The sequence below is a fragment of the Jatropha curcas genome, chromosome 11 (assembly GCF_041381405.1).
Source record: "Jatropha curcas cultivar XTBG-Jc1 chromosome 11, XTBG_Jcur_1.0, whole genome shotgun sequence".
NCBI classification, from domain to species: Eukaryota; Viridiplantae; Streptophyta; class Magnoliopsida; order Malpighiales; family Euphorbiaceae; genus Jatropha; species Jatropha curcas.
The window spans coordinates 24,313,478-24,385,566 of record NC_143161.1 but is presented as its reverse complement, the minus strand read 5'-3'; the positions used below and the strand labels follow the sequence as shown (position 1 = coordinate 24,385,566).

At 32.1% G+C, this 72,089-nt stretch overlaps 2 protein-coding genes, 3 long non-coding RNA genes and 1 pseudogene across 5 annotated transcripts; 4 read left to right on the top strand and 2 right to left on the bottom strand.

The window, feature by feature from the left end:
- Window positions 1–5,260: 5,260 nt before the first annotated feature.
- On the top strand, window positions 5,261–8,038 carry LOC149492788 (uncharacterized). The gene is made up of 4 exons (XR_016318918.1): window positions 5,261–5,929; window positions 6,146–6,283; window positions 6,971–7,052; window positions 7,867–8,038. It is a non-coding gene; the product is annotated as an uncharacterized LOC149492788 (long non-coding RNA).
- Window positions 8,039–12,302: 4,264 nt separating this feature from the next.
- Window positions 12,303–15,122, top strand: LOC149492787 (uncharacterized). The gene is made up of 4 exons (XR_016318843.1): window positions 12,303–13,013; window positions 13,230–13,367; window positions 14,055–14,136; window positions 14,951–15,122. It is a non-coding gene; the product is annotated as an uncharacterized LOC149492787 (long non-coding RNA).
- A 430-nt stretch (window positions 15,123–15,552) lies between these two features.
- Window positions 15,553–16,215, top strand: LOC149492786 (uncharacterized; annotated as a pseudogene).
- Window positions 16,216–31,680: 15,465 nt separating this feature from the next.
- Window positions 31,681–38,343, bottom strand: HB-7 (homeobox-7). Its single transcript, XM_012225674.4, has 12 exons — window positions 38,087–38,343; window positions 37,566–37,722; window positions 37,278–37,447; window positions 36,782–36,899; window positions 36,221–36,403; window positions 35,134–35,607; window positions 34,949–35,047; window positions 34,647–34,859; window positions 34,395–34,563; window positions 33,628–33,896; window positions 33,204–33,299; window positions 31,681–32,734 (listed from the first exon to the last, which is right to left on the bottom strand). The coding sequence occupies exons 2-12, from the start codon at window positions 37,707–37,709 to the stop codon at window positions 32,333–32,335; spliced, it is 2,337 nt and encodes a 778-aa protein (XP_012081064.1). The 5' UTR covers window positions 37,710–37,722; window positions 38,087–38,343; the 3' UTR covers window positions 31,681–32,332.
- Window positions 38,344–55,202: 16,859 nt separating this feature from the next.
- On the bottom strand, window positions 55,203–58,015 carry LOC149492785 (uncharacterized). Its single transcript, XR_016318758.1, has 2 exons — window positions 57,283–58,015; window positions 55,203–55,469 (listed from the first exon to the last, which is right to left on the bottom strand). It is a non-coding gene; the product is annotated as an uncharacterized LOC149492785 (long non-coding RNA).
- Window positions 58,016–62,044: 4,029 nt separating this feature from the next.
- LOC105641185 (Plastid-lipid associated protein PAP / fibrillin family protein) lies at window positions 62,045–70,044 on the top strand. Its single transcript, XM_012225673.3, has 3 exons — window positions 62,045–62,748; window positions 68,511–68,706; window positions 69,450–70,044. Exons 1-3 carry the CDS (start codon window positions 62,108–62,110, stop codon window positions 69,759–69,761), a joined length of 1,149 nt encoding a protein of 382 aa, XP_012081063.1. The 5' UTR covers window positions 62,045–62,107; the 3' UTR covers window positions 69,762–70,044.
- Window positions 70,045–72,089: the final 2,045 nt, after the last annotated feature.

Genomic DNA, 72,089 nt, shown 5'->3' with positions numbered 1-72,089 from the left:
GAGTTAGAGTATCCATCCTAACCAATCAAGTGCATAATCTTATTCAAATGTGAATGGTTTGATCCTACACCAAACGTTGGCATGAAGGTTCATCCTAAGTATAATCTTATGGATATTAATCATAGAGGAAGATATACGAAGTACAAACCTTTTGTGTTGGTGATGTAAGCTGCACAGGTGTACTATGTTCCATATCCATCATTGAAACGAGATCGTTGCGATTGGATGGTAGTATTTAAAATCAAGCCTAGAGCAGTTGTTCATGTAGTTAGAAACAAACAATCTGATTTACTTGCAATATCTAAGCCATTTCAAGAAGTTGCGATTGAAACGCAATCGATGCAAGTTGTTGAAGATTTAACGAACAGATTGGATGATGAAAGTGGAACTTATGTTGAAGTAGGAGCATCAGATGATGAAGACGAAGAAGATCAAATCATCATGGGTACCTCAGAAGACGAAGATCAAGAAGAGGAAGAGAAAGAAGAAGAGGAAGAAGATGATGATGAAGACAGAATTACTTAATGCATTGTGTGTTATGGATACTAAATTAATATATGTATATATAATATTATTAATAAAGAATTTTAATGTTGTTGACTTTCTTTATACATATTTACCACATGTTCTACAATTTATATAATTGTATACATACATATGTAGGTTCTATTATCTATAGTACAGATGGCTAGAGGCAGGGCAGTTGATTCAGATGCATCCGGCAGTGGTCCGCGTGGAGGTCATGGCCGAGGATACAGTACACATGGACAAGGAGGGACTATCCCTCGTCCTTCTTCTTTAAGTACGTTTGGGGCTTCATCTTCTGCTCAGCCTCCCGTGCCGCTACCACTTCCTTCTATTCCTTCCTCTTCTACCCCATTTCCCAGACTAGCAGAGTCTTCACCAGCTTCACAGTCACCTACTGCACCAGGTAATCATAAATGTCATTTACTGTCATTTCAGTTATATATTAATTATTTCTCCGTATTGATAGCATTTGTCACTTCTTTTGCAGCTTCATCAAAGCCACATAACAAGCTCAGTTCGGTAGCGAGACAGTAAATACTTATTTACTTTTTCCTTTGAACTTGGTTTTGTTTAGATTTTGATGCTTTCGTTTACTTATATTTTACTTATGTTGTTTTTCTCTACATATATCCATCCTCTTGAGCATCAAGGCAAAGTATGAGGATAATTAAGCTACATCTGAATAAAGATGGATACACATGGGATGTCATACCACAAGAGGCGAGAGACTTTTATTGGGAAGAGTTTCAGGTACGATTTGGTTCAAGTTATATCTTCATTCAATGTAATTAATAATCTGAATCTATGGGCCTTCACTTACTCTTTATGGAAATATTATTTTTCATTTTTATAGAAGCATTTCGTATGGGAAGAGGCTATTACAGCTATGCTAAAAGTGGCCTGGGAGAAATTATGCATTTTACGGTATGCTGACTTCACTTATAGGATGCGAAAAAGCAAGAAGAAGTAGCAATGCATGTCTCAGGAAATATGAGAAAGCTGGCAGAAGGGTTGAGAGGATCCTGCATTTAAGAGAAAGTGTGAGATATTTACATGAAACAGACGCAGTCAGACTAGCGGTGATGCAGTAGGACCTTCCCGACACACAGGCATATCAATATCTGCTATAGAGACATCTCAATTATTAGTGAGTCAATTAGTTATAGTGACAAAACTGATGTTTAATGAAATGACACCATATTAATATATCATGCATAAAAATTCATTACATGCTGAAAAATATGGTCGTGAGCCCACACCAATGGAGGTGTTCACTTACACTCTACACAAAGGACCATGATGCAAATACGTTTGTTGACAGACGTGCATTGGGCATCAATGTAAGTAATAATGAAGAATATTTACATTTACTTTCTTGTCTTCTCTTACGTGTACAAGTTCAATATAATAAAGCTTGCAACTGCATTGATTAATTAATTTGTTGTTTTTAGGAGAAATATAGTACAGCTCGCGAGCGTGTTATTTCTTCTCAGGCTGGATCTGAAGCTGAGTCAAGAATTGATGAGTTAGCACTTTATCTAGAGGCCGTAGGGGGCTAAAAGAAGAGAAAGTATATGGCATCTGACGCTTCTACAAGCTCCTCACGACCATAGCCTGACCATAGAGCCGAGGAGATTAGTGCATTATAGGCCCGTGTTGATGAGCTGGAGAGATAGCTTCAAAGCTTAGAGCGCATGTCAGACGGATGTCCGGTCAGCATGGTGCTAGTACTTCTTCCTCTAATCCTCCGCCTGCTACAGATCGACATGTTTCTATAACTATGCATCAGCCACTATCGTCTCCTCTTGATCCTGATACTGCAGACGATACCTTGGTCACTCCTGCCAACACTACGACACATCCAGCAGATACTCCTGCCGACACTACGACACTGGATCGTGCAGAGGATCGACCTCGTAGATTTGATTTTGTACCTTTTTAGCTTTCCGTGATTTTTTCATATTTTGTATAGTAAATTACATTTACAATTTCATTCTTACATTGTTATTGCGTTGTGATGTTGATGATGATGCTCGTGATTGTGATGTATTTATATATCGATTTTTGACAGTGGAAAAAAATATAGTTTTTAATATTATTGATTTTTTTTTTTGCCTGTAATTATATTTTACGACTGACTGGCGACCGAACTGCAATCAAATTATAACCGTTAAATTTAAATTTGTGACAGATCACCAACCAATTACTTTCGGAATTTGCGATCGATTTGCGACCGCGTTTCATAATTGCGATCGACACTTTCTGTGACCAATTTGTGATAAGCTTTCAGAAGGAAAACACGACGAAAATTAGTGAATGATATTTATAATTTTGTGACCGATTAGTTGATTGCTAATTTGCGACCGCTTAGTCATTCGGTTGCAAAATTATTTGCGACGAGCACTTTTGTGATCGATTCATGTTTGTCGCAAATCGGTCGCTACGTCCATTTAGTGACCGATTTCTTATATTTTGCGATCGATTTGTCAGTCACAATTTAGCGATTTTTTTCTAGATGGGTGTTACTTCCCATTGGATTGAAAATGAATGGAAAATTCAAAAAAGAATTATTGCACTTAGATTTTTTTATGACTCTCACACGGCCCATAATATTTTTACCATATTAAATATTATTTTAGATTTATATGATATAACTAAAAAAATTTTTACAATTGGTTTTGATAATACTAGTGCAATTACGACATCAATAAATGACTTAAAAACTCTTTGTCAATCCAAATTTGGTGGACAATTTTTTCATATTAGATGTGCATGTCATATTTTAAATTTATATGTTCAAGATGCATTAACAACATTGAATGTATTTTTACGTCCAATAAAAAATTATTTAAATCATTTATGGACACATGGATGTGTTAGAAAAAAATTTAAAAATTCTTATCACTCTATGGGAAAAAAATATAAAAAATTTTCAAGAGATATTCCCACGAGGTGGAATTCAACTTATAAATATTAAATGAGTCTTATGAATATAAAGATCTTTCTTCATTTATGCAATTGCATGCCGTACATTTTCATAATTATCCAATCAAATGGACTATTTGTAAAAAAATATTAGATATTTTTGCAAGTTTTTAAAAATTGTACAAGAATTTTTAGTGGTGTTCATTATCGTACTTTCCATTTATTTCCATTTTATTGTTTGGCCATAAGTGGTGTCATAATTGAAAATGAAAATGATGATAATTTATAAGAATGTATATTCATGAAAAATACTAAATGGTTAAAATATTATACTGAAATTCCTAATTTAAATTTAGTTGCATTTTTTTTTATCCTAGATTTAAGTTAGTTGCATTACAAGAATTTTTTCGTCTTTATTATGGATCTTTTAACATTGAAGTGGATCATTTTTCTCTTGCTAATAATTTTTTGAAGTACGCCCGTCAATTGTATGATGAGTATTATAAATTAGTATCTCTCCTTCCTCAAGTATCACATCCACAAACTCCACAATCCATTAAATTTCATTCTACATAATATACTTTTATACAAAATGCTTCAAAAAAACCAAGGGAGAGTCCACATTCATACACAGAAATTGAGACAAATATTAGCATAGATTTTGAGTTTTTAGGTGATGTTGCAGATGAAGACCAAACAAAACCTCACATTTTGGGTTGGTGGAAAAAGCATTCAAATCGCTTTCCAGTCTTAGCTTCAATTGCAAAAGATATTCTTACTTATCCAATTTCTAAATATTGCAGTGGAACAAGCTTTTAGTACAAGTGGACAAATTTTAGATCCAACACAGTCAAGATTATCGCCAAATAATGTGGAAATGTAAGAATGCCTTAACAATTGGACTAGAACGGTGTTGAGAACCCAAGACCAACAAAATTCAAGCGATGATGATGATTCTGGCTTATTATCGGTGACTAGTGACAACAGTGACTAAAATTAATTGTAAGAATTGGGAGGTTATTTTCCATTTTAATAAATAAATAAAAAAGAACTATGTGGACTTTGTTTTCCTCTAATTGCCAAGAGGATACGTAGGTGATTAAATTAAAATTTTTCAATTTTAATTTAATTCAAGCCCAAAATAAAACAATTATAATTTTTTATATTAGTGAATTAGCAAAATTTGTAAATTTAATGTAATAATAGTTCTAAGTTAGTTAATGGAAGTTTTTTCTTTTTAAATTTATAATAATTTATTTAGTTAGTAAAATTTAGACATTTTAAAATTATTATTTATTTATACATTTGGAATCAAAATTTTATTAATTTTTTAAAAATTTGTGTAATACCAGAACCTTATTGAAATAAAAATTTGAACCGTCGGTTCATCAGAACCGTGCCAGAACCGGCCAGAACCAGACCAAAATCGGAGGTTCAAGAGTCGGTTCCGGTTCAAGATTTTAAAAATCTCGAGCCAGCGATTCATGATTTTAAAAATCTCGAGCCAGCGATTCATTGAACCAGCCACGTCTATTCCATAGTCTCTACTACTAGTTGTATGTGAAGTAACTCTATTTTAATTCTACATTGGAAAAGCTATGTTATATGTTCAATAAGTATAGTTTTCTAGTGTTTGTCCATATTAATTTATTCTCCATTTGAGTATATTAATTAAGGGACAATGGAACTAGTTTAGGTAATAGAATACAATTGGCTATAATTAATAGCGATATTTGTGTAATATCCCGAATTTTTATTTTCAAAACTTTAGAATTTTTATTAAATCAAAAATCCGAATTTTTTTTATAGTATGGGTCGTGAAGACCGAGCATTTCTAACTTGAGCCCAAATTTGAATTGAGCCCAAGCCCAAAAACAGAACGTTCAGAAATTTCGATGAAATAAAATGGAACTCTACGATATAAACTAATTATCCTAAATTAATTTATTGTTATCATTATTTGTTGTACTATTAGAAAGTTAATTGAAGAGATGTTTTATGACCCAACTAAATAATTAAATAAATTAAACCGGACCTAAAAATTAATTAACTGTGTCGAAACCACACGAATAATTGAAAAACCGAGCGAAAAAAAAAAAAAAAAAAAAAAAAAAAAAAAAACCAAACGAAACGAGATCAAATCACTGAATCGGACCGAATCGGTTCGAATCGAACCGGACCGGCCCATTTCCTTTCTTTTCTTTTTTTTCTTTCTTTTTCTTTTCTTTTCTTCCTTCTTCTTCTCCAGTAGCGTGACCTCCTCCTCCTCCTCCTCCTCCTCCCTCTTCTTTGATCTCCTTCCTCCGGCCACCGAATTTGGCAAATGAATACTCTAAAAACATCTACTCAACGCGAGGAAGAAGATTATAGCGTAGATTTGAACTGAAATTGTGACTATTTCGAAGGGGAAGAGCTTGAAGTTTCGGACACCTTTTTCCGGCGATTCACGCCGTTTCAGGCAAGCCTAGGACACAAGGTGAGTACCAAATGACTCCTCTCTTCTTCCTCTTTAATTTGATGGCCTCCTCGTCGACTGAAATAGCCGGAATCGGAAAACCCAAAATGGGTATCACCGAACCTTTCCGATCAATTTTCGGCCAAATAGTTCGTACCCACCTTGATTTGAATACATATTAATGATCCTCTCATCGAAACGAATAAAATGATATATTGTTTGTTAATTTTGGTGAAGATTTGAATTTCCGGCCACCGTGCACGGTGGCGACGGCGGTGGTCCGGCGACTGGCCGGCGACACTCCGGTGAGGCACCAAAAGGCAGAATCTTCCTCTTCTCATGTAGGTTGTGGATCCGTCGTCTGATTTTCAATCGGTACACTCTAAAGCTTAATTCGCAATTTTTGAATAAATCCCGAATTAATTAATTAATGAACTTAATTAAGTATTTAAGTAAATTGAATTAAATATTGTTAAATATATTTTATGAATATTAAGTATAACTATAAGGTTGGTACAAAAAATATATATATATATTCCTAGCTAATAATAAATTTTAGGTATTAACAAATAAATAGTTATAGAACAATTAATTATAATGGATTATGTGAATTAAGTGACCGAATAAATGACGGATATGGCGGACGAGATTAGTGGATATGAATTTGCCCGATGGATGGGCTGTGTGTGTGGATTTGTGAAAATATGAAAAATTTGGATAGTCCAGTTTATAGAGAAAATGTTGCCGAATTTTTAATAAAACACTTAATGAAGAATTAAATTAGTTATATTCTTAAGAAGTAGTGACGACAAAAATTTGAAGTATTAAGAAATATTATACAATATTAGAATTATCATTATATAATATTTCTCACCGAATAATTAGAGATTTTATCTAAAGGTTATAAATTAGAATAGTTATTTATATAAATGAGAGAACCTAAATATATATGCGTATATAACAAGTGAATTAAATGACCGGTAGCCAAAATAAATAAACGAATGTGAAATATAAGTTTTTGAATTAAAATTCTTATTTAGAATTTTCTTATTTATTTTAAAGGTTTATAAAATACAAAATGCGAGGACAAAAGCTGGAAGCATGTGGCTAAAAAGGCAGTCCTTTTAAAGGACAATAAAGAACTGTGAGTAGTGTTAGATAACTAGTATCATCCGCCTGCATTCATGCATTCACGGCTAAATGCTATCATGCATTAATTTGTTGAATTGCCATATTGTGCTGCACTAATTGTTGATATTAAATAAATTATGTGATTACTTGTGCTGTGTATATACTGTGCCTTGTTTGTATGGAATTGGGATGAAGTGGGCCACCATGGGTTTGTGAGGACGGTCTATGTGATATGGATCCTGAATATGATATGATATGAAATGTGACCGTCGGCCGGGAAAATGGGAGATCGGCGCCCCCGTGTGCACCTGATGATATGGATTATATAGAACCACAGGATGGCCTCTTGTTGTTGCGCACCTGATAATCTAGATTTGATTGTAGCCCGCAGGGTGGCCTCCTGTTGTGAGCACTTGATGATCTAGATTGGATGGAGACCACCGAGTTGCCTCCTGTTGGTATGGAAAAGAAAAGAGAGAAAATGGAAAAACAATGAGAGGACTGGTCAGTGAGGATAAGACCAGTTGGCCGTATGGGGGATCGGCTCCCTGGTGCACATGTATGAGAGGGCGAGCCATGTGTGAGGACGGCTCGTTGGGGTTTCAGGTGGTGCCACTGACTAATTTCCACGTGATGTGATTATATGAAGGTGATGATACTTGTGATTGCTGTTGTATTGCCATTTGTGTGACAAACTGCATGATCATATAATTAAACGGTAACTAGATAAAAATATTTAGCATCTGTGTGATTGTGTGGGGTGAGAGGGTTATCTAACCCTACTCATTGAGTTTGGCGCTCACCCCTGCCTACTATTTTTTTTCCAGGTAATAAAAAGAAAGAAAAGCCTTGTGGAGTTGAGACACTTATTGTAGAAGACTGTTAATGATAGAAATAACGATGTAAATACAAAGGTAGAGTTCCGCAATTGTATTCCAGTTGGGTTGTAATTAAATAATGAAAGTCCATTTTAAATATATGAACTGTATTTTGAATGCATATGCATAATAAGTTAATGGGCCCGAATCCATAAATATTTGTAGAATGTCGAATTGGAATAAGTTAGGCTTACTACGGGCTTCGGGGGCCTTAAGCCCACCCAGGTCCTAGTGCCGGTCCGGCCCACGAAAATGGGTCGTGACAAAGTTGGTATCAGAGCGTAAGTTGGGACTTAGGAATCAATTGCGGAACATAGGAATTTAAATAGAGAACTCCTCTGTTGGGATCGGCCGTAACCAACAAAGGAGCTGTAGTCTGGATTGAATTCCATTTTAGTGCCGATGGACGCATCGTGCACGAGGATGGAAGGAAATCTGTATCAAACTTAGGATGAGAACTAAAGGTACATAAATAATAGGAAATTAAAATAGGTCTGGGTAACTGACATTTATAAACGAAATATTTTGAGTTTGCTAAATCCCCTCTATAAAATTTTGAAGTAGAGGATCAGTTGGAAATTGGTGTAATGGCCTGATCACCCAGTACACCTTGATCCAACAAGAGACACTGCTTCGAAAATTATTTAAAATGGTTTAGAAAAAAATTTGGAGTTTTAAAGACAATAAGAAAGTGAGTTTATTTGAACTATGATTTGAGAAAAATGTTTTATTCTTTGCTTGTTGGAAATTGTTTTTATTGTGAAGTTGCAATTAATTGTTTGATTTTATTATTTTGTCGGCATGTCAAAAATTTATTTGATTTTAGAATTTAAATTACTTATAATGATCGCATGTTTGATTAATTTTTATCATATTGTCTATCCCGAGGACTAAATTAGGCTTGCAAAAGTTAATATTGATAAAATAATAATAAATGGTATAGAATATGAATTAGAATGAACATTTCAATGAAGATAGAAATTAAATTCTAGAACTGTTACTGTTAGGGAATAAAAAGTGAAAATTGTAATTTACATTACATGAAGGGTAAAAAAAAAAAGAGGATCTAAGACAAATAAATTAAACTCTCAATTATTCAAGGCTAAACTCAAGGATGTAAAAAGAGAAAATTTGTAAATTATTTAAGTATAACATTAAGGAGAATAGAGACTTATTGGCATAATTAAAAAGAGTTAGACGTGAAAACAATAAGTTGTGTCTAAATACAATAAAAGGTATTTGATTGGTCAAATCTCGATATACAAAATTTAAATGGAGTAATTAAAGCAAAATAAAAGACAAAGGTAAATCAATTATGTGATTACATGTTAAAAACTTTCTTTGGAGAAATTAGTGTGAAGGGTAAAATTTGAGTGTTTTAATATAGAATTAAAAAGTGGTTAGTAAATAATTGGGCAAAAGTTTGAATTTAAAATTTTGATTAATATGGGAAATATTGACTAATGGTTAAAAAAAAAAAATAAAAATAAAAATAAAAATAAAAAAAATAAAAAAATAAATTACAAACCATGAAATAATTATGAATCTATTGTAATAAAATGAGCAATTAGATTGAATCGATAATGGACTTATGGAACTAATGTGGAACTAAGGGCTAGTTGGTATAAAAATAATAATAAATGAGGTGAAAATTCAGTTTGTAATAAATTTATTAGATATTATATAATTAAGCTCCTAGCATATGTAGGATACTTAATGGGCTAGACTAAGTTCATGAATCTTTTATAATAAAAGGAATGTAGAAGATGATGAGTAACTTTAAATCACAAATGGGGAATTAATGGGGAAAGAATGCTGTAGGAAAACTTAATAATTAACGGAATTTGATATATCTTGACAGAGAGTTGTGCAGAAAAGACTAATATTATTTATTAATCTAAGTTAAGTATAAGAAAACTTACATAAAAATCTGCTTTAAAGAATTCAGTACAGAATTAGATCGAGGTGCTAAATAAGATAAAAATAAAATAAAAGTTAATAAAATTTGGAAGAGGATAAAGGTCTAAGATAACTCATAATGATGAAATTAGAATAAGAAATCCAAGAAACAATGACCTTACGACGGAATTAAATTTTGTGTAGAATAACGGTTTCACGCCATAGATTCATGTACCCACCATTAAATTCTTTTACGGATAAGACTTAAATGAGGTTGGGTACACTAAGAAGATATGGAGGATAAAAGGAAGATTAGAATGAATAAAAAAAAAAAAAAAAAAATCTAAAGAACTTGTATAAAATTAGGGGATGCTAAATAGTAGTAAAGTCAATGATGATAATATGGTCAATTAATCCACGATGAAATACTAGAATAAATAATTAGAAACAAATTGAGGAAGGAGTAAAATTCGATGTAAGAAATATGCAAAAAAAAAAAAAAAAAAAAAAAAAAAAAAAAAAGAAAAATGAATGATGCTAAAATAAATAACTAAATGAATAAAGATAAAATAATAATAATAATAATAATAATAATAATAATAATAATAATAATAATAATAAGATAAATATAAATATAAATATAACTAATAAATCACTAATGAAAATAACTTTTGGAAAAAAATTTAAGGTGTGGACCAGTCTATTAGGGAGATTAAAAATAGCGAAAGGAATAGTAATGATGAAGATTAGAATATGCTTGGTTTAAGAGGATCAATTAGGGATGAAATATGTAACAATAGACTGAAATTAGATGATTAAGGATTGTCCTTGTGGAGATAGACAATTTATTTTTATTAAATACCAAAAAGTTTTAGAAATACAATGAGTATTGATTTTCAAACTTCATGAAAATATTTTTATACCACGATTGAGATTGGTTTTGAAATGAATAAAAGTGGATACAAGAATTTCAAAGTTTTGTGTGAGTGACATGCCGATATTTTTTTTAAAAGTGGGAAAGGAAAATTATTTTGAAAGTTTTTAAATAGCCAGTTACCCATAAAATGGTCAAGCTAGTCGGTCGTTGTTAACTCATTAGTAGAATTTTGGATTAAATGATGAATCTAACAAATCAAATGGATGGAATATAATGTGTATTGAGAATATTAATAAAGGAAGTTAGAAATAACTTGTTAGACTAAATAAGAAAAGTTGAGATAGATAAATTGATATTATATTTTAAAACTTGGATGGAAAAAATTAAACAATTAACTTATGTAATATGAAGATGAATTAGGGCCTTATTACTATTTCATAATTAAGGCAGAAATTGAAATTCTATATAGAAACGAATAAATTATTTAGTTGACGCGTAATTTAATAAAGGAAGTAGAATGATTAATGCTTATTTATTCGATGTAATATTTGACTGGTAAGGCAACATTAAGTCGAGATGTAAGAAATTTCATTGAAGACTTTATATGTTGATAGGTATGAGGTAAAAGGTAAATAGTAGGGGCAAGTAATAAAAGGTATTGGATGAAATATTGTTAATGAGATAAATGATGATTAATAATAGATGGAATAATTAAAAAGTACGCTTCGATATTCTTAGGATGAATTAGTAAGCAACATACGTGAAATAGACAATTGAAAAGCAAAAGATGTACTAGGGAAGTCAACTTCTAATGATATATGTTAAGATAAGGAATGAGATTAGACGTAGGGACTACGATTAAATAGAAAGTGTGGAGGTTCCTATAGAGTAAGATAACTAATAGTGCAGGAATGTCCATAGTAAATGAGCTATTTAAATAATTGCGCTAGTGTACGATAAAAGTATTTTAACAAGAATAGAACTTGTATAAAAGAACTGAGAGTGAGCTCGAATAACCCTGTAGACAATGAAAATTTCAAGAAAATTTTTCTTAAAATCTTGGATTAAAGTAACAGTTTTTCGACTTTGATTAAGCAAAGATTTCGTCATAATATATGTTAAATAAATAAATCAAATTAAATTTCAAATTGTTTTACTTTTTGCAAATTATGTATTTGGTTTTCATAAAGAAATGTGTAATAAAATTTAATTTGGGAAAAATATAAGTATTAAGCATTTTGTTGTAAAGCTCGGTTAATTGTAAGATTTTTATTTAAAGAAAGATTTTCTAGCAACTGTCCGATGATAGTTTAGAGGCTAAAGTAACAAAGCTTCCTATAAGTATCAGCTAGGTGGTATTGTATAGCTTGAACGAAATTTTGGTTTAAATATGATTGGTGGTAGAAATACAAGCAGAATACCTCATTCACTTCGTTTCCTCGATTTATATTTTTGCTCGCGAGCTGTCTCCTTGGTATTGGAAGCAATTTCATATAACTTTAAAATTTCCATGCATCCATTCTTATTCTTTCCCACTAGATTCAATTCGAGGACGAATTGTCTTAAGGGGGGGGAGATTGTAATATCCCGAATTTTTATTTTCAAAACTTTAGAATTTTTATTAAATCAAAAATCCGAATTTTTTTTATAGTATGGGTCGTGAAGACCGAGCATTTCTAACTTGAGCCCAAATTTGAATTGAGCCCAAGCCCAAAAACAGAACGTTCAGAAATTTCGATGAAATAAAATGGAACTCTACGATATAAACTAATTATCCTAAATTAATTTATTGTTATCATTATTTGTTGTACTATTAGAAAGTTAATTGAAGAGATGTTTTATGACCCAACTAAATAATTAAATAAATTAAACCGGACCTAAAAATTAATTAACTGTGTCGAAACCACACGAATAATTGAAAAACCGAGCGAAAAAAAAAAAAAAAAAAAAAAAAAAAAAAAAAAACCAAACGAAACGAGATCAAATCACTGAATCGGACCGAATCGGTTCGAATCGAACCGGACCGGCCCATTTCCTTTCTTTTCTTTTTTTTCTTTCTTTTTCTTTTCTTTTCTTCCTTCTTCTTCTCCAGTAGCGTGACCTCCTCCTCCTCCTCCTCCTCCTCCCTCTTCTTTGATCTCCTTCCTCCGGCCACCGAATTTGGCAAATGAATACTCTAAAAACATCTACTCAACGCGAGGAAGAAGATTATAGCGTAGATTTGAACTGAAATTGTGACTATTTCGAAGGGGAAGAGCTTGAAGTTTCGGACACCTTTTTCCGGCGATTCACGCCGTTTCAGGCAAGCCTAGGACACAAGGTGAGTACCAAATGACTCCTCTCTTCTTCCTCTTTAATTTGATGGCCTCCTCGTCGACTGAAATAGCCGGAATCGGAAAACCCAAAATGGGTATCACCGAACCTTTCCGATCAATTTTCGGCCAAATAGTTCGTACCCACCTTGATTTGAATACATATTAATGATCCTCTCATCGAAACGAATAAAATGATATATTGTTTGTTAATTTTGGTGAAGATTTGAATTTCCGGCCACCGTGCACGGTGGCGACGGCGGTGGTCCGGCGACTGGCCGGCGACACTCCGGTGAGGCACCAAAAGGCAGAATCTTCCTCTTCTCATGTAGGTTGTGGATCCGTCGTCTGATTTTCAATCGGTACACTCTAAAGCTTAATTCGCAATTTTTGAATAAATCCCGAATTAATTAATTAATGAACTTAATTAAGTATTTAAGTAAATTGAATTAAATATTGTTAAATATATTTTATGAATATTAAGTATAACTATAAGGTTGGTACAAAAAATATATATATATATTCCTAGCTAATAATAAATTTTAGGTATTAACAAATAAATAGTTATAGAACAATTAATTATAATGGATTATGTGAATTAAGTGACCGAATAAATGACGGATATGGCGGACGAGATTAGTGGATATGAATTTGCCCGATGGATGGGCTGTGTGTGTGGATTTGTGAAAATATGAAAAATTTGGATAGTCCAGTTTATAGAGAAAATGTTGCCGAATTTTTAATAAAACACTTAATGAAGAATTAAATTAGTTATATTCTTAAGAAGTAGTGACGACAAAAATTTGAAGTATTAAGAAATATTATACAATATTAGAATTATCATTATATAATATTTCTCACCGAATAATTAGAGATTTTATCTAAAGGTTATAAATTAGAATAGTTATTTATATAAATGAGAGAACCTAAATATATATGCGTATATAACAAGTGAATTAAATGACCGGTAGCCAAAATAAATAAACGAATGTGAAATATAAGTTTTTGAATTAAAATTCTTATTTAGAATTTTCTTATTTATTTTAAAGGTTTATAAAATACAAAATGCGAGGACAAAAGCTGGAAGCATGTGGCTAAAAAGGCAGTCCTTTTAAAGGACAATAAAGAACTGTGAGTAGTGTTAGATAACTAGTATCATCCGCCTGCATTCATGCATTCACGGCTAAATGCTATCATGCATTAATTTGTTGAATTGCCATATTGTGCTGCACTAATTGTTGATATTAAATAAATTATGTGATTACTTGTGCTGTGTATATACTGTGCCTTGTTTGTGTGGAATTGGGATGAAGTGGGCCACCATGGGTTTGTGAGGACGGTCTATGTGATATGGATCCTGAATATGATATGATATGAAATGTGACCGTCGGCCGGGAAAATGGGAGATCGGCGCCCCCGTGTGCACCTGATGATATGGATTATATAGAACCACAGGATGGCCTCTTGTTGTTGCGCACCTGATAATCTAGATTTGATTGTAGCCCGCAGGGTGGCCTCCTGTTGTGAGCACTTGATGATCTAGATTGGATGGAGACCACCGAGTTGCCTCCTGTTGGTATGGAAAAGAAAAGAGAGAAAATGGAAAAACAATGAGAGGACTGGTCAGTGAGGATAAGACCAGTTGGCCGTATGGGGGATCGGCTCCCTGGTGCACATGTATGAGAGGGCGAGCCATGTGTGAGGACGGCTCGTTGGGGTTTCAGGTGGTGCCACTGACTAATTTCCACGTGATGTGATTATATGAAGGTGATGATACTTGTGATTGCTGTTGTATTGCCATTTGTGTGACAAACTGCATGATCATATAATTAAACGGTAACTAGATAAAAATATTTAGCATCTGTGTGATTGTGTGGGGTGAGAGGGTTATCTAACCCTACTCATTGAGTTTGGCGCTCACCCCTGCCTACTATTTTTTTTCCAGGTAATAAAAAGAAAGAAAAGCCTTGTGGAGTTGAGACACTTATTGTAGAAGACTGTTAATGATAGAAATAACGATGTAAATACAAAGGTAGAGTTCCGCAATTGTATTCCAGTTGGGTTGTAATTAAATAATGAAAGTCCATTTTAAATATATGAACTGTATTTTGAATGCATATGCATAATAAGTTAATGGGCCCGAATCCATAAATATTTGTAGAATGTCGAATTGGAATAAGTTAGGCTTACTACGGGCTTCGGGGGCCTTAAGCCCACCCAGGTCCTAGTGCCGGTCCGGCCCACGAAAATGGGTCGTGACAATTTGTCTATCTGAGTTGTTGTTATTTCTTATAGGACTAAAATGTTCTTTTATATATTTCACTATATGATTAGCATTTACAATTAGTAGTAATATTTTCCATCGAGATTTATTGTTCGTGATTGTTGGTATAATGCTTGTTGAGTTTATTTAAATATATAGATGTTATTATATGATTCTATAATTATATGTGATATTATAATTATGTTTTTAAATTCAGTCTTATTATGTTATTAATATCTTATTATGATGATGATTTTATGAATGTAATGTATCTTAGACTCAAAATGTTTTCCTTTAACCTACTTACCACTATTCCCACCCAAAATAAGCTGGAGGGTCCTAATTATGTTGACTGAAAGAGGAACCTAGATATTGTGCTAACTGCTGAGGAATATAAGTTTGTGCTTACTGAGGTGTGTCTAGAGAAACATGCAAAAGGTGCCTCTGAGGGGGAAGCTAAACCATACAAAAGGTGAATTGAGGCTGATGAGATGGCGCGGCGTTATATTCTGGCATCCATGTCGAATGTATTGCAACATCAGCATCAGTCCATGGAAACTGCCTATGAAATCCTGGAAAGCCTTAAACAAATGTTCATAGATCAGACTCGAGCAGCTAAGCAGACTGCCATGCAACCTCTACTAACTGCTAAGATGGTTGAGGGGTCTCTAGTTAGAGATCATGTTTTGAAAATGATTGGTCTTTTGAATGAACTAGAGATCTTAGGTGCTGAGATTGATAAGGGATCACAGGTGGAGATGGTTCTACAGACACTGCCTAACAGTTTGCAGCATTTTCATCTTAATTACAACATTGATCATTTGGATTTTTCTTTGGCAAAATTGTTGAATGAGCTGCAAGCTACAAAAACTATTCTAAAATCGTCTTCTCAAGATGTTGTGCTTAATACTGAAAAATTTTTTGCTTTTTGCCATAAAAGGATTTAGAAAAATAAAAATATTCAAAAACCTAAGCCGAGAACACCTACTATAATTACCAGTGCTAGGGTAACAAAGCTTAAGGACAAGTGTTTCCACTGCAAGCAAGCGGGAAACTGGAGAAGCAATGTCCAACTTATTTAGCCAAGCAGAAAACACAAGGTAAGTCTTCTTTTCATTTACTAGTAGTAGAAACATGTTTGATGGTGTTATCTACACTCCAACTGTGTGTAGACTCAAGAACCACTAATCATATCTGTAATTCTTTGTAGGGGCTTCAGGTAGCGTGCCATCTAAGTGAAGAAGAGGTTAGCATCTTCCTGGGAGGTGGAGCTGAAGTTACAGTTTTAGCTATAGGAGATATTTGTCTTAGTTTTAGGAATAATAAGACCTTAGTTGTAAAAGATGTTCTTTATGTGCCTTTCAATAGAAGGAATTTGGTTTCTGCTTCATGTGTTGGGAAAGAATGGATATTCAGTTTGTTTTAATGAATTTTTTAGTGATTCAATATCTTATGATGGCCTTTATATTCTAAGTGTTATTCCTGAACTGCAACTAAATCATAAATTACATAACATAGATAATACGCCATATAAGAGAAAACATCCTAGTGAAATAAATAAAACATATCTTTGGTACTTAAGGCTTAGTCATATTAATCTAGATAGGATTTCTAGTTTGGTTAATGCTAGACACTTGAGTTCATTGAAAGTGGAGGCACTACCAACCTGTGAATCCTGTTTGGAAGGTAAAATGACTAAGAGGCTTTTCCCTTTAAAAGATAATAGAGCCGATGAAGTATTAGCATTAATTCAGTCTGATTTGTATGGTCCAATGGACGTCCAGGCTAGAGGTGGTTTTGAGTATTTTGTGACATTCACAGATGATTACTCAAGGTATGGATATATTTACTTGTTGTACCGTAAGTCTGGATGCTTTGAAAAATTCAAAGAATTCAAGGCAGAAACAGAGAAACTACATGGTAAATATACCAAATCACTCCGATCTGATCGTGGTGGTGAATACCTCTCTAAGGAATTCATTAATTTTTTATCAGAATAAGGAATTACATCTCAATTGTTTGCACCTGGTATGCCACAACAGAATGGTGTAGCAGAAAGGAGAAATAAGACGCGTATGGAGATGGTGTTATCTGTAACGCCCCAAAACTTTCGAATCTTAAAATAATATTATTTTATCGGGTCATGAATGGTGCTACAGAAATGGGGATAATATTTTATTTAGATCCGAGGAAGATATTGAGTATGCTTAACTATGAATGGGTAGTGATTTACCAGTCTATGAATAGTACCACCGGTCTGTGAATAGTACTACCGGTCCGGGAGTCGGTATTATTTTGGTCCGAAAAAATTACTATATATGTTTTATATTTTCTTTAATATCTTTGGAGTATGTATGCATGATTTTTATGGGTAGAAAGTAAGTAATGAATATTTTTGGAGAATTTAGATAATTAGTGAATAGTGAATTATGATGCTTTATTAATTAAGGAAATTTGAGGAATAATTTTTATGGAGTAATTTGAGAAATTTGTGAAGATAAATAATATTATGAAGGAATTGAATTGGAGAATATTTTTAGCCATTAGATGAGCTTAATCTTAGCCATCCAATTATGGGAAAAAGACCAAAATACCCTTTGATCACTTTATAAGGTCAACTTCAATTATTGAGCAACCACTTTTTCTCTTCTTTTCTTCTCTTCAACGCCACTTCCTCTTCTTCTTCTCTTCTTTGTTTTTCTTCACTTCTTACTTGTTAAATCCACCAAATTAAACCCACCCAACTTGATTTAAGTAATTAATCTTAGAGAATTAAGCTTGAGAAGTGATTTGTGGTGATTAGTTTCAAGAAATTTGGAGATTCTCTACTTAAGCCAAAGGTTGGGGAAACCTCTACCATGGAGTAAAGGCAAAGTTAGAGCTTAGAAAGCTTTAATTTAAGCTTGCTAAAGCTTATTTTTAAGGTTAGTGTTCATAAACACACTTACCTTACTTGAATTTTTTATTTTGTGCATTTATGCTATCATACATGTATTTTGGGATTTTGTATGAAATGATTGATTTGTTGAACTTTGGTTGCAATAACATGCTCTTGGGTGATGTTTGATGAGTATTTAGTATGTGGTAGAAATCTCTACCTTGTATCTTTGTTGTTCATGTTTTTTTTGTCATGGTTAAAGTAAGCTGAATTTTGGAAAAAGTGTTATTGGGTGAGATTAAGGACTAGTTTTCAACCATTTCTATTTTCCATTTGTGTTTGAGTCCTTCATGAAAGTTGTAGGTCTACTTCTTAGCTTTCCAACCCATTCTCTTGTGTCCAATTTGGAGATACATAGCTCAACTTATGGCTGAAATACCTAAACTGACTCTGTTATGTCGGGCCACATGCATCACTGAATTGAGTGCCCCATTTGACCACTATAATGTCAAGATTTGTTCTGAGGTCTTCATGAAAGTTGTTTCCCTGTGTCTTGCGACTTCCATGGTTCTGGATTGGTTTAATTTGAGTGTTTGGTTAAGTAGGAATTCAATAAACATTGGACTTAGTTCTGCTGAATCGGGTCTGGACTATTGGTCTGTGTTCCTAGCTTCTGTTTACCACCTTACGCATTGATCTGGGCTGTGGTCCCTTCATAACATTTGTAATATTTTATCTTAGCTTTCTAATGAATCTAATTTCATTCAATTTGGAGACCTATAACTCAAGTTATGTCTTAAAAACACAGCAAAGGTCAAGGAAATTTTAATGCTGGAAATTTCCTATGCCTTGACTCATAGGTTTATATGGATAAATGTATGTATGAATCATGTGTGATGAGGTTCTCTTGATTATTTGTATGTTTGAGGATTGATTTGACAAAAATAAGATATAAGGTTGAAAAGTGGTATTGTGGATATGTTTAAATGGATATAAATGGGAAAAATTGTTGGAAATTTTGGGATAAAGTGTGGAATTAGTTTAGATAATGTATGATGAGGATAGAAATGGATACCTTGGTGCATAAGAGTTATGTTAGTATGCTTGGTTGGAGAAGGAAATTCCTCCCGTTGGTTTTCATTAAGAGGCCAAACCACTCTAGGGTGGTAAGGCTTACTTAATTATTTTTTTTTTTTTTGTATGGTATAAGTATGACATAAGTATGATTATTTTGATAACTTTCATATGTTTAGAGTTTTAAAAAAAAATGGGTATTTAAGGTGTATGTGCTTTGAATTTTGAATAAGGAAAGTATGATAAATTTCATTATGATGTTAAGAAAGTTTTAAAAGAAAAGGAATTAATGAGAAATTTTCCTATATATATATATATATATATATTTGAAATATTTCCTTTGAAGAATGTGGAAATTTTTGTAAGTTGTAAGTTGAGAAATTTGAAATGATGGGTATTAAGTAATGAAGAGTTTTTGATTAAGAATTTTTGCTTTTGTGAAAGAATGATTTTGATTTGGGCTCTACTATGCATGATTGAAACGTGGTATGATGAGATTGATTTTGTTATGTGAAGCTATGATCATATGCTAGGGTTATCAGCCCTTATAAATAGGCGGACGCGCTTATTTGTGTGATGGGGGTGGTGCTTTCATAGGCCACGGTGGTGCTTTCATAGGCCACGATTGTGTGATGGGGGTGGTGCTTTCATAGGCCACAGTGGTGCTTTCATAGGCCACGATGAAATCTGCTTATGTTCATTCTGTATTAGTATGAGCCTTAACTAAAGAATTAACATATTTGTATTTATAATCGTCTTATTACTTTCAAAGTATTTGAATTAAACGAATGAGATCATATTATTTTAGTAAACCTTACTTTGGAAATTAATGATTATGTTATGAAATGAATTTTCAAAGCATGATATTCCGGTACATGGTTTTAAACATAAATAGTATATGTATTGGTATAATAAATGTGGAAGTAATGAATTTATGAGTTGAAAGAATTACATTCTTTATGTTATTAATTAATAGTTTATTTGATATTTCTTTTGCTATAAATGTACATGTATGTTGAAATTTAATGATTTTATGTCATTTGTGTTTTAAGTAAGTTGTCATCACAACTTTAGTAAGTATGTGAATTATGAGCACCACTGAGTTTTATACTCAGCGCGTTGATTTTTATCACGCGCAGGTTAAAGACTGTGGTTGCTGCTTGAAGACTAGAAGAGTAGTTTCAGGGCAGAAGTGACTATTGTGGTAGTAGTAGATTGAGATTTATGTACTTAAGAACTATGGCATGTATAAGTATTATATTTTCAGAGATTGTATTATTTGAATTATAACTTAACCATGTAATTAGCAATTATGTTGGTGTCTATATTCGGAGATAAGCATAAGATTCATTAAATGATTGAATATAAAATATTTCAAGAGAGTTGGTATGATTAGTTTATTAAGACTTGATATATATACTGAATGCAATTAGTTGATAAATATTAAACTACTATTGAGGATTTATATAATTATGAAAATATAGAAGTGTTGTTGTGTTATGATGATTATGTGGAGATGTTGGGAGTTTGGAGTTTAATTGGGAGTGTTTTGTATTCACATGTTTGGCGAGCTCAGTTTTTAAAAGGGAAATTCTTACAGTATTTATGTAGGATTTTTCCCAATCTATTTTTCAAAAAAAAAAAAAAAAAAAAAAAAAAAGAGATGAAAACGAAATGAAATGATTATCTATAAAAAAAAAATTACTCGCTACACTTGTGAATACTCAATTACTTCTAATTCATAATCATATTTAAGTATTTGTATGTTAAATTAAGACAGTGTCTCCGGCACCGAATGTGGCATCCGTCGTCGGGTCTCACGGGACTCGGCAGAGGGTGTTACATTTAGTGGTATCAGAGCATAGGTTTAGGCGGTTCTAGGTTTATGTTTGATTTAAGAAATATAAGTAATTAAGTGAAGATATATGTTATATATGTTTGATAAGTAATTTGGCTCTGTAGCGGATCTTCTATGAATTGGTATTGGAGATAGAATGTGGATAAATGTTTTGGATCATGATAGTAGTTTGACCTATTATTGGAGAGCAATGTCATACTTGGTAGCATGTGTAAAGGTTGACATTAATGATTTTTAATTGTATCCTTTCGGATAGTTGATAGAGTTACTCTTTGGAGAAATTTTAAAAGCTAAGGATAGATCTTTGAGAGATGTGATGATTTTCTTGAGGCATTAAAGGATTTGTTTCCTCCTCTAGGATTTCCATGTGCTTTGAATAGCTTGGGGATTTGATTTGAAACTTGTGAATTTTGACTTTGGAATTGATTTACATTTATAACATAAATAGTATGAATGTGTGATAAAGAAAGTTTATGTAACTTAAATGTTTAAGAAATGTATCTTTTTACCATGCTATTGAATGATTGATTTTCATTATGAAATTTTTCCCTTCCTTGATATTTGGATATAAGAAGATTTGATTTTCAAGTGTAATTTTACAAAGAGTTTGAAAGATGAAAATATTGTTGTGTAAATGAAAATGAATTTACATGCGTAGCTTATTCCTGTGTTTATGAAGTGTGTTGACTTGTGAATTTGTATGTACATAGATAACACTTGCATGAGATCTAGGCATGTGATGTGCATACATAAGCATGAACATATGTACATATATACCCAGTGACAGATATGTTGGTAATGAGTTGCTAGAATTACCAAGTAAATGAACTATATGATTTGAACTTGAGCACATTGGATTTTACATGATTGAAGTGTGATGCTAGTATATGCATTTTGATGAGATTTGCATGGATTTTTGGCTGGAGAGTATTTATGATTTTAAAGATGATTACTTCTTTGAGTGACGTAAAAAGAGTATGTAGTATTATTGCACAAGTGTAATTTATGAGACCTAATCGATATATACTTTGAGGTCGTTCACTTGGAATGTGAGAAATGATTAATATTTATAGGAGATGATAATCTTTTGTGGAGTAAAAGTATGCTTAGTTTCTCATAAGCCATTTATGAAATATATATGGATTTTGTGGATAATATGGATTGTTATGATGATAAAAAAAATTATTAAATTATTGTTTTTAGTAAGAATTAAATTGTTTTAATCCTTATGTGCAAATTTTGGAGCTTGTATAATTGTGGCACCTTATAGTGTAGCATAGAATAAGTAGGCATTGAATTCTATGATATTGTCTTTTGATGTTTAAAGAACCTATTGAATTCTAGATGCTATATGAATTATAAGCAGAGATATTGGATTAGTGTGAGATGTTATGATGTTAGAAAAGTGAATGATTTCTTTAAGAAAATGTAAGATGATTATGCTATATAAATCATGTCATGAGGGTTAAGAGAATTGATTAATGACAATGAGAATCAAGATATGGTCTGTTCAATTATTAAATTGATGTTTAAATTAGTGAGCTGGATACATATTAATGAATATGGTTATGTCAGTATTTTAATATGAAGAAAAGAACACCTATGAAAGTTGAAAGGAATATGACTTGACATGACCTAGAAGAGACTTAAAATTTGGGTTATTATTAATTGGTGATTTTTTTTACGAAACCATTGACTTCTAAGAATTAATGAAAATGGAGGTAATGAGTATCAAGCTATAGACTTGTACATTTTGGAATTCTATAAGTTAAGTGTGAATTGATAAGAATAATGATTTGAGGTGATCTTATCCTGCTTAAACAGAACTGATTTCTATGCCAAAATAATCAAATATATGTAAGTACTCATTGTTAAGATGGAAGGATGTAGTGTGATAGTTAAAGGAGTTGTTTACTAGACATGAAAGTTTTATGGGGTTATACAAAATCACTATAATCTTAGGAATATGATATAACTTGATAAATTTCGGTTGGTGTTATAGGTCAAGCCTTCTTAAATAAATGAGCAAGTGGGTATAGTGTACATATGGAGCATTTTCACAAGCTATATTAAAATCATCTTGTTACATTCATGTGTGTGGACTTCACTCTTGCATTTAAGTGGGTACTACCATATGAATCTAAGTATTATGATATATATATATATGTATATTCATTTGTGAGTTAATGCATATTATCTGTGATTTGGTTATGTGGATTTAAGTATTAAACCTTAAAGCATAACCCTTGATTTTTGCATATGGTCCCTTAATTGCATGGTAGAGGGAATGAAAGATGTTATTAAGTGATTCTATGGAAGAGTAAAGAGGGATTTTGACGGATCTATATAGTTTGGATCAATGATGAGATTATGATATGGTTATTGAATTAGAAATCTCGATTATTAATTTGGATGATTATGTCTGTATGTAAATCATTCGTTATGGCGAACTCATCATAGATCCTAAGGATATTAAGTATTAATTTTTTTGAGAAGAATTTATAGGAGACAAAAGGGAATTATAAGATTTTTAGTAGTTGCTTCAATTCAATTTCGAGGACGAAATTTTCTTAAGAGGGGTAGAGCTGTAACGCCCCAAAATTTTCGAATCTTAAAATAATATTATTTTATCGGGTCATGAATGGTGCTACAGAAAGGGGGATAATATTTTATTTAGATCCGAGGAAGATATTGAGTATGCTTAACTATGAATGGGTAGTGATTTACCAGTCTATGAATAGTACCACCGGTCTGTGAATAGTACTACCGGTCCGGGAGTCGGTATTATTTTGGTCCGGAAAAATTACTATATATGTTTTATATTTTCTTTAATATTTTTGGAGTATGTATGCATGATTTTTATGGGTAGAAAGTAAGTAATGAATATTTTTGGAGAATTTAGATAATTAGTGAATAGTGAATTATGATGCTTTATTAATTAAGGAAATTTGAGGAATAATTTTTATGGAGTAATTTGAGAAATTTGTGAAGATAAATAATATTGTGAAGGAATTGAATTGGAGAATATTTTTAGCCATTAGATGAGCTTAATCTTAGCCATCCAATTATGGGAAAAAGACCAAAATACCCTTTGATCACTTTATAAGGTCAACTTCAATTATTGAGCAACCACTTTTTCTCTTCTTCTTCTTCTCTTCAACGCCACTTCCTCTTCTTCTTCTCTTCTTTGTTTTTCTTCACTTCTTACTTGTTAAATCCACCAAATTAAACCCACCCAACTTGATTTAAGTAATTAATCTTAGAGAATTAAGCTTGAGAAGTGATTTGTGGTGATTAGTTTAAGAAATTTGGAGATTCTCTACTTAAGCCAAAGGTTGGGGAAACCTCTACCATGGAGTAAAGGCAAAGTTAGAGCTTAGAAAGCTTTAATTTAAGCTTGCTAAAGCTTATTTTTAAGGTTAGTGTTCATAAACACACTTACCTTACTTGAATTTTTTATTTTGTGCATTTATGCTATCATACATGTATTTTGGGATTTTGTATGAAATGATTGATTTGTTGAACTTTGGTTGCAATAACATGCTCTTGGGTGATGTTTGATGAGTATTTAGTATGTGGTAGAAATCTCTACCTTGTATCTTTGTTGTTCATGTTTTTTTTGTCATGGTTAAAGTAAGCTGAATTTTGGAAAAAGTGTTATTGGGTGAGATTAAGGACTAGTTTTCAACCATTTATATTTTCCATTTGTGTCTGAGTCCTTCATGAAAGTTGTAGGTCTACTTCTTAGCTTTCCAACCCATCCTCTTGTGTCCAATTTGGAGATACATAGCTCAACTTATGGCTGAAATACCTAAACTGACTCTGTTATGTCGGGCCACATGCATCACTGAATTGAGTGCCCATTTTGACCACTATAATGTCAAGATTTGGTTCTGAGGTCTTCATGAAAGTTGTTTCCCTGTGTCTTGCGACTTCCATGGTTCTAGATTGGTTTAATTTGAGTGTTTGGTTAAGTAGGAATTCAATAAACATTGGACTTAGTTCTGCTGAATCGGGTCTGGACTATTGGTCTGTGTTCCTAGCTTCTGTTTACCACCTTACGCATTGATATGGGCTGTGGTCCCTTCATAACATTTGTAGCATTTTATCTTAGCTTTCTAATGAATCTAATTTCATTCAATTTGGAGACCTATAACTCAAGTTATGTCTTAAAAACACAGCAAAGGTCAAGGAAATTTTAATGCTGGAAATTTCCTATGCCTTGACTCATAGGTTTATATGGATAAATGTATGTATGAATCATGTGTGATGAGGTTCTCTTGATTATTTGTATGTTTGAGGATTGATTTGACAAAAATAAGATATAAGGTTGAAAAGTGGTATTGTGGATATGTTTAAATGGATATAAATGGGAAAAATTGTTGGAAATTTTGGGATAAAGTGTGGAATTAGTTTAGATAATGCATGATGAGGATAGAAATGGATACCTTGGTGCATAAGAGTTATGTTAGTATGCTTGGTTGGAGAAGGAAATTCCTCCCCTTGGTTTTCATTAAGAGGCCAAACCACTCTAGGGTGGTAAGGCTTACTTAATTATTTTTTTTTTTTTGTATGGTATAAGTATGACATAAGTATGATTATTTTGATAACTTTCATATGTTTAGAGTTTTAAAAAAAAATGGGTATTTAAGGTGTATGTGCTTTGAATTTTGAATAAGGAAAGTATGATAAATTTCATTATGATGTTAAGAAAGTTTTAAAAGAAAAGGAATTAATGAGAAATTTTCCTATATATATATATATATTTGAAATATTTCCTTTGAAGAATGTGGAAATTTTTGTAAGTTGTAAGTTGAGAAATTTGAAATGATGGGTATTAAGTAATGAAGAGTTTTTGATTAAGAATTTTTGCTTTTGTGAAAGAATGATTTTGATTTGGGCTCTACTATGCATGATTGAAACGTGGTATGAAGAGATTGATTTTGTTATGTGAAGCTATGATCATATGCTAGGGTTATCAGCCCTTATAAATAGGCGGACGCGCTTATTTGTGTGATGGGGGTGGTGCTTTCATAGGTCACGGTGGTGCTTTCATAGGTCACGGTGGTGCTTTCATAGGCCACGATCAAATCTGCTTATATTCATTCTGTATTAGTACGAGCCTTAACTAAAGAATTAACATATTTGTATTTATAATCGTCTTATTACTTTCAAAGTATTTGAATTAAACGAATGAGATCATATTATTTTAGTAAACCTTACTTTGGAAATTAATGATTATGTTATCAACTGAATTTTCAAAGCATGATATTCCGGTACATGGTTTTAAACATAAATAGTATATGTATTGGTATAATAAATGTGCAAGTAATGAATTTATGAGTTGAAAGAATTACATTCTTTATGTTATTAATTAATAGTTTATTTGATATTTCTTTTGCTATAAATGTACATGTATGTTGAAATTTAATGATTTTATGTCATTTGTGTTTTAAGTAAGTTGTCATCACAACTTTAGTAAGTATGTGAATTATGAGCACCACTGAGTTTTATACTCAGCGCGTTGATTTTTATCACGCGCAGGTTAAAGACTGTGGTTGCTGCTTGAAGACTAGAAGAGTAGCTTCAGGGCAGAAGTGACTATTGTGGTAGTAGTAGATTGAGATTTATGTACTTAAGAACTATGGCATGTATAAGTATTATATTTTCAGCTATTGTATTATTTGAATTATAACTTAAGCATGTAATTAGCAATTATGTTGGTGTCTATATTCGGAGATAAGCATAAGATTCATTAAATGATTGAATATAAAATATTTCAAGAGAGTTGGTATGATTAGTTTATTAAGACTTGATATATATACTGAATGCAATTTATTGATAAATATTAAACTGCTATTGAGGATTTATATAATTATGAAAATATAGAAGTGTTGTTGTGTTATGATGATTATGTGGAGATGTTGGGAGTTTGGAGTTTAATTAGGAGTGTTTTGTATTCACATGTTTGGCGAGCTCAGTTTTTAAAAGGGAAATTCTTACAGTATTTATGTAGGATTTTTCCCAATCTATTTTTCAAAAAAAAAAAAAAAAAAAGAGATGAAAACAAAATGAAATGATTATCTATAAAAAAAAAAAATTTACTCGCTACACTTGTGAATACTCAATTACTTCTAATTCATAATCATATTTAAGTATTTGTATATTAAGTTAAGACAGTGTCTCCGGCACCGAATGTGGCATCCGTCGTCGGGTCTCACGGGACTCGGCGGAGGGTGTTACATTATCTATGTTAAGTTATTTAGATTTACCACTTTCGTCATAGGGACATGCGATTGAAATAGCAACGTACATTTTGAATTTAGTTCCATCTAAGTTAGTACCCTTGACTCCTATAAAACTGTGGACTAGGCATAAGCCTAGTCTGAGACATGTTTGGATGTGAGGGTGTCCAGCCCATGCATTGAATGAGAAGGCGAATAAGCTGGAATTGAAAAAAGAATTGTGCTTCTTTATTGGGTATCCTAAAGGTACGAAAGGTGGTTTATTTTATAGTCTTAAGGCAAATAAGGTCATTGTTAGCATCACTGCTTATTATTTATAAGAGGACTATATCAATAACCATATTTTCGAGTGTCAGCTTGTCTTGAAAGAATTGCGAGGGGATAATGTACCTATAGATGGCCTTCATAGAGTCCAAGAACCTAAACCACCTTTAGTTAGATTTGACATTCCATTACCTCGTTATAGTGGGAGACATGTTGATAGACTAACTGATCAACAATTGCTTAAAGTAGTAGCTCATGACATTCCACTGTAGCAACAGAGTAGCGAGAGTAATGCTCAAACTACAACAGACAATATTGATAAGAATATACCACAAATAGAAGTCCTTGTTGACATTCCACTACTCGGAACAGGTGGTGAAGGAGATGTCAAGGATGAGGGTTCTAACCATGACACGGTAACATCACTAATCATAGATTTGCTGGTCTTAGAACCACATTATAATGAAGGTGTGGTAGGATGTGTCTCATCGTAGTGGGAGAGGAATATGGAAGCCAATTCGATATACACTCTTAGGGGAGTCATATGACAAAATTCATAAAGAGTTGAATACCAAACCAGTCTGTTACGATGATGCACTATGGGATAAAAATGCCGACAAATGGCTTGTTACTATGAAATTAGAGATAGTTCATGTACGCTAATCAAGTCTGTAAACTTGCAGAACCACCTGAAGGGGTTAAATAAGTGGATCTATAAGAAAAAGAGAGGTGTAGATGGAAAAGTGAAGATTTGTAAAGCTAAGCTTGTTGTAAAAGGGTTTACTATGAAAAAAAGGATCGAAATGAACATAACTACACCAAATTCTATAAAAATAGGTGGAATTTCTAAATGAATTACACAAAACTAAACACTCTAACTTTGTATGACAAAATTACCCTTCTCTTTCTACAAAGTCAATTTTTCAATTTTTTTTACTTATTTAACTTACTTATTTTATCAAACTTGAACAAAACCATTTAAAAGTTTTTTTTTTTTTTTGAAAAATATTTTCTGAATATTGTGTTTTTAATTTAATATTTTTCATCTTTTATTTTACTATTTTTTTAGTATTTTTTTTTTTTACTATTAAGGAGAGAGAGATTCAAGTTAAATATACATTTATCCCCAAATTAAATGCATAATTTTATTATATTGTTTTTATGTTATATATTTATTTTATTAAAAATATAAAAAAATTATACACCATAATATAAACATAATTGATATTTGTGAAACTACAATTTCAAGGATATTTTAGGAACAAAAGCAAATGAATTTTCAATTATAAATTTATTTTATACATGATATGTGTAATTCAATTGAAATACATGTTTTAAATAAATAATACCAAACATAAAAATTCATTCACAGATGAATTTCCTAGAATTCATTTACAAATAAATTTCATATTTTGAATTCATTTATACCAAACGGAGTCTAATTCTCATATTTTTTTACATTCTCATAATTGAGACTTAAGTTGATCAATTACTACATTAATTGATCTTAAGATAGTTATTAAAGCCAATAATTCATTATCTTACTAAATTATACTAATTAACTATCTAATTAATTTAATATTCTTATATTCTATTATTTCTATTATTTACATTATTTTTCCTTTTAATCACCTAATTAAATCTAAGTGTCATATTTTAACAACTTAATTATTAACCTAGCCACATAAATAATTTAATAAAACATATCACTTAATTATTGCTAATCATGATTAATTATCATCTTAATTAAGGCCAAATTATAATTTGGTTCTTAAAGCTCTTATTAATTATAAATGAGTGCCACTTGGATAATTAGGCTAATGGTATATTAAATTATTCATAGTTCACAATTAGTCGCATATAAAGGTCCAATTTATAATTATAGTCCTCAATTAAGTTCCAAATTGTTCTTTAGTCCGTAATTAATGCAAATTACATTTAGGTCCTTAGAAAATGTCATACAAGTCCTGAAAGTCCTCTTTTTGTCTAAATTTTCCACAAGCAAGCAAGGAAAATTAGCAAATAGCCCTTGGAATTATTCCAATCAGCCCTCGTCACTTGCCAAAATTACATTTCGATCCTTACATGGTTTCGCAAAGCTTACTTTTGCACCAAACAAGCATTTAAATCACACCAACTTACATTAATCATCATTAAACATCACATATATAATCATGACTAAATTACCAAAAACAACAAAATAAAGCACGTGAACATGAAAAATAAACCTAGAGAGATTCAGCTTCTCTTAGAAATATGTCTAAAACTTCACCAAACCTCACCAAATTAAGTACATAACATCCCAAGTAAATTTTAATCACTAAATATGGCATCAAAAGTTGATTTTTAAACATAAAACTAAAAGGAACAATACTTCACCAAATCTATCCAAATTAAGTACATAGCATCCTAAGCAAATGTAACCACTTAATATGGCTTTGAAACTTTATTTTTAAACATAAATTTAGAGCGACAGCAGTTGAAAATTCTGACTTCATAATAATACAAGCATAAATTTCATGTAGCTTCACAAAGTGCATGAATATGGCATCTTGGGCATGGATCTATACATATATTGCATAAAAATAAGATTTTGAGGCACATTTAATATAAAACATAAATGTAAGGCCTAACATTATCTGAAATGGAGAAAATACACAAGCCTCCATTACTTTTTGCCCTTTCCCTTTGGAGGTTTCACCTCCTAAAACAAAAAAAAAAATGCATGTTATTAAAATCATGAATGAAACATCACGCTTAAGATATAAAAAATGACAATTTTACCATAAAGACGTAAGATCTAGCCTTTAAATAAAAAGAAAAACAGAATGGATTTTTAGTAGAAAGAACTTTACCAAAGATCTTGATCTTTGAAAAATAACTTGATATTCTTATTTAACACCAAAGAATCTCCAACAGAACTTATTTTCTCTTGAAAATATGGAAGAAAAGGGGTCTAATGGCCCAATTATAGTTCGACCAAGTAAGGGCATTAGATTAGACTTTAAGAATGCTAAAATGCATGTTAATGACATGCTTAAAACATGTGAATGTGATAGCTTGTGTGGTGACTGCAAGGCCTTATGCGATTACCGCCTAGGCACACATGTCTCGATTCAGTCTGATTGGTTCGATTCAATATTTTGTGCATTTGATCAATTTGTGACCCGTTTCAACTTGGGTTTTAATGTATCATACATCGATGGAAAACTCATTCAGACCAGTACCGATGGTATCATGATTATACTGAAATTCTATCTATGAAAATACTTATAACCAAAAGAGTAGAAAATTCTCAATTTATTTCGCACTAAATTTGGTTCAACTAGTTTGACCTTGGTTTGATCGACTTTTCAAGTTTGATCTAAATATCCAATTATGTCCAAAGATCCCTCAATTAGAATTGTCAAAAATGATTTGGCACAAGTGTTGGACTCGAAAAGCCTATGAGGAGGTAACCTCCTCTTATTTCAATATACTTTCTCATTTGCTAACTTTTTCAACTTAGTTTCTAACTTCTCTACATAGCAAGTCCTTAACTCATGGCAAATCATGTGCTTGGATCCACAAGAGAGTATCATATAAAGGAACTGATTAGGCTTGTCCATTCACACGTAGTTTAGTAATTGATCATCAAATATCCAAGGACTCATAGAAATTACCCTACCACTATCAACCTTATGAAAGAATTGGAATAACTTAATCTCACAAATACTCACACCCTTATCAAGTTACCATAGGGAAGCCATTTTCTTTTTCATTGCGTTAATGTCCAAAAGTTTTTCTGTATTGAATCGCGCTACCAGATAGAGGCTAGGTAGGCCTTCTCTATTGGTACATAAACCCCCTTAACGACCACACCTCCACCCCCCTCTTCCTCCACTGTCAAACTTAAAGCCATAAAGATGAGAATAAACAAACAAACAAACTTGCTAGAGAAAGAGCAAGACCAAAACCTCTCAAATCAGGTCAGACTTATCTTCTATTTTCTTGGCTATATGCTCATATTTAAAACATATTCATTCATAACTTCTGTCAACCCATGATGTTAGATTGTTGATAAGATGGAGTAAAGAAATAGAGACAGTTGAAATAACAAGAACAAAAAAGAAATTTAATTAAGTTGAATAAAAGAACAATAAAGACTCTGACAAGTAGAAGTCAATACCCGAACCACCATCCTTGCTTGCTAACAGAGCAAGGATCATATGTTGGTGCGCTCTTGACTCCCTCTATTTTATCAATATATTATTTATATAATATTCTTTTTGTCTTTTTTTTCCCTTAATTACCCTTCCCTTTCAATTTCTGCCTTCAATAAATCCTACACCTACCACCACATTACCTACCCACTACTACTAAATACTAATACACAGTAAATAATGTTTAATTTGTCTCTTTTACTTTGATCTTAACATACAATTTATCAAAAATTGAACTTTTGAATATATTTTTAATAAGAATTTTCAATCAGAAAATCAATTTAATAAATTTACAATTGATATTCTGATTGAAACTTCGTAAATCTAAAAGTTCAATATTTGATAATTTCTATATTGTGATCAAAGTTAAGACACAAATTTAAAACACTACTTTATTTTCCACTCCTACCCTTTACTTCTGATGAATTACCCAAAATCTCCCCACTCGTCTAGATAAGATAGAAATATCACAATAACCAAAAGACCCTTGTAGCAATTAAACAGAGAGAGAAAGAGTTGGGGAGACTTTGGGTAATTTGAAACCTATTGTTGAGAGGAAGCATTGGCATTGGAATTCTCAGAAGTGGTAAGAGCTGCAGAAATTTGGTGGAGAGTAGTACGCAAATGGTTGTTAATGGCATTAACAGTGGAGAGATTGAGCTTGGCGGAAGGGATGGTGCTGGCGAGGACTTGAAGGCCGACGGTGAGAAGACACCCTGAGGAGTTATTATTTCCTTCTTGAGAAGAATTAGTTGCGTTGGTGGATTCCACAGGAAGTATAACAAAGCCTAGAGGAAGAAGAGGAATGAAAGATGGATCTTCACCATTCATCGCTAGCTGGATTGAATCGACGTTGACTGTTGTGTATACAATAAGAGATCCAGATTGGTCTGTACAACTCTCTTGTAGCATCAGCTCTACGTGCTGGGAAGAGTTGCTTGCAACCTTATAATATGCATGCATCAAACCAAATAGAAAAGTAAAATAGAGGACAAAAATATAAAAGATAGATAATTCTTGGTACAAAATAGAACTAGACTAGAGAAAATAATTAATTTTTAAAAGGAAAATCGCATATTTAAACCTCTAAACTTTTCTAATTGCTTATTGAACCTTTTAAATTTTTACTTCGATAAATATTAGACATAAATAGACTGAAAGTAAACAACAAGAAACAGATCCAAAGAATTCAAAGTCACCAAAAAACAAAATTTAAGTCTTTAACGAGAAAAACTCGATGAATCTCAAGGGCTTAAATATGTATTTTTCTTTTTATTTTAAGACATAGGTAGACAAGAAATTAATTTAGGACAACAATCTTGGTTAAATATATACATGCACAGCTTGCATATTTAGGAAAAAAGAAGTAAGAAATGATTAGAAAATAAAATGTTGCTGGAATCGAAAAGCTTACATTGATGCGAAGAAGAGAAATGCAATTTCCTGGATGAGAGCCATTGGCAATGTGAGCAACTTCATGTAAGGCATTCCCATTAGAAAGGACATCCAGCTGGATCACATATATCATAGTATTACATTTTATTGATTACAGAAACGCAATACACATTTAAAAGAATGTTATGTTTAACAAAATGTAATCTCCATGTATTTCTACTATAATGTTGATGCTAAAAGTGTATCTTTTTAGTCTATAACCACCACTACCCGAAAGCTCATTGGATTCGACTATGTCTGGTTCGAGTACTGGAAATCTTAGTTATACTACACATGTATTTGATTAAATATTCAAAAAAAAATGTGTTTGATTACAGCTTACCAAAAGTAATCTTTAAATTTAGTAAAAAATATTAATCAATTTAATTAGAAACAACTCGAACCTGGGATCTGCGTTGTTCGTCTCTCAAGAGATCAAAGACTTGGAAATGAGGATAGGGAAGCCAAGTAGTGGATACTGCACTTAGAATGACCCCATTAGGCTGGCCAGGCTCAGTAATTTTCCTTGTGGTAATTCGAACAGTGTCATCAGAAGAATCAGATAAGGCTGTCCAGGACTGGCCAGTACAAGTGCTGACATTAACGCAGAATGTTCTAATCATTCTCTGTGCTAGTCTCATCAAATTCTTTCTTGCTTCTGGCGAAGGTATTACTGCAAATGCAACCAAAAAAATTGTTCATAATAATTCAAAATCTTTGTCTTTGCTGTTCTCTTTTAAATTTAAAGCAGTAGAATCTGCAAATGAACTTCTAAATTTAAAAGCAGTAGAAACTACTAGGACTTCCTTTCGAAAAACTCACAAGTACACATTAATAGAACTACATAGTATTTAAGATAAATTAATTTTCAGAAAAGAAGTATTTAAGATACATTTTATTGTTGATTAAAACATATGTTGCATGGAAAAGAAAACTCAGAAGCAATATGGGAAATGACATGTTAAACATATATGCGGGAACAGACAGATGAAAATACTCGTGGCTGAGAGTTTCTGTGCATCATGGAAGATTAAAACATCAAAATTCATTTATAAAAGAAAATTTTATTAAAATTCATGTAAAAATGAAATTAATTCCGTATGGTAGATTAATCCCAAATACTATTAAACTGAGGATTAATATATATATAGCATGATTTATTATTGCAAACCTCCAAGATCAGAGATATTTCTGGCCATGAGGCTAGCAACTCTCTCGCATTGTCTTTCCAATACTCCTAACCAGCGATGAGCTCCAAACGCCATCCCACTATACACTAATTCACTAAACACCTCATGCACTGGCTTTTCCTCAATTTCTGCATGTTCCACCCAAGTAACCTGTACGTACATAACAAATACTATAATCTCTGCGATATAAAAATATATAAAAAAGAATTGAATATAAAAATATATATACATACCCTTGAGTAGCCATTGGGCATATCTTGAATAACACAACCTGAAGGCTTTCTCCTGTAAAGAGGAAAGGCAGTCTGAATGTTTTCATGGAAGCTATCAATGGGAAAATCAACGACTGCCCAAGTTCCTTCTTCCACATTTTGTTGACAATAGCGAAGAAAATATGCTTCCCTAGTTGGCACTAATGGAGAAAGAACTTGCAGTTCTGCAAACATCTGACCGATAGTAGAATAAAATTAAAATCATATTTTGTAGGATAATTTATAATTAAACCGATCTCAGCATGCTTCAATTGTATGCCTACCAGGTGAAGAGAACCGCTGGCACCAGAAGCACCTGGTGTTATGATTTGAACAGTTTTTGCTCTAGCCACAATTGAAGGAAACAACTCCATCCATTTATTCTGAGAAAATTGCAAATAAAGAAGAAGACAATTGATAATAGAGAAGAAGATAACAAAGAATTTATGAAATAAATAAAGCTACATACTGCATCGAGGAAAGCATCAACCAAGTTGATGCTATTCATTATAACCACAGCACTGTCACGGGTAGCTTCAGTCCTGAACTCACTGGATTGTTGCTTGAGATTCAAAGGCCATGGAGACATTCTTGCATGTTCTTCAAGATTCAGCACTTCTTTGCCAGTCTCATTGTTTCTGATCCAGAGAGGCTCAGTCGCCTGGCACATCTTGACAAGTTCATCAATTGATGACAATGCAATCTCCATTGCAAGATTTTTTTCCTCTTCCATCAATACAAGACCAGCCTCAGCAAAGGGGGATGTTTCTGGCAACATAGACATTTGCATCATTTCACTGCAAGTACCCAAAGAGTCTGGAAACTGCCTTGAGTATATGTTCATATCCAAATCCAGTGAGGTAGGAATGAGCGGAGGAGCAGGCGCCATTGCTTGAATTGACCGGCCACTATATCGTGAGGCAATGCAACAAACGCGTTCTAGCTGCAAATGATTTAACAGTTCACGTGTTTAAATGTAAAATTTATTTATTAAATTCTATAACATTTAATAACTCTTCTTAAGCATAATCAATTTTTTAGATTTGAAACCAAAAAATTTCAAGTGTATACTAAAATATATTAATAGGTGGTATAAATAAATTTGGTCTGTATAAAATTCATTTATAAATAAATTCAATTTTATTTAATTAAATTGAGTTTCATAAAATTGAGTTTCTACGTCAATAATGAAATAAATATTTTCATCTTATAACGAACAAAAGAAATTTAAATTTAAATTTTGAAACCCATTTACACAAAACATAACCTAAATGCATAAAATTTCAAGTTTTTTCTTTTTTTTCTTTCAACTAGCATTTAATAGTAGCAAAGGTATAAATTTTATGTGTGATAACATATTTGAGACGAATTACATAAATAAAAACATAAATTTTATGTGTGATTACATATTTGAGACGAATTACATAAATAAAAACATAAGAACATAATAGAGTTGTATGGTTATAATTTTATATATATATATATATATATATATATATATATATATATATATATATATATTGAATAATCGAATTAGAATAACAATTGAAATATACCTCATCTCTAAGCCTTGCATTTTCAAGTCTAAGTTCCTCAAAGGAAATCCCACCAAGCATAGCAGGCCCTCCGCAATTAGGGCAGATTATATTGCGTAATTCTGCATGTAGCCTGTAATTATCATTCTTCAAGGTCTCGTTCTCTGCTCTCAGTACAATATTATCTGCTCGATCTTGCTGTGCCTAAATTACATGGTAGTGAAATTTAAGGAAATAAAAAACACTAATTTCGTTGTGTATAACCCTAAAAATTACTAACAGACATAGCATTAACTCTTACTGTGCACCCTCTAGGAAGCACATGTGCAGGTAAGGGTTTAAATTACACGCCCCACAAGGGTTATTAATGGATACAGACTGTATTAGATATGTAGGACTACGAGCAAAAGAGCCAGCAAGCCAAAGCTATAAATGCGATTCTTTTGCTACGATGCTCATGATGATGGGTTTAGTGAAAACGTTACTAATGGACGCGTTTTCTTGGGAATCTCGTTCACTGTATGTAAAACCCAACGCCCACTTAGCATGAAGTAAAGAGGAGAGAGAGAGAGCAGTAGTCACCTTCATTTGGGTACGGCGATTTTGGAACCAAAATTTAACTTGGCGTGGCTTTAAACCAAGTTCTTGGCTAAGTTTCATTCTTTGTTTGTCATCTGGGTGTGGGCATTCCTTAAACAAGCTGCGAAACAAGCTTATGGTTTTATATCATATGACAAAAATATACTGTTGTATGATTAAATTAAAAAGTCTAAAAAGAGACATCTTTATGAGGGGGAAAAAAAGAAAATCTTTATAATTAAATTAAATTAACATTAAGGGTAGCATAATAAATAAAAGAAAATCTCATCTTTATGAGGGGTAAAAAAAGAAGAATTACTTGTTTGTATTTTTGCAAATAGGTGTTCCATTGGCAAACACAGAATCCAAGTTAGGATTGCATGGCATTGGAAATTTTGAGAGAGAGAGTAGTTCTTGAGAATTGGGAATGATTTAAAAAAAAAAAAAAAAAAAGAATAAATATGGAAAGGAAAATGGAGAAGATAAAGGAAAGACATACGCTTCCATTTCTTGGATCTGGCGAGCAGTGTGCCTGTGGTAACGCTTCTTCTTGGGAGGTTGAAGTTCACTGCTTTCTTGCTCATTCCCTGATTTGTCTTCAACTTGTTCACTTCCAGACCCACTTTCCATCTCCTCCTTCCCGGCCATGATTAACCCGCTTTCTTCTTTCTAAATTTTTGAAACCAAATACATCCTATCATTTTTTTTTTTCTCCATAAACACAAGGAAAATCTTTACAAAGAAAAAAAAAAAAAACAGAAGAAGAAATAGAGTAGATTACACTTACAGGGATGATGGGAGGGAAAGCATGTTGGAAGGACATGTCTGACATGAAGTTAAAGTTAGGGTTTCCCATGGCTGAGGAAAAAAGGGTTTCTGATGAGACCACATTCCCTCCCAATTTGGACAGTACTTGGCAATCTCCATACATTTTTTTTCCTTATCTGATAATAACATATATTTATATAACCTAATTAGTAAGAAAGAAGAATATGTATTAAGCAATTAACATTAAAAAAAAAAAGGCTAATATGAAATAGACTCGATGAAATCTAAACATGCAGCTCAAGAATACTGATCACGAGAGAAGAAAAATAGAACCAAATCTTGAAGACGAACAATAAAATTTCCTTTGGATGGTAAAAATTGCAGAAGATATATTTTTCCCATATCAAAATCACCAAAAGTTACAAACTGAAAAATCTAACTCTTGGAAAGTTTCAAGAAACACTGAAAAGGAAAAAATAATTGTAAAAAACTAAATGAAATTAAAGAAAACTAGAAGGAGAAAGAGTAAATAGCACCAACAATTATATGTGTGTTTGTTCTTTGGAATTTCAGAATTGAATTGTTGGAAAATGGAAATTAAGAAGAAAATCTTTCTCCTTCTTTATTCCTAAAACGCCTACACTCTCTCTCTCTCTCTCGTTCTCTCAGTCTCAGTCTATTTACTTAAGTTTCCATTTCCATTTCCTCTCTCTCTCTCTCTCTCGTTCCAAAAACGCCTACACTCTCTCTCTCTCTCTCTCGTTCTCTCAGTCTCAGTCTATTTACTCTCTCTCTCTCTCTCTGGAATCTCCATTTCTAACTTTGTCATAAATTGGTAATTTATTAGTTTCACCGTACAAGGTTAAAATGGGAATTTTTGTCTTAGTGTTTGACAGAAACCGATCAAATGCCAATTACTCCGTTTACTGTTTTTGTTGAGGGATAGGACGTGGCTATTCACTATTCCTTAATGGCTTTTCATACGTTTCCCAAAGCTTAAAATGGAAAGTCAAACCTTTCCTCTTTTACGAAATAAAATTACATTAAATCAATCCTGTGATTGGTGTGTGTCTTTTACCTTCAGTTTTTTTTCTTTTTTTTTTTTTTTTTTCTTGTAGAATTTTGAACCATTTACGCTTGGAGTAATTACCATATAGTCTCTATATTTTTATCAGATAAACTATTAAGGATTTTATTTTGAAAATTACTATTTAGTACTTGCATTATAATTATATTATATTATAAGATCCAATCATTAATTTTGCAATTAAAAAATTATAAAATATCAAGAGCATCCTTAATGATAATTAATTATATAGGGATTACATACTGTAAAATTATAAAATTTAAGATCCTTATCAGTATAAAACAAATCATAGAAGTACATGGTAATTATCTTCAAGGACATTTTTGAAATTTCACATTCACTTGATGGAAAAATTAACAATTGAATTTTATAGTGTAAGGGAATTATAATGTATGGACTAAATTTTGAAAATTAAGATCCTTATTAGTTTATCTGAGTAAAATCAAAGGGCTACACGTTGTAATTACTCCTTAATCTTATACTTTAGATTAATAAGTTTATAAGGTGCACTTGTTACTTCCTAGTATTTCAATTCGGTCAAATCTCTCAAAAAATTAAAAAATTAGTACATTTTAACATCTTTAATTTAGAATTTCACATTTTCTATAGTCCATGATATCATTTTAGAAAATGAGAACAATAATAATTTTATACTCTCAATAGTTGGAAGCAAGAATTGAAATCAGTCCCACAAATTAATCTTTTTCAGCTTGATTTGAAAATAAAACTGTTAAACTAATTCCAATTTAATATTTTATAGGAGAGTTTCAGTTTAATATAAGAAAATTAAAATTAAATATGTATTCAGTCAGTATTGATTCTTTTCAATTTAATTTAAACCGAATAGTGATCAATTCTAATTTAAAAATTCATACTTGCTAATAAGTATTTCAATCATGGAGTTAAATCTTATATAGGTATATAGATATTTTTTAAAAAATTTATGATGTTTATATTATTGATGGTTAATAATCAATAAGAATAAGATTAATATTGTGTAATATATTTATAATATAACTTTTTAGAAAAGAATGAGAATAAGAATAATAATTTTATATTCTCAAAAGTAATTCAGGTGATTGTCTTGCGAAAGAGTCAAAAGAGAGAGTGTTGATTGTAAAGAATATAAAAAAAAAAATGAAAAATGTGAAAAACTAGAAAGGGCAAAGAGTCTCTGAAAGGATCACAACCGTCCATTTTGTGCGTGCCACAATAGAGATCTAGAAATTTGTCCTGTCCCCAAGCTAGGCAACTTGTAACGCTAGTAATTTAACTACTGAAAATGGGCGCTGTGGGGCTTGGCAGATTTTAATGGGGTTTTGACAACACTGGTGTACAGTAAAATAAGCCATTTTCTTTCAATTATTGGACCATTACCCCTCTCTCTCTCTCTCTCTCTCTCTCTCTATATATATATATATATATTAGAAAAATAGTAAATAAGATATAAAAATTTACAATCAAAGAATCACATTTTTCCATTCAGTTCAAAGAGTGATAATTTTTATAAATAGAATTATGATAATATTTTTTTTTATTCATTGAGAGGCCAAGGAGAAATAACAACATGGACTACAAATTATTATTCATCATAGCAATCAAATTACTATTTAAATCTTATGTCTTTAAATGACCATATAATCGAATAAATTATAAGTTTTTTGTCAATTAATTCAACCGAAATCTTTATCGACAATTTCAAAAGATATATATATATATAGTTCCAATAGAATTATAGTGCCATGTAGGATTGTATCTTGTAATTTCCTATTAATTCTAATCGATTTACATAAATAATTACAACAATCAATCTATTATAAAAATATCATTTGAACTTATTATTAATAAATATTTGATTAAATAAATGACAAAATATTCTCATTTCAATTCAAGCCATTTGAAATTAATTTAAATAAACATTTTGAATAATAAAAATCTTCATAAATGTGATAAATATTTTTTTATTATTTATAGTGTATAAAAATATTTTAAATATAATTTTTTTTGAGGAATAAAAGATAAAACTTTTATAAATGAAAATCAGCTAACACAAGGTTCGAAAGGAAAGAAGGGACTTCCTCCATCCAGATTAGCTTTTTGACATCAAGGAAAATAACTTTTTGTGCAAGGGCATGAGCCACTTGATTGCCTGCTCTATAAACATGAGAACATTCAAAAACATGACAGGATTGAATTAAGACTTTCAGCTGCAAAATTCTAGTTCCTAATTCCATTAAAGGAACTCTTTCTCTCTTCAAAGTTTGGAAGATGTTTTTCACAATGTGAGTTTTATAATGCGTTTTATCTCTATTTCAAATTTAATTTTTAAATCACGATTCACTAAGTAGTTCAAATGTAATACACTACAAAGAAAAAAAGCTCTCTTTAACGACCGATGTAAATCTGTTGTATTTATCGATAGATCACCATAGACTGCAATGACAAATAATCATTGGAAAAAATAAATGAGGCGGTAATTTAACAATTTATAAGATGCCAATAGTGATGAAACAACTTCAGTGACTTATTAGTAGTTGGTCGCAAAATCTGACACAAAATTATGGCGGGAAAAGTATCGACTCCTTAGTGATAGACTTAGCGACCGTTTGCCAGTTGATTGCTAAATTTTTTGCGCTAAATCCTAACAGGTTTTTTATTTATAATTGTGACTCAATCAATAGCTGAGTTTGTACTTTAGCGATAAATTTTATTTGGTTTGTCAAAATATTTGAGTTAAGTTTAATAGTCCAAAAGATTTAATTTAAAGCCCATTTTTTAAAATGATTATTAAAAGAATTAATGGACTAGTAAATGTGTTTGATTTAAGTGTGGTTAAATACTAATATGAGTTAGGATTCTATATCCTATTAGGGCTCCATCATAAGTTTTTTAAAAAAAGTAATAATTTGGCCTAATGCATACATTTGCCCCAAGTTTACGCGATTTGCCTTATAGCACCTTCAAGTTTTCGAGAAACTTATCATGGCCCTAAACTTTCACATTTCAGTAATAAATATGTCTCTTCAAAATGAAAGAACTTTGTAAGAGTTCAATCATGACCCTGCACTTTTCCATTTTATTTTGGTGAGGGGCATAATTATTGTCACGTCCGACTCCAACCACTAGAGGAATTGTCCGCTTTAGAACAAGCCAATTTCATCCCATACTAGATTCCTTACTGGATTGGCAAGACTCGCATGGTTTTACCCCGCAGGTGAAATGGGGAACTTCCCAAGAGATTACCCATCCTAGGATTTTCGTTAAGGAGCACGCTTAACCCCGGAGTTCTTCTAACTCTCCAAGTCATTCCACCAAAAGGCAACTTTGATGATTAGTTTCCCCCTTTTCGATATATGATCTGATTCATTCCTGTGTCCCATATTCCACTACCCATAGCTAGTCTATCATCTTAGAAGCTAGCCAAGAGCTTTGCTCTACCCTCCCTCTTAGGATCGCTTTCCGAGTCGGGATGTCACAGGCCCACCAACTTCCGCGTGGTTTGTCCTCAAACCATACTTCTACTAGTGGGGGTCTAGCTCTAATACCAATTGTCATGCTCAACTCTAACCTCCAGAGGAATTGTCTATTTTACACCAAGCCAATTTCATTCCATACTGGATTAGCAAGACCCGTACGATTTTGTCCCGCTGGTGAAATAGGAAACTTCCCAAAAAGTCACACATCCTAAGATTTTCATTAAGGAGCACACTTAACACTAGAGTTCTTCCAACGCTCCAAGCCATTCCACCAAAAGGCACATCTGATGATTAGTTTTCCCCTTTTTGATATACGATCCGATTCATTTCTGTGTCCCGCATTTCACTACCCATAGCTAGTCAGTCATCCTAGAAACTAGCCAGAAGCTTTGTTATACCAGCACTCTTAAGATTGCTTTGCCGGGTCAGGATGTCGCAATTATTACTAAAATATAAAAGTGTAAGGCAATGATAGGTCCCCGCAAATTTGAGATACCATAAAGCAAATCGCGTAAACTTTAGGAGCAAAATTATGCATTTAGCCGTAATAATTTAGAAAAAAAAAAAAAGCAAAACAATGAAGTAAAATAGTTCATTTTGATTTTTCAATGAAAAGTTCCAGCTAAATGCACTTAATTATATATAAATTATTAATCCAAACACTTCATCGTAAATTTTTTCCATTCATATATCAAATTTGAGAAAAATTAAAAGTTTAAATACGACAAATATAAACACGACAAATATAATTAACCCATTTTAGTGGATAACAAAGTAATTTTTAGTGTACATGTTAGAAAACTAATTACTCTTAGTACATGTGTCTCATACACCAAATCAATAAATAACCATTTATCTATACTATATACAAACTAACAGCATGCATAGTAAATATCTTTATCTATAATCTTAGATATATTGTGATAATATTTTAAAATATATAATTTAATTAAAAAATTATAATTTAAATTATTTTTGATTTCATATTTGTTTATTTTGTTGAAACTTGTTTAAATTCAAGAACATCTATTTCAAATTCAAAACATTAGACTAATTATATAAAAATTAATGTCCATAATAAAATTGAAAGAAAATTAAATATATATTAAAAATCATTCATTTAATTTATTTTTGAATTAATAAATTTTCTTAAATGATATTAAAAATAATAAAATAAAATGGACAATAGAAATTTAATTATAGATGTATACATATCATTCTTAATGATATTATCAAACTTTTCCTAATTTGAAGAGTAATAGAAATTAGAAGAAAAAAAATATATCAATGTAAAAAAGAAATAGTATAAACATTATTAAAATTACAAAAATAAATTGATCTTATCAAACCTCAAAGAGCTCTCTCTATTTAATATTTATAGTTAGTAATAAGCAATTAATGACGATTCAATATATTATCATTAAACCTAATAAAGACAACTATATATTGCAATTTCAAGATAAATAAATATTGAAACGTTTGGATATTCATTGTTAATAAAACTATTAATAAATATTTTCAGGTGTTAACCTTCTCTATCATTCATTTAAATATAAAATTTTCATTCATGATAATAAATTATAATTATGATTGATTATAATGATATTCAGTATCAATATTATAATAATATTATTTTAAAAGTTATAATACATATTAATATGATAATCAACATCAAAATTATGATTATTTTTAATTAAAAAATAGATTATAATATTATAATAATTTTAATTATTTAAAACATATTAATATGATAATTGAATGACAATTAATACCAATATTATGTAATTTTAATTGAGAAAGATAGGTTACAATATTATAATAATTATAATTATTTAATAATATGTATTAATTTTGATAATTGAATGATAGCTAATATCAATATTTATATAACACTATAACTAATAATTAAATTCTATTTAGCACTATTAAAATTTAAGAGTTTTATGTGTCATTATTAAAATTTAAGAATCTTATGTGATAAGAGCAGAAGAACATTCATTTAAAAAATGCCACATATCAATTTCTTGCGAAAAAAATATTTGTTTTATATATATTGATGTGGAAAAATAATGAGATTTTTGATAATATCCTTGATAAAATTTAAAATAATCTAAAATAACCTTAGTCATGATCAATTAGAAAATTATATTTTATTAGTTGATTAGATATAATTTATTAAAATTTTTTAAGTAAATACATGTAGATAATTAAGAATTTCAAAATTTTAAGTTTTATCTTTTTTAAATATATTTTTTAATAAATGTATATGATAGTGAGACATTTGAAAATTTTTATATTTTATTTTTAAATTTTTTTTAAATATTTGATTCTGTTAAAATTTAAAATATTTTATTTAGGAGAAATATTAAAAAAAGTATTTTTTTATAATATTCTTTTTTCTTCTTTTATCTTTCTCCTAAATAAAATATTTTAAATTTTTTTATAATATTCTTTTTTATTTATGTTTGTATGATTTGATTGAATGTATATTTTTAAAAATAAAATTTCAAATAGAATATAAATAATTAAGCCTTTCAAAAATTTTAAATGTTTACTTTTTAAAATTTATTTTTAAACAAAATGAAAATATGTATGTTTGTGTTGACAAACAATTGAAAATTTTAATTTTAAAAATATATATAATATTTTATTGTTATATCTATATAGCTATATATATATATATATATATATGGAAATGTATATATAATCTCATATGAAATTTTATTTTAACATTATGAAAATATAAATAATATAAGACAAAATTATAAATCAATATTTAATATTAAAAAAATAAGAATGTGTATAAATAACAAGTAAGTAATAACATAAAAAAATTTGAACAAATACGAATAAAGAGTATAGTCAACATGCAAGACACGTCATAAAAAGACTAGTTATTTTAAAAAGGAAACACTTACTGTAGATCCTTATAGGCAAATAGCTAAGATGCAGTGAATTGGTATTTCAAAAGTTTAATTCTTTTCAAAGATTTTTCAAATCATAGCAGAAGCAATGTAATATACCAACTAAATTTAGATAATAAACATAGATAAATCAATTAAATACTTAACAGATTTATCATTGAAAATAAAACATGAAACTAAACCTGTCACTGAATCTGGCTCACTGAAACTAGTAACACTAATTTTGTAAGTCAGTTTATGATCAAAGCTATCTTAGAAATCAAATAACCATAATGTAGCAAGTAGAGCAAATTAAATCATCAAGCTGTCACGATCCAAAACCATGGGCTAGATTGAGACTAGGGCCTAGGTAAGCATAAGGCCCCCGAGACCCGTAGTAAGCCTGAATCACTAAGTTCAACCACATCAATAAGTATTTCAAAAATAGTTAGCCCGTATCACCATACATAACAAGTCTCACAATTATTTTATACTCTGGCCCAAGTCCAACATCTTAAACATTTTATAGCTCGAGCCCAAATATGATATATAACATCTATAATATGCGCTAACTGGTTCATGCATATACCTAAATGAATAATTAAAACATCCACATAAGTTTATCGGTTGTAATCTTACAATTGCAGAGTTCTCTAACAGATAGATGTAAATAAGTTCTTGTATATATCGCTAAACAACTACTGATACTAAAGATTACTTTTCTAGCTCTGCAGTGGAGGAAACAGATCTTTGGCATGACAATGAAGAATCTATTTCCTGGAAAAGTTAGATAAAAGAAGAGTGAGTTTATAATGCATAATAATTAATGCATAACATAGACATTCACATGAAATGCTTCTTAAAATACTAAAATGAACATACAACCAGTCAAGCATATGAAACAACATCAGCATCCACAAGTAATTACACCTTCAAAAAATCAAACAAGTGGAAATTGGTTAGTGGCATCAGCAAAATCCTAGACGAGTCGTCTTCACACATGGGCCGCCCTCTCAAACGTGTGCACCAGGGAGTCGATCCTTCATACATAGTTGACCGGTCTAATCCTTCCTTGACCAACCTCTCATTTTTTTCCATGCTCTTTTTTTTTTTTCCCATTACCAACAGGAGGAGGCCACCATGTGGTTTTTCATATAATTCATATCATCAGATGCATAAGTGGGCGCCGATCTCTCCATACATGGCCAACAGTATTGAAGACCACCATCACAAACTCATGGTGACCCACTTCATCCCAATTCCATGCAAACAAAGCAAATCAATGTCATAACATAAATAATCAAACAATGCAATTAAATGCTAGCATATTAAATGCTTAAACATTATCATGCAAGAGCACAAATAGACATTCATATACAAATACAAATAAATATAAGAGTATTAAATACTAATATAACATAATAATTGATACTTGATAAATAAATAAATAAATAAAGACAAAGCTTTGTATAATGATGATTTTATGTATGAAGCAAATGGTATATACTAATTATTATTACTTATAATGCTGGATGAGAAAAGACTCTAATTTTGGATTCTAACATGTTGAAGCAGTGAACAAACTAAAGCGATCCAAACAAAATGGAATCCGAAGGAGAGGAAAGAATTGAATAAAGGCTTGTCCTAAATAAGAATAAAGGCTTGTCCTAAATAATCCAATAACCTATTTAACAAGTAAAACTAATCTAGATTCTCTCAAAATTTCGGTTGAATCGCCTCTAAAAATAGGACTATCCACCAATTTAAATATCAATAATTTTATTAAATATCCATTCAACCCACACAGCCCATCCGTCGGGCAATCAATCAAGTCAAGTTCCCAACCTCCTTTAATTGCCATATCACCATACGACCATAATTCACAAAGTAAAGCAACCCCTCAATTTACAACTTAAAGTAATTTTCTAACTTGTTACAACGACCATAATTCACAAAGTGACCGATTTGCAACCGATTATTTGCGACCAACAGTTTGAGTCGCAAATCGGTAGCAATTTTATTGAGAAGTAAAACGGCGTCGCAGAGTTAAAAATTGCGATCGATATTAATGAAATTTACGATCGACCAGTCGATCGCAAATATTAGGGCTGCTTTAAACGCCAAACGCCCTCTTTCTTCTTTCTTCTTCTTTCTTTCTTCTCCTTCTCCTCTCCTCTCCTCCATTCGCAACGCTGCTCCAGCCCTTCCTGACTCCGCTCCAACCCGCCTGACGTCGCCATCTCTGCTCCATTGCAACTCCGGTCAATCCATTGTTATTTGGACACAAGTTGAGGTAAGTTTTGCGATTTTTTTTTTTTGCGATTTTATGTGTTTTTATTATAATAATTTTTGGTAAGTTTTGTGTATTTGTGTCACGACCCGTTTCCGTGGGCCGGACCGGCACTAGGGCTCAGGTAAGCTTAAGGCCCCAAGGCCCGTAGTAAGCCTGAAACGCTAAAATCTATTATCTCGGTATAAAATTTCCACATTCAACCCATATGATTACGAAAGATAAACCTCGATATTTTATTAAATCTCGGCCCAAATTTATCGGCTACAACATTCCACAGTTCGGGCCTAATTAACAATGCATTACATTTATTAAATGGGTTTACATAATTATCTCATCTAAATATTAAACGATTAAAAGTATACAAATCCTACAACTGCGAAGTCACTAACTGTTAGTGTACATCGCAAAATAATTATAGAACTAGGAAAAAATCTTTATTGCCCTGCGCCGAAGAAACATAGCCTAAATCGGATTAAAGGAAAAACCTACTTCCTGAAAAATCAAACAAGACATGTGAGTTTTCTAAGGAGTAATAATTATTGCACAACACACGCAGTCACACAAATGTGTACACATATTAATCTAGTCATCTGACTAGTTATTTGCTCACGCAGCCAGTCACACAAATGGCATATCACCAGCACTCACAATCATAAACATCTTCATATAATTACATCACGTGGAAATTAGTCAGTGGCGCCACCTGAAACCCTAACGAGCCGTCCTCACACATGGCTCGCCCTCTCATACATGTGCACCAGGGAGCCGATCCCCCATACGGCCAACTGGTGTAATCCTCACTGACCAGTCCTCTCCTTGTATTCCCATTCTCTCTTTTCTTTTTCCATACCAACAGGAGGCAACCAGGTGGTCTCCATCCAATCTAGATCATCAAGTGCTCACAACAGGAGGCCACCCTGCGGGCTACAATCAAATCTAGATTATCAGGTGCGCAACAACAAGAAGCCATCCTGTGGTTTTCCATATAATCCATATCATCAGGTGCACATGGGGGCGCCGATCTCCCATTTTCCCGACCGACGGTCAAATATCATATAATATTCGGATCCATATCACAGACCGTCCTCACAAACCCACGGTGGTCCACTTCATCCCAATTCCACACAAACAAAACATAGCATTATCACAACACAATTAATCAAACATTGCAATCAAATGCAGACATATAAATCAATTAAACATCGTAATGCAATGCACAATTAAACATCCAAAATCAATGCAAATAAATAAATAAATTGTATTAACAATAAACAACAATAATAAAATAAATAACAATAATAACATCAATAATGAAAATAAATAAATATGTAAATAATTAAATGAGTAATAAAGATAATAAATAATCAGAGCACTCTATATATTATGTACCAAGTTATAGAACTAATCTAACTAAACTTATTAATTATGTTGTTAATTAAAATTAATCTAAGTTCTATCGAAATTTCGGCAGCACCTCCCCTAAAAATTGGACTATCTACCTGCTCAAATATCACAATATTATATATATTTATCAATCAATGTACGCAGCCCATCCGTCGGGCAATCAACAATTTAAGTCCCATCCTCCTTAAACATCAGTATCAACACCCAATTATCTCAACCATAAGTTTATAAATATAACAACTTTCAACCTGTTTCAACAATACTCATATAAAATTATTTGCTAAATCATAAGCTGACCAAATTAATAACTTTGTGGTAATTAAATTGTTAAGTTGTTAAAACCCATTTTTAACAATAACTATTTATAACTATTATTTATCTAGATTTGATTCTTATATTCTTATATCCATATCAGAAGTGGTTAGGCTTTCGAAATCTTAGTTTATCAGAATTATACATCTAAACTCCGTTAATCATTTGAAAACACCTCTTAATTATCTTATGCACAACCAACTGGTTTTAAGCTAATGATTATACTAATTAACTAACTAATTCCAATTTATCTTTCACATTTCAATTTGTAACAATTATTCTAAATGACTTGTAACCTAAATTTCAAGATTTAGTGTATTTATCTAACGAGGTTCCCTAACGAGGAATCATATTCGATTAAAGACAAATGTTTTGTTTACATATAACTATCCCAATACTCTAATTTCTTGTTATTTAATTAAATCTTCTTAAATAATCGATTAATTTACTAATCAATTAAATTTGAAATTTATACAAAAATTAAGAACTGGGTCTTAGGGCGTACCAATCGAAAGTCGGATGATGATTCCATGATCAGCGTAAGGAGGGAATAATTCTGTTTCTTTGGGGCCTCGCCGGAGACTCGCCGGACCGCCGTTCACGGTGGCCGGAAAGTCGATTCTGCCCAGAGTTTCGCGTTATCCACACCAAATTGCCCGAAATCTCCTTGAGAGCCCAAATCTAACGCTTGTTTGTTGGACTAGTAGCTCATTTGGCCGAAAAACGGGAAGAAAAGCAGAAAATGAGGGCTATGTAGATCAGTTTAACACAACCCATGCGCCTCCCTTGCTGCGCTAACGACGACTACACGAAGTGAGAGAGAGACCGAAGGGTTGTCGCCGATGAGAAGGACCACTCGACTGGTCCGCAATCGCCGGAGACGCAACTGTCTCGAGCGAAACAGAATGGCGACTTGCTCGTGATTCCCAGGCTTTGCCAGAATCGGAGACGAAGAAGGAGAGGGAGAAGCTCGCCGTCGATGAAGGAGAGGACTGGAGCCGTTTGGTGATGACAAGGTCACCGGAAAACTAATGGAGGGAGGAAGAAGAGAGGGGGGGGGTCGCCACTCCTGCTGAAAAAAAACGAAGAAAGAAGAGGAAGAGAGGAAGAAAAAGAAAATAAATCAGTTTCTAGATTATTCCGGTTCGATTCGAACCGGTTTGGTCTGATTCAGTAATTTGACTCAGTTTCAAAGATATTAATTGGTTTTCTGATCTGATTTGATTTATTTTAATTGTTTTGGTTAGGTTCCAGAACATTTCCTCAATTTACTCAATAATAACAATAATAATAGTATTTGATTTTAGGATAATTAATTTTTATATATTCATAATAGGTTAAATTACGGGGTTTCATATTATTTCTCAAAAATTTATCTGTTTACGATTCAAAATTTTCGACATTTTATTTGGGCTTGGGCCCAACTCGTAAAAACTTTGGGCTCAAATTGAAATTGTTTGGTATTTATAGCCCATATAGTTGAAAATCGAGATTTTTAATTTAATAAAAATTCGAAAGTTTTGAAAATAAAAATTCGGGATGTTTCAATTTGTGATTAGGAATTAGGTACTGTTATTATTATTATTATTAAAATATAATATTGTTACTGTTATTATTATTATTATTATTATTATTATTATTATTATTAGGAAGGAATTAAATACAATAATTAGGAAGTAAGGAATTAGGAAGTATGTAATTTTAGCAATTTTAGCAAGGAATTAAATAGAATTAAATTAGGAATTAAATATAATAATTAAAAAGATTAAAAATTTTAGCAAGGAATTAAATAGAAAAAAATAAAAAGCCACAAATCTGAACTTACATTTGCATAAAACTATAAATGGGGATTAGTTAACATGGTTGATGCTATGTTTGTCAGTTCTCTGTGTCTCTCTGTCATGACTGTAGTCAACTCCAGCTTTCTTTTCTTCTCTGTATGAACTGGATGGTCTATGAAAAATTCAGTGTGACCTTGATCCATTTCAAATTGATGCATTGGCATGTGAAATGATTTGATACAAATTTCAACTTCATTCTCCAGAAATATTAAAGGTTCATATTGATGGTTCATATTGATATGTTACATTATCAATATAATTTTTCTTCTCAATTTAAAAGTCATCAGTAAGCTAAAGACTCTGCCAGGAAAAGAACTTAATTTGCTTTGAAACAGGAATATTCAGGAAAATAATTTTATGGTCTTTTTAGCTAGTACATAGTTGAGGCAACACCAAAGTAAGTAGATTTTGCAACTCCATCTTTGAAATTTGTTCGTGCAGCTCACTTTTATTTTCCTTTTTCTCTGAGCCTTTGAGATGCCATACTTTTTGTTAAAAAAAAAAAAAGTTTGCAATTTTAGTTGATGAAGCAAACCTTGCCATGTACAGGAAAATGGACATTCATCAATGTATAGCTGGATATTAAGCACTGGTTGGTGGAAGAATCAAGCACCTGTCAATCCTAATGCTGTTATTGTGGTTGGCTTCTTATGCACTTGCTTGATTGGTGGCTTTATTTACATTAACAGGTCAATTTATTATTTGGAAACTTAGGTACTTATTCTCATTCAGTTTTATATTTAGCATGGGAACGGTTGCTGGCGTTTTGTTTATTGCTTAAAACATTTTGGAATGCAGAGTGAAATCTTTAAAGTCCACTAGAAAACAATCCTATCAATCATTGAAACTTATTCTGATCATAGCAAGCCTATATTGCTCATGGTGTGCAAGCCAGATATACTGGGTAAATCCTCGCAGGGCTGCAGTTGGTGAAGAGGCTGATCTTGGAGTGCTTGTATTTTTAGCCACTTACTTCTTTCTCCCTCATTATTTGTGTATTATGTCCATGAATACAGAAGATCATATATAACACATAGCCACTTCCGTCTCCTAATATCGATGCTGCAGACGATACCTTGGTCACCCCTCCCGGCACTACAGCACATCATGCAGGTGCTCCTCCCGACGATTCGACATCAGATCGTGCAGATGACCAACCGCGTAGATTTGATTTTGGACCTTTTTAGTTTTTCATTTGTTTTTTGACATTTTGTTCAGTACAATAACAATTACATTTTTATATTGTTTTTGAATTGCGTGTGTGATATATATATATATGTCAATTTTCACAGGTGCGAAAAAATTATGGTTTTATAATAATATTTTTTTTTTTTTTAATTTTTTTCAATTTTGCGACCGAATTGCGACAGACTTTTCTGCGACTAATTTGCGACCACGTTTCCAAATGAAAACACGACCAAAATTTGCAACCGATTTTTTTTCAATTTTGTCGGTCGCTAATTTGTGACCGACGAAAAAATCGGTCGCAAAAGACTTTGCGACGAGCATTTTTACGACCGACAAATATCGGTTGCTAATTGAATTTAGCGACCGATTTGTCGGTCGCAAAATGCCGTTTTTTTTGTAGACTAACCGACAAAAGCATTAAATATACATCCAATTCTTTGTTAGTTTACAAAAAATGATACCAACTATACGCAATAGTTATTTCCCACCAAAATAATAAGTTCTTGTTGACCTAAACTTAAATATATGCACAAGTTTAACTCATTTCCCATCACGATGTAAAATTTCAGCATTATAGCTCATTCAAAATGAATATAAATTTAATACTTTCTTAATAAGATCTTAAGAACTTAGCATCTAATTAACTAGCTTCTATCAACCTAAAGAATCCTTAATCCTTCATAAGAATTTATAATAAAAGCAATGATCAACCATTTCTACATAGGCATTCGGTTTATATACTAATTTAAAGAACAAAAATTGGAATTCCTACTTATTTTCACATAAACAATAGCTAAGTAATTAAATCTCTACCATGGCTAATTTTATATCTTAAATCCATCAACTAAGGTTGGAGAATTCATAAATCAAATTTAGGAAGGTTGGAATATAACTCACCTAGCTGCAAAACTAGCTGGAAATAAGAATTTTCCGGTTAAAAATGATCCGCAACAACTCCGGCGTCCACAAATCAATTTCGTCGAAGCAAATTTGGCCAGTGATGCTACTGGAAGCAGTGAGACATTATAACTGACCGGTTCCTTAGCTCGTGTCGTCGGAAAATGGACAAGAGTGTAGGCAGCGGGACTGTTTCAATCACAAGCTGTGATCACCGCTCCTTGTGTCTACTGCGCCGACTGAAATCAAACGAAAAGGAGAGAGAAGCTCACCGTCATAAAGGAGAGGATTGGAGCCGCTCGATTTGCCATTGTCACCGGAAAAACGAGGAGGAGAGAGAGAGAAGCGAGCCGTCAATCGAAGTTACAGCTCCCTCTCTTGCCTGCTGCGCTGAGACAAGACAGGAGAGGGACCGGAGCTAGATCACCGGTGATGGAAGAAGACGCTGCTGCGTTGCTTGGAAGAGAAGGAATCGCAGCTCGCCTGTGGTTATTGCGCTCACCAGAAACGGAGACGAAGAGAAAGAGAAGCGGGTATGAAGCTACAGTGGGGACAAGGTGGCGTCGACGCTGGTTGGCTAGGGCGGCGATCAGAATTGAGAGAGAAAGCGGGACTGCGCCTGGAAACGAGAGAGCGGAGAAGAAAATAAGGGAATTTAAAATTTTCTAAGGTTTTTTAGAGTGCTTTAGGTCCGGTTTGACTCCGGTTTTGTCCAAATCGAGGGGTTTTGTTCGATTTTAATTGGTTTATGGATTTCTATTGGGTTTGATTTAATTTTTAGGTTTGGTTTCTATGTATAAAATAATATTTGTATTAAATTTTATCAAATAATTTCACAAAGTAAAAATATATTTATTTAAAAAAATGAAAATGCCTTTTATCTTATTAGTTAAATTTATTATTTAAATTTTGAATGAAAATTTTTGAAATAAATTTTCTGTTCATTTCACAAGCATAACATATTATCAAGTGAGTGTGTGGGTATATTCAATTTTAATTATCAAGAGAAATGAGAGAGGAGAAAACTATACAATCAATTTTATAGTGGTTCAATATTTCTGACGCCTACATCCACTCTTTAAGAAAATATTTTAAGATGATCCATTGTCATACTCTTTTTAAAGACAAAAACAAAGCCAAGTACAATGGAAATAGTTTAACCCCTTAGAACTAACCATTAACCATAAGTTTTTCAAAGAACTTATAAACTTGCCTTTCTAGTTTGTGTCAAATAACTAGATAAACTTAACCCCATCAGTTTTTACAAAATAAAAAACTAGATAAACTATATAATAAAATACTTCAATTTACTACTTTTGTTAATCATCAAAATAAAAAAGGTTGTACAGGTCCTTTAGCGAACACTTATTTACATTGGATGTATGGGCTATCCATACACCAAACCAATAAAAAGTAAGATTTCTAAACATTCAATAAAAACAAAAAGTATAAAACGGTTACAATTTAGAAAAAAAAACTTTATAAAATGGTTTGATTCTCATGCATCAAGTGTAGATAAGTCTTGTCCCTTAAGAAAATTTTTACCATTTAAGATTTTGTCTTTTTTTTTTTTAATGAATGCAAACATTATCCTCATTTATCTTGTTTATTTTCATTAGATTCATTTGGTATATTGGCCCGATTCAGGTAGACTTGGCCACGGTTCCGGAACTGGCGGTTTCGATTCCAGAAAAACTGGAACCGGAACCGAACCAAAAAGGTCCGGTTCCGGTTCCGGTTTGGAACCGTCCGGTTATGGTTCCGGTTCCGGTTCCGATCCGATTACAAAACAGACGGTTCCGATTGATTTTCCTGCGAATCGCATAATTTTAAATTTTAAATTTTGAATGCCGGTTTAAAAAAAAATTATTTGAACATAAAAAATTAAAAAATACACCTAAAAAATTTTAAAATTTGAAGACCGGTTTAAAAAAAATTATTTGAACATAAAAAATTAAAAAATACACCTAAAAAAATAAAAAATACTTCAATTAAATTTATTTTTTTAAAGACTTGAATTGTTGAGTGTTGAACATAATTATTTTTTAAAAAAAAAATTTGAACTGAATTTTTTTTTTTAAAGTTTGAACATAATTTTAAAAAAAAAAAAAGGGCTTGAACTTAATTTTTTTTTTTGTTTAAAAAAAAAATTAAGTTGCCTACTGTCACGACCCATTTCCATGGGCCGGACCGGCACTAGGGCCCAGGTAAGCTTAAGGCCCCCGAGGCCCGTAGTAAGCCTGAAACGCTATAAATTTGCTATCTCAATAAAATTTTAAACATTTACAAATTTCCCTGCTTACAATACACTATAGTTATAATACAGGCTCACAGAATTATTCCATCTATAATAATACACAACTTAAAAGTATACAAGTTCTATAACTGCGGAGTTTACTGACGGATGTATACATATAAGTCTTCGGACAATTATCTATTTAATTGATCAATACTAAAATTAGCGAATTTCTTTTTAACGGCGAAGAGCAGAGTTATAACTGGGATTTAGAAAATGCTACTTCCTGAAAGAATTGAACAAAAGGGATGTGAGTTTATTAATGAATAATAATTATTGCACAACACACACATTCACACATTTGTATAAATATATCAACCTAGTCATCCGACTAGGTATATGCTCACACAGCCAGTCACACAAATGGCATATCACCAGCACTCACAATTATTAACATCTTCATATAATCACATCACGTGGAAATTAGTCAGTGGCGTCACCTAAACCCCCGACGAGCCGTCCTCTCAAACAGCCCATCCTCTCAAACATGTGCACCCGGGGAGCCAATCCCCCATATCTGGCCGACCGGTCTAATCCTCACTTGACCAGTCCTCTCAATATTTTATTTTACATTCTCTCTTTTCTTTTCCATCTCATCAACATCATTTCATCAATTCATCAGGTGCACACGGGGGCGCCGATCTCCCATTTACCCGGCCGACGGTCCAATTTCACAATTCATCATAATCAGGATCCATGCTTTATCGACCGTCCTCACAAACCCATGGTGACCCACTTCATCCCAATTCCACACAAGCAAAGCACAGCAATATCACAACACAATTAATCAAACATTGCAAACAAATGCAGACATATTATTCAATTGGACATCGTAATGCAATGCACAATTAAACATCCAAAATCAATGCAAATAAATAAATAAATAAATAATAGAATTGACAATAAACAACGATAATAAAATAAATAACAATAATAACAATAATAATGCAAATAAATAACTAAATATATAAATAATGAAATGAATAATAAAGATAATAAATAATTAGAGCACCGGATTTATTATGTACCAAATTATAGAACTAATCTAAATAAACTTATTTATTATGTTGTTAATTAAAATTTAGTTTAATTTCTGTCAAAATTTCGGCAGCACCTCCCCTAAAAATTGGACTATCTACCTGCTCACATATCACAATATCATTATATCTTTATCAATCAAAGCACACAGCCCATCCGTCGGGCAAGCAATCAATTTATTCTCCCTTCCTCCAACTAAGTAACAAAATAATTATTATTTAACCATCTATACAAAACCTTAGCTTTACTTAATACATGATTTCAACATTGATACAAATTAGTTTACTACTAATACAAAAATATTCATAGCTTTACTAAGATTAAACAAATAAGTAAATAAATACGCGATTAAATGAAAATGGTTATTTGTTTAATCTCCACATCCTACTTCTTTAAACTATCCGATCTTATATACCTTCAATAATCATACAAAGTTATGGCTCATATTTCTTTGACCAACATTAACTAGGATCTTATGTAACAACTTAATAATCCGTGAATCACTATCCTCACCAAGCAAGATTATAGGAAACGTCCTATTTAAATTATCTATTAAGCATAACTAAATAGGTATACTCTAGCTAATCAAGTCTTAGCACGAATTGAATTTGTAACTCAATACACTATAGCCTTTGCTACTCACTAAGCAAAATTTAACCAAAATAACTAAACTAGCTGCTGCCTCAACAGTAATTAAAAATTCATATATATGAACTTAATTAAACCGAAAACTACAATTTCTCTAATCACAAGTTGTTGCCATCTATCCAATTCTTAGCCTATAAATAAAAATTACCTCAATAACACCAAATCACCCACTAAATCACAAAATTCATGAAATATACTAGAAAAGGTTGAGAATTTATTTACAAAAGACTATAAATGTTCATATATTTTCAAGTTAATCCAATAAGTTAATCTCTTGTTATTCAATTTAGTCTATTAAATAATTCAATTAATTCTTTATATATAAAAATTGAGAACTGAGTTTTAGAACGTACCCATTGGGAATCGGGCGACGATTCCATGATCAGCGCGAAGGGAAGAGGATTCTGTCTCTCGGGGCCTCGCCGGAGTGCCGTCGGCCGGTCACCGGACCGCCGCCGGCCGGCCGCCGTGCACGGTGGCCGGAAAAGCTAAACCGCCCAGAAAATTGCAAGGTCACCACCACCTGACTCCAATTTTCGCGAGGAGTCCAAATCTACCATCGGTTTGATGAGGCAGTGGCTCGTTTGGCCGGATCGACCTCCACAGCCACCTTCAAGCCGCCATCCATGGTGGTTCATCAAAACTCAAGCAAAATCACGTACCAATGGAGGGGAATTGTTCACGTGGAGGAGAGGAGTCAATCGAGACCTTCAGTTCACCTTGAGCCCGTCGGAAATGGCGAGAAGTCGCCGGAGATCGAAGAGTATGACTGTCGGAGGAGATGGTCTCGATTCGCGCCGCTGGAGGTCCAATCGGAGCGAGGGGAAGTTGGAAACGTGACCAGCATCGCCAGAAGAACCGATCGCCGCCTTCATCTTGTTGAGCGGTGGCCGGAAACGCGAAGGAGAGGGAGAGGAGAGACTGTCGCGCGCGCCAGGAAGAAGAAGGGAAAAAGAAGGAGAGAAAAGAAAGGAAAAAGAAAAGGAAGGAAGGAAAGTGGGCTGGGCCATTCCGGTTCGATTCGAACCGGTTCGGTCCGATTAGTGATCTGATCTCATTTGTTCGGTTTTCGAGTTTTTCCTATTATTCGTGTGGTTTTCGATAAATCGATTAAATTTCCAGGTCCGGTTTGATTTATTTTAATTATTTTTATTATGTTTTGCAACCTTTCCTCCACTTACTTAATAATACAAGTATTAATAGTAATGATTTTTAATTTAGAATAATTAATTCATATATATATATATATATATAATAGATTAATCCTGGTGTTTCACGTTATTCTCGAAAATTTTTAACTGTCCTCAAATCGAAAATTCCCGAATGAACTGTTTTGGGCTTAGGCCCAATTCGAAAATTTGGGCTCGAATTGGGACTATGTTACAATTGCAACCCACGCGGCCAAAATTTGCGATTTTTGATTTAATAAAAATTTAAAAGTTTTGAAAATAAAAATTCAGGGTGTTTCACCTACGTATCCTCTTGGGATTTAGAGGAATCAAAGCCCACGTAGTTCTTACTTACCTTATATCAATTTCACTCCTTTTACCTTAATCGCTATTTGCACCACCGGTTGATGTTCCCGTTGAGGACCCATCGTATAAATCAAATAAATCTTCATTTTCTTTTGGATTTTCTTGGGCTCTTAGTTCGGCCTTGATCCAATCATCCACGCATGCTTGTGCTTCTAGTGAATCGGGTGTCATACGAGATCGTGTTTCATCAAGTATGTTTCCTCCTTGACTAAAAGCTTGTTCAACCGCAACAGTGGAGACCGGAGCTGCTAAAATTTGTTTTGCAAGTAAAGAAAGAATTGGAAAAGTATTTGCGTGACGACTCCACCAATCTAAAATTGGAAAATCAGTATCTGCATAATCATCACCAAACTCAAAAGAAGTTGTTAGATAATTATCAAACTCAGAAATAGAACTGGATTCCCTTGTTCCTTTTTGTCTTTGTAGTAAAACTTGTTGAGCAACACCAACACCACTTACCCTTTGTGTTGGAAATTGTGGAATATTAGATTGAGAAGAAGTAGAAGTAGAAGTAGATGAACTAGAAACTTGAACAAATTCATTATATAATTGCATAATATTTTGTTTAACTTCATGCATTACTACATTTATATTAACATTATCTTCTACATCAAGATTTAATACATCATAATAAATAGTCAAATAATCACATAAAACATCCATTCTACATCTAGGATCAAATACAATAGCAACAAGATAAAGCGGTGGTATATTTTTAAAATAAGATAACCATTTTTTTTCATTGAAAAAAATACAATCTTTTAATAAATTATCATTTTGAAATTCTTGGAGTGCAGTAACAATATTAATACACATAGGTAAAAATAAATTAGATGTGGGATAATAAACCCCACTAAATTTATAGGTAGCATCATTAAAAAGTTTAAAAATATCTAAAATTTTTGCACAAATCTCCCAATTTTGTGGATATAAATTAATATCCTCAATATTATTAGTAACAAAAAAGCATACTAATTATTTATAAGAAAAAGACTCGTTTAGTAATTCATATGTTGAATTCCAACGAGTTGGGACATCCCTCGGAAAAGGTTTTGATCTTTTATTATTTTCTTTACAAAATTTAGCCCAACTTTTCATCACTTGGGGATGTGTCCATAAATATGAAATATCTTTTTTAATTGGAGAAATAAAAGATTCAAGAATTTTTAAACCATCTTGTACACATAAATTTAAAACATGGCATGCACATCTTATATGAAAAATTTTACCACCAATATTTTGTTGACAAATTTTTTTAAGTTCAATAATTGATCTAGTATTTGCAGAAGCATTATCAAATGAAATTGAAAAATTTTTTTTTGTCAATTTATATTCATCTAAAATTGAAACAATTACTCTATAAATATTATTTACAGTATGTTTATCATCAAAAACACGAAAACCAATAATTCTTTTTTGAATTTTCTAATCATCATCAATCCAATGACATATAATACCCATATAAAAATGCATTTGCCAATGATCACTCCAAACATCACAACAAATTGAAACACGAATTTTCAATTGAGAAAATAAAAGCTCTAACTCTTTTTTTCTTTTATTATATAAAGAAATAATAGTTCGTTTTACAGTATTTCTTGGTACTCTTTTAGCAGAAGGATTTAAAGCTTTTTGACAATAATTATTAAAACCTACTTTTTCACCAAAACTAAAAGATAAATGTTCCATAGAAATCATTTTTGCTAATTCTTTTTTTTTATATATTTTTTCAGAATATTTAAATAAAGAAAGATTAGAAGCGTACCCGGAAATTTGTTGTTGAGACCGATCAACTCCTATTTTTGTTGGATGTTTTGTCTCCAAATGCTTCCAAAATGATCCATAGCCGCCCGCTTGTTTAAATTTATAAGATTTTCCACAATAATTGCAAATTACATCGTACATTTTCTCACCTTTGAATTTTTTTGTGAAATGAATGGAGAATATGTCGGAACTTTGTCTTGCTCTTGTAACAATTTTTGCTCGTTGCTCTTGCTCTTCATCTTCTTGAAATTGCTCATTAAATTCAGATTCTTGAGTTGGAATATCCAAATTTTCATTTGGAAAACCCTCAAAATTAAATTGGTCGGGAATCATATCATAGATGTCATTTGTAGGGATAGATGATTCTCCAATTTTTCCCTTGCCCTTACCCGAATTTGAGTTTCCTTCACTTGCCATTATATGATAATAAAATATAATTTGGAAAATTGAATAAAAAAATTAGAGAGAATAATTACTTAATAAGAGAGATTGTAGAGTAGAGAAGAATAAATGAATAATATAGAGTAGAGTGTAGTATATTGTAGAGAGAGTAAGTAGAGAGTGTAGTATATTGTGGAGAGAGTAATTAGAGAGAGTTGAGATTTTTTTGTAATGAATTTGTAAATAAAATGAGGTATTTATAATAAATCCAAAAATTCATTTTTTCAAAAATACCCTTGAAACTAGCCGTTTATGGCTGTTGGGAGGGGTAATTAAGACGTTTCACAACACATTTAAAAAAAAAAAAAAACTGCAGTTCTGACAGTTACAACCGCTAGAACCGCCGGTTTTAACCGGACGGAGAACCGGCGGTTCCAGTCCGGTTCCGACCGGTTCTCTGGAACCGCCGGTTCTAGTTCCTTATTTGCTGGAATCGGAACTGAACCGAATTTTTCCGGTTCCAGTTCCGGTTCGTCCCGGTTCCGATTCTCACTGGTTCCGGGTACAGTTCCGGGCCGGTTCGAACCGACGGTTCCGATTCCCGAAACCGTAATATGGCCAAGTCTGAGGTGAACGTTAAGTTTAGGAAGATTTGTAAAACTTTCAAAACGTGGACAACCAACTGTGAAAATATTTATTTATAAAAGACTTGTAACCATACTTCATTGTTGTTTTTAAATAAAGCTTAATTTGCCTCCTAAACTTAGAATTACTATTTAATTTATCCAAAAATCAAAATTTTGTAAACTTATGCCAAACAAATAAAAGGCCGATTTTAAATAAAAAAATAATATTTAATTCAAATTAAAATATAATTAAAAATAATTAAATATTTTATTTAGATAAAATATAATTAATAAATAATCAAAAAAATATTTTAAAACCAAATATTCATATAATCAAATATTTTTCTAATGTTATAATATTTTGAAAATAAAATATAAGATATTATAATTTTTTAATAATTATTGTTATGTTCTCAAATAAATTTTCTTTTCTAATTTTCAAAATTTTAAATAATATTCATTAGTAAAAAATGTAAAAAAAATTGATTTTTCATTCTTTTGATGCAAGTACTAAGGGGTAAATTATATAAAAAGTTAATTTATAGGCAAATTAAATAGTACTTCTAAATTTAAGAAGACAAATCGAGCTTTATTCCTTTGTAACCATCGACGAGAACTGCAGGCTCACATTTTAGTTAAAAGAGAAGGAATACCAACAGCTGAATTCTAATTAAAAATTAATATTTATTAATAGCAAATTCAAATTAGAATAAAAAATAAAAATAAAAATAAAAGTTGTGTAAAGATTTTGGGACACGTTTTCCTACGTTTTCCTTCTTAACTAATCCTGGAGTGTAGCTATAAAATCTTCCTATTTTCAAAAACATAGATGCCATACAAACAAAGACAGAATCATATTCACTCGTTGCAGGATGTCCCTTCTCTCTTCTTCACACTCTTCTCTCTTCTTCGTTTCAAACCTCAATGACAGACCTCTTCTCTCATACTCTAAATCCTCACCATCTCTCTTCTTCTCCAACAGACTCTCTAAAATCCATCATTTCTCATTCAAAAGCCCTACAAGGCGTACGTTTCCCTCTCTGATCTCATTCTCTTCCCTCTCCGAACCCACACCCGAACCCGAACCCGAACCCGATCCCGATCCCAACCTATCTCAAAACCCGAACCCAGATCCTAACTCTAGTCCCGGCTCCACCCCGTTGAGCATCACTGACGAGTGGGGCGAAAAGATTGAACCCAACACCGAATCCGATTACCCAAAATATGCGGACGCGGATCCTCCGGTACGCGATGATGAGTGGGAGGAGGAGTATGCTGCTGCTGGCAATGGTAGCACTAGTCAGTCTACGGGTGTCGTAGTGGAGAAGGATGATAATGTTGGGGACTTAAAGAGGATTTTGGTAGATACAGTTTATGGGACTAATTTTGGGTTTCAGGCTAGCCCGGAGATCAGAGCTGAGGTTTTGGAGTTGGTTAATCAGTTAGAGGCCATGAACCCAACTCAGACACCTGTTGATGCAGCTGAGGTTCTTGACGGCAACTGGGTTTTGTTGTAAGTTCCACGGTTTTAAATTTTTTTTTTTTTTTTTTTTTTAAATTCAAATGTTTTTTGTTTTTCATAATAGACAAGTATAATGAACGAAACTTTAGCTGCAAAAGGATAAGTATGAGAATCTGAATTTAAATGCATGAAATATAATTTGGACTAGTTACAGATTACGTTGGTTTTATTTGTTTACCCATTGTTGGAATTAAAGTATGAATTGTTAAATTGAGAGGAAATAAGTGCAAGGGAAATGAAAATAGGTTAGGAATATGTAGATGAAATGATTGGCTGTTGGATCATCGCTGTTGGCTGTTGAATGAAAGCTTTTTGCTGTAGGTTTCTATTAAAGATGACACTGAATCATTTCTTTGGGATTTGGTTGTAGTTATAGAATATAGTTTTTGAGGGGCTTTGTGACGATAATATGATATGGAAATTTGGTTTTTTGGAACATATATTTAACTCAAAATGAAGTAATGTTTTTGATAAATGTTGGAAACAACACATTCAGTCAGGGGCAGACCTAGAAATTTTGTTCATAAAAAGCAATTTCTTATAAATGGGTACCTTTAGGATTATATATACCTATATTTCTTATAATCATGCTCAACAAGTTTTGGTATTTTAAGTATTTTATATGATTGTTGTATTGTCAATGATATAAGAACATGTTATAAAAATATATATAGCTTTATTAACTTTTTCTAAATGAAATCTATATTTTTTTTATTAATATTTATTTTAAATCTTAGACATTAATAAAATAATAAGCATTAACCAAACAATTCACATAATTGGCCTCTCTTAAAACAGAATCTAGCCGACATTCAGATATCATTACCCTGTAGACCCAAATAACAACCTTCTTTTCTCCCTCGAGGGGGATAAACAGATATTTCGTTATTTTGTTGCTAGCCCAATGGCTTATTGTGTTAATTTATGATTTTATATTTTTTCAGTGTTTTAAAAGAATTAGATTGGAAAAATTGTTACCGGTCATTATGAATGCTAAGATGGGATCCTAAGTTATGGTTAAACTATAAAAGTTCTAAAATTTTGGGCAACCTTGTTTGTTTTTGCTGTTTTTTCTTTTTCCTAATTTTTTATATAAGACATGCAATGTATCATATTGATTTTTTGGCTTCAAAAATATCATTCTAGACTTATTTCCAATTGCAAAAATTGCAAATATACAATTTATTTTATATTAAAGAGTCAAAGGGGAGCAGGGGCAGAGGGAGGGGGGGACTTGGGGGAGCCTGGCCCCCCCAAACTCCAGAATTTTTTTTTAAATTTGCCTTATAAATTAGTATTAAAATTTTTTTTTCTTCATTTTGGTCCCCCTAACTTTTGAAAAATTTATTTTGGCCTCCCGAAATTCTAAAGTCTAGCTTTGCCCTTGAAGGGGAGTTCCTTTAGTGGTGCTGCCTTACTGTTTTGGTGCAACACTGGCATTAGAGAGTTCAAGATGGTGAGATTTAGCTACCTTAATATTGCAACTCATCTTCATAATAGAGAAAGTAAAATTTCACTCCTAATTATTCTCAGTTTGTGCATGAAAATCTTGATGTTGCTAGTGATATACTGATAGATATGCTCTCCAGGTTTATTTGCAATTAGTCTTATTGTATTTTATTGTGGATAAAGTATATCAAGAGCCTCTTATAGTTATGTCTAGGCAAGAGTGTTGTTAATTGTAAAATTAGTTCTTAATCAATTTTCTCTCTTCATTCTGCTTATGAGCTAACATCATCCAACTCTTTAAATTTTAAAATAATTATAATAGCCAAAATTGTACAACTTCTAAATTTTAAAGATGAAACACGTGCCATTCATAATTACACGAATGCAAAATCCCATAGGTTTAGGACACCTTTAGAAAATTGAATAATCAACACTTCTTCTTTTGAAATAAATTACTTATTTTTTAAAAAATATATAAGGTCTCACTGACCTACTTTGAAGTTTCCACATAATATTATCTCTTAAAGATTTTTAATAGTGATCATTAGTTGTGGATGAAGTTTTGAGTTTTCAGTGTTATTGACACCAAATGATCTCTTTTGGATTTGCTTGCAATCTTTCCCAGATTTATTTGTTTCTCTCCTTTCTTATTGCCACTTAGAAACAAGAAAAAAATTAGTCCTGCATTTTCTCTTTTTTCATGAATTATCTTTCACGATTTTTTTTTATAATTTTTTATGGTTATTTCTGTCTTGTATTGATCCTTGTTTTCTTGTTAAGCATTTAGACTATTTGATTCCTTTCACAGTGATCCTTGAATACGCAGCATGCAATTTCTTAAGATCATGCTATGTGAAGGGAAAACTATCAGTTCCTGAATCTTTACTGTTCGGTTCATGCAATTCACTTTGTGTAAGGTTGTAATGCAAATTTCATTAATATGTGTACCAACATGGAGGGAAATCCTATATAGGTCCATATAACACTTTACACAGGTTATTACAATTCCTGTTCAAATTTTTTGGTTCGTTTTGTTTTTAAGGCACTAAACTAGTGTTTCTATATCTCTTAACCATGGTTGTCAAAAACACAAGGTGAATTAGGGCACACAAGCTGGAGCCTAGACGCATGGTGTAGGCACGCACTTGAGGGATTTGAGGCGAATATTTCTTAAGTGTACATAAAATACATTTATGATGTTCTCAACTTGTCAACAGTAATAATTGAATGTAATGGCATTCTAAAATTCATGATAAGCTGAAAATTGCAAAGAAAAATAACTATAGAAAATAGTTGATTACAAGTCATCTGCCCACTAGAATGCAAGGAAATAGTGAATGCACAAGTTATGGTCAAAAGCAAATTATTTTCACTAAAGCCATCTACAAGCAAGATATTGTTAAGGATTAGTTGTAAATAGAGTACTATTAGGAGTTAGATTCCTAATTAGTTTATGATTTGTATTCCTAAATAGCTAGGTAACATAGGAATTCCTTATATATAGACCTATGTAATCGATTGATGAGATACAAGAAATACAATTACAATATATTCTCTCAACATGGTATTAGAGCCTTCCATTAAAAAAAAAAAAAAAAAAAATTCCCGAAACTTCCCTTATGAGAAGCCACTACCACCCTAGGAAGCCTTTCTAGAGTTAGTATTTTGTCTCACCACCGACCTCAGGATATTCTCAAGCCGCTGATCAGCGCCTCCCCAGAATCCAGTTGTCGGATTCCAAGTGAATGGCCCCCACGCGTCTCCTCTTTCTTCTTGCTCTGGTTCATGCGTTGGCGCATGTCCAATGGTCTTTTTCACTCCGGTTCCTCTCTCCGGCGTTGACTTGAAGATAGACGTGCAACCCAGTGAGTTGCATCTTTATTCTTGGGCTTATTCAATAGGTTTGTTTGCTGCGATTCTGTTACAGCTGTGTCGGGCAGTCTTCTGCTACTGTTGTTGCTTTAATTTGCTGAGGAAACATATTTTTCCTTTGCTGTGACAATTGGTTTAGGTAATTTTCGGTGATTTTCTAGTGATTCCTTTTTGCATTAGGGTTTAGTACTGCACCTTTGCTGCAGTTACGGGTATTCTGCTTTTGAACTCTCTCCTTTGTCGAGAGCAGTGCAACCCCAGTGAGTTAGCATTGTGTTCTTGGCCTTCAGTGGTGTGCTCTGTTTGCCAGAGTTTCCTTTGCTGCGTTTCTAAATATCTGCGCTACTGGACTTCCTCTTTGAGGCATTGATTGTGGAAGCTTGAAACAGCCTTGGGAGTTGTGGGCTTCCTCTTTGAGGCATTGATTATGGAAGCTTGAAACGGCCCTGAGAGTTGTTTTCTGGTTCAGTGAGATTTGTTTCGACAACCTAAGTGTGTTGTCTTAATTCTGCTGCTACTATTTGGTTTGGATTCTATATTACTATAATGAAGTGGGTACAGTTGCTGAGTATGGTATTGTGCTTTGCTGAAAGTAGTAGTTTGTAACAAGTTGCGCATGATTAACATCTATGCTTCAACTTGAGGGGGAGTGTTAAGGATTAGTTGTAAATAGAGTACTATTAGGAGTTAGATTCCTAATTAGTTTATGATTTGTATTCCTAAATAGCTAGGTAACATAGGAATTCCTTATATATAGACCTATGTAATCGATTGATGAGATACAAGAAATACAATTACAATATATTCTCTCAACAGATATAAAAGACAGCAACCAATGTAAGTTTCCTTAAAAATACACATGATATTAATTCATCTATAATTTGAACAAAAAAGCCCTTCACCTAGAAGTGTTGGTGTTTGCTACTAAGGAGAGAAGAAAGTTCAATTTGGAATTAGATTGCCAATCACATTGTGATATGTAAGAGTTAATTTTGTACGCAATTATAACTTATTTTATCTGTACAGACAGTACCATCTTGTGGTTGAAACCAAATTATTCACACATAAAGTGAAAAGATCCAAGCCCTACTGATAGCTTTTACCCTGAATTTTGCTACTTCTTGCAATTTTATCCCATGCCTTTTCTTTTAACTATTTAATCCTAATACGTAAACTTAGTTGTAGTTCTACTCTATCAGTCAACGATAGAAAAATAATAATATTTTATTGACAAAACAAATAAAAATATATTTTTTTCATTTCTTTTCTTTCGTTTTACCCTTTTCCTTCTTAGTGTTGTGGTGTGAACATTAAGGTTTAATGGTAAATTTTGGTATTTTTTGGTATTTGGTCTTTTACTGTTGGTGTGCAGTGCTGGTGGTGGTGTGGTGTTTTCCATTTGAAGAGGGATAAAAAGTGAGAAGGATGATGGGAAAGGAGAAAGAGAAGGGAAAGAGTGGAAGCAATACAAGGGGGGAGAAAGAAATATTTAAAAATTTAAAATTAAATTTTTATTCAGTTGAATACTGAATATTATTATTTGTTTCAAATTTGATTGATAGGATATAATAGCACAAAAGTTTGCAGGATTAAGTAACTTCAAAAAAAAAAAAACAACATTGGCTAAAATTACTGAAGGTTGCAAAGTACAAGTGAAAATTTACCATTAGGCCAAATATCCATAGCAAGTAATATAAATCAAATACCTCAAGTGCCTTGGGTGCACATCAAGGCTGCCTTGAAGGTGCTTATGCCTTGCCACCTAGTCATGTGCCTTAGAGATGAAGCTAGCCTAAGCCACTGAAGATGAGTGGCCTTTGGCCCAGTTGAGCTTGGAGCTCTGGCATGCCTTTGACAACTATGCTTCTAACCTTTCTTATTTGCATTTACATCTAAAATTTCTGTACTCAATGTTACAGTAATGGTATGGTCTTCAGAGCTATAAATTTTGTAGTCTCCCTTTTATATACAAAGTACAAATTTAAATATGTTCACCCAATTGAGTGTTAGTTATCATTGTGTTCTTGCTTTGACTGCATGGGACAACTGATATTCTCTCATTTCACCTTGAGGTTTTGAATAATCTTAAAAACATTGGTTCATTTTAGTTTTCATCAGTTATGCTCCACTAACATTTCACGGATGCAACCTTGAACTGGGGCTGGGGATGAAAGTATGTCATTTGTTTGGAAGTCTGTAAACTGAATGTCATTGTTTTGTCTAGAAAATATCAATAAAATCTGCCAACTACAGGGCCTGGGTACTCTTGTAAAGTAATAATTATTGGGCAATAGTGTGAACATATGCAAATTTTTGCTGTTGATTATATTTAGATTCATGGAAAATAAAATGGTGACAGACACGTTTCTGTTTGCGCTGTAACTGAGCTCAATCATAGTTCTGTTTTTCATTTGGATTTTTGTTACTGATAGATATACTGCATTTTCTGAGCTGTTGCCACTCCTGGCGCTGGGTGCAACACCATTGTTGAAAGTTGAAAGGATATCACAAGCAATTGATACCAGCAATCTCTCCATTGTGAACTCAACCACATTATCAAGCCCTTTTGCCACTTTCTCATTCAGTGCGTCTGCCTCTTTTGAAGTTCGATCTCCTTCAAGAATACAGGTACTCCTTAAAATCATGGTAACAATAACAAGGTGGTCTTCAGTGTTGAAAAAGAAGTAGAAAAATTGAAGAGAGTAATCAAGTATTTTCTCCATCCACAAATAACAGTCCTTATTTTCCTTTTAGGATGTGCGAAAAAAGTTCATACTCTTTTTTAAGCTAAAAGTGAACAAGTCAAAATGTTGCTTTGACGATAATACTCTTCAAATAACTGAGTGTGATTTTTTTGTTGCCTTTGCACCAAAATATTAATGACAGTAAAGTTGGTAAACTTAAAATTTTCTCTTTTAAATTACTTTACTTAACCTCAGTGCCACCCAAGGACTATAATTTGTGGATGGTGAAGTAATAAATTCCTGAGCGAGTAGACTGATATATGTATTTAAGGATTGGTCTTTGATGCAGTATATATTTTAATACAACACAATAAAGATAAAAATAGTAATAAATAAGTAAAAATAATAAATTCCTGAGAGAAAAATGAATGATGCATTTGAGAGATTATGCTTTGTTTTGAGCTTTCAAGCCCAATCTGACTAATGGGAACTTGAATTGTCTGAAAAAAATTCTTTGTTCACAAAACAGGAGTGAAGAATCTGCTCCCTTTAAGAAATCATTTGAAATTATCTTGCTATAACATTTAATGGAACTAATTATTTGGAACGCTGTGAAATTTTGAGTATTGACTTTGTTACTGAATGAATGAATTCCGGAACTGTATAGTCTAATTTAAATGTTTACAGGTTGAATTTAAGGAGGGAACCCTGCAACCTCCAGAGATAAAGTCCAGCATAGATCTGCCAGAAAATCTGGATATTTTTGGTCAGAAAATCAATTTGTCACCCGTGCAGCAATCTCTTAATCCTCTGCAGGAAGTAGCAGCAAATATTGCAAGAACCATTTCTGGTCAGCCACCACTCAAGATTCCCATTCCAGGTAGTCGAACAAGGTCTTGGCTTCTTATTACATACCTCGATGACGATCTGCGAATCTCCAGAGGAGATGGTGGTCTTTTTGTTCTGGTTAAAGAAGGAAGTCCTCTTCTAAATCAGTAGCCAGGTTCAAACTGCAGCCCTGCCAGCTGTGAAGCTTATATAGTTTCCTGTTTCTCTTTTTGGCCCCACCCCACAACATTTTTCTCGGTCAATCTCTTATAGGAAACAAAAAGGTTTAAAAGGCGAAGAACTTGAAAGCATTATTACATTCCATTGTAACTTGAAGTTTTACCAGATTGCTCTGTAATGTAATATTCCTGTGCAGTGCCGAGTTATTTCCGGATCTTTACCTCGACGGAATCCTCGGTTTCTTTAGCGTATAATATTTTATTATTTTATACCATTTCTATAAGTCAAAATGATAGTTGTTGATACGGATTTTCCTTCAATAAAATGTACTTGTTGCTGGGGAAAAATAATTAATTGAATTTGATTTTTGAGATTTAATATAAATATATTAAAGCTAAAACAGAGGAAAAGTAGAAACTCTTTTTATTGGTTTTTATTTTCCTTTTTTTTGTTTTTTTTTTTGAGAAATTGAGTTTTCTATTCTTTTTCCTAATTTTTTTATGACTTAGGAAGTATTAACTGTGTCGATTTAGAAGTAATTAATAAATAGATAAGTTGCTATGGAAGTGAAAGCTTAGAAGTGATTTTTTTTAAAATGTTAATTTAAAAATCAAAATATGCTTTTAAAACTTAAATTCTGTAATCAATTTATTTCTAAAATAACTTTCAAAAATTATTTTCATATATTTAATAATAAAAATATAAAATACAAAATAAAAATAAAAATATAAAACAAAAAATTGAAATTCATAAAAAAAATTGAAAAAAAAAAAAAAGATAAAAACCGATTTCTGCACATAAATGTGCGTGTGCATGTGTATATTTCTTTTTCATTTCTGCATATTCCTCTAAAAGTCCGACAAGTGAACGCCACATCTGCCAGCTGCAAATTGCTTTTCCTTTGACAATGGCGTGACAATTAGGTTTGAAGTTCCAATTTACAGAAGGATGCCACCTTTGCGTCTGGTTTCTGCAGTGTTAGGTATATCCACCACCTGTAGCTTTCTGACTTTTAACCTTTTCCCACGCGTTCCATTTGACATATGGATTGCTGCAGTTAACAAATTGAGCAAAACCAGTTTTCTCCAGCTCAAATTTGACTCGTTAAATATCTAATTAAATTTGAAAGAATTGAAGTTTAAACTCAACTTGTTTATAGGTTATAGACAAAAAAAAAAAAAAATAAATATATAAAATTGTCTGTGATAGAAGTAAAGTTTGAATGCTTAGGGATTGTTATTAAATGTAATGTGCCCTCCGTGATATAAATATTTATAGTATGCTTCTTATTGTAACTGAAGATGTAAATACCTAGTAAGAATTTCGGTTATAAATATCGAGCGAAAATCTTGAATATTAACTACATGGTTTTAAATGATTCTTAATCGAGCTTTATTTTTATTTGATCTGGTTGAAATATCATTCGGCTCATTTAGTTCCTCGGTTCATTTTACTTATTGCTCGATCTTTTAATCGCTCAATACATTCTATTAATTACTCCTGTCAAATGTTCCCCCAAAATTATCCGAATCATTTATGTTTGGTCAAGATTTTTTAACGCTCGTTCATTCTAATTTTCTCTGAACCCATCTTGCCTTGACTAGGGCTGCACGTGGGCCGAGTTGATTGATTTAAAATACCTGACCTATATGTGCGGGTCAATGATTTTTTTATCCAATCCAATCCATTAAATGCGTGAACCCGCGGGTTATAAACGACTCGGATTGGGTATGAGTTCAACGTAAACCTGGAGTCAAATAAATGATAATAATAAAATTATTTTTAAATAAAATACAACTCTTTAAGAGGATTAGTAAAAACAAATTAAATATACTTAAAATCTTAATTATACAATAATTTTCACAACCTACAAATATATTTCAATGACAATATTAAAATTAAATTTCTTAACATGTTCATTATTATCATCATTATAATCATAATCAACAATGAAAAATTAAATTTCCTAATAAAAATACAACCGGTAAAATTAAAAATACTTAGTAACATAATTATATAATATGTTTAATTTAGACTACAATGTACTCCAAAAGCAAAGGTAATATCTATTAAATATGTAAATTATTTAGTATTTATATTCAAAATTGCAAATCAAATCAAATCAACCAAATAATTCATAACTTATATATGGGCTGGGCTGGGTCTGTGGGTTTATCTAATGAATCCGTAATCCAACTCAACCCGTGAATTATAAAGACGACGTGCTCAGCCCAACCCGTTATATCTTCAAATCCGTCGGGTTCTGGGTCGCTCTGGTTGGGTCGTGTTATAACGGGTCATATGCAGCCCTAGCCTTGA

Bases quoted from the DNA above. Each gene is read 5' to 3' on its own strand.
- HB-7 (XM_012225674.4), bottom strand. From the start codon at position 37,709: ATGTATGGAGATTGCCAAGTACTGTCCAAATTGGGAGGGAATGTGGTC. The intron at 36,404-36,781 runs GTGACTACTGCT...CATGTAATTTAG, and splicing joins ATCGCCGTACCCAAATGAAG to GCACAGCAAGATCGAGCAGA. The intron at 35,608-36,220 runs GTATATTTCAAT...AATCATTTGCAG, and splicing joins ATGCAAGGCTTAGAGATGAG to CTAGAACGCGTTTGTTGCAT.
- LOC105641185 (XM_012225673.3), top strand. From the start codon at position 62,108: ATGTCCCTTCTCTCTTCTTCACACTCTTCTCTCTTCTTCGTTTCAAAC. The intron at 62,749-68,510 runs GTAAGTTCCACG...TGTTACTGATAG, and splicing joins GACGGCAACTGGGTTTTGTT to ATATACTGCATTTTCTGAGC. The intron at 68,707-69,449 runs GTACTCCTTAAA...AAATGTTTACAG, and splicing joins GATCTCCTTCAAGAATACAG to GTTGAATTTAAGGAGGGAAC.